This window comes from Phragmites australis, chromosome 13 (assembly GCF_958298935.1).
Source record: "Phragmites australis chromosome 13, lpPhrAust1.1, whole genome shotgun sequence".
Lineage (NCBI taxonomy): Eukaryota > Viridiplantae > Streptophyta > Magnoliopsida > Poales > Poaceae > Phragmites > Phragmites australis.
Window position 1 is genome coordinate 13,015,986 of NC_084933.1, and position 72,089 is coordinate 13,088,074.

General features: G+C 43.2%; 3 protein-coding genes and 1 pseudogene across 3 annotated transcripts; all 4 read right to left on the minus strand.

Annotated features, from left to right (window-relative positions):
- Nucleotides 1-23,354: 23,354 nt before the first annotated feature.
- On the minus strand, nt 23,355-25,170 carry LOC133889769 (large ribosomal subunit protein uL29y-like). Its single transcript, XM_062330242.1, has 4 exons — nt 25,085-25,170; nt 24,853-24,988; nt 24,584-24,740; nt 23,355-23,590 (listed from the first exon to the last, which is right to left on the minus strand). The coding sequence occupies exons 1-4, from the start codon at nt 25,086-25,088 to the stop codon at nt 23,516-23,518; spliced, it is 372 nt and encodes a 123-aa protein (XP_062186226.1). The 5' UTR covers nt 25,089-25,170; the 3' UTR covers nt 23,355-23,515.
- Nucleotides 25,171-27,821: 2,651 nt separating this feature from the next.
- Nucleotides 27,822-30,828, minus strand: LOC133889763 (uncharacterized). The gene is made up of 4 exons (XM_062330235.1): nt 30,640-30,828; nt 30,425-30,538; nt 29,754-29,858; nt 27,822-28,352 (listed from the first exon to the last, which is right to left on the minus strand). The coding sequence occupies exons 1-4, from the start codon at nt 30,746-30,748 to the stop codon at nt 28,096-28,098; spliced, it is 585 nt and encodes a 194-aa protein (XP_062186219.1). The 5' UTR covers nt 30,749-30,828; the 3' UTR covers nt 27,822-28,095.
- A 1,648-nt stretch (nt 30,829-32,476) lies between these two features.
- LOC133889425 (momilactone A synthase-like) lies at nt 32,477-33,873 on the minus strand (annotated as a pseudogene).
- Nucleotides 33,874-42,324: 8,451 nt separating this feature from the next.
- Nucleotides 42,325-48,555, minus strand: LOC133888597 (3-oxoacyl-[acyl-carrier-protein] reductase 4-like). The gene is made up of 11 exons (XM_062328895.1): nt 48,236-48,555; nt 45,918-46,057; nt 45,527-45,580; nt 44,935-45,015; nt 44,793-44,838; nt 44,615-44,709; nt 44,503-44,535; nt 43,794-43,928; nt 43,618-43,711; nt 42,930-43,012; nt 42,325-42,832 (listed from the first exon to the last, which is right to left on the minus strand). Exons 1-11 carry the CDS (start codon nt 48,375-48,377, stop codon nt 42,800-42,802), a joined length of 936 nt encoding a protein of 311 aa, XP_062184879.1. The 5' UTR covers nt 48,378-48,555; the 3' UTR covers nt 42,325-42,799.
- Nucleotides 48,556-72,089: the final 23,534 nt, after the last annotated feature.

Sequence of the window (72,089 nt, forward strand, 5' to 3'; positions counted from 1 at the left end):
AGCAGAAACTTCATCAAGCACTCAGAAGAATACTGGAGTTGCGACCCTAAAGAAAGGCTTCCGTTATATTCAGAAAAAAGGACAGCTATTCTGAGGGATCACTCCCATATTTACATCAAGTCAAAAAGAAAAGAAGAAGAAAAAACTACTACAAAAGCCTAGTCGGAGTCGGAGCCTACGCTGCTGCTCCTCGGGACTAGGCTCGGCGGCGCCTCCCGTGTGAAGCCGGCCACCACCGCAGCGTCTGTGATCCGAACTGCCTCCCGGGCGGCCTCCTCCTCGGCTTCGACCACCCCTTCCTGAGCTGGTTCCAGCGGGAAGTTCGGGTCCCGGCTCCGGTAGTAAGCCAGGACATGTTCGGCCACTGCCTGAGCCAAGCCACGCCCCTCCCAGGCGGCGAGTTCCTGGACGGCCTGGGGCAGCGCCTCGAGGTGCTCGCTGACCTTCTGGAAGCCTAGGGCAAACCGGCCGGGGCCCGCCCCCTTCTCCTCCACGAGAAGTCGCCCGAGCCCGGCCACCCTCACGGACCGCTGCATCTGCCGGAGGATGTCCTCTAGCATCAGCTGCAGGCTGGCCCGTTCGACCGAGGCGGCCTCGAGCTCCTCTGTCACGGTTCGCAGCAGCTCCTCGAGGCCCTGCCCCCCGGCCCCACCAGCAGAGCCAGCGTCGAGCGCCTGGGCCTCAGCCAGCTTCACCTGCCCCGCCAAGACGGACAGGGCCTGCTCGCGGGCAGCCAGCTCTACCTCGAACTTGGCGGCCCGCTCCTCCCTAGCAGCAGCGGCCGCGGCCGCCTCGGCAGCCTCCGCCTCCCGGCGGGCCAGTAGATCCTCCCGGGCGCCCAAGTCCAACGCCGTTATCTCGGCGTCGGTCTCCCGAATCGCGACGCCCTCCTCCCGGCATTGGAGCTCCCCCTCGACGTGCTGGAGCTCCTCTCCCCAGTATTGCAGCTCGGCGTGGGTCTGGTCGACCTCGTCCTTCTGGCGGGCTAGGTCAGCCTGGAGGGCTTCTGCTGCCCTCTCGCGGTTCACGGTCGCCTCCTCCCGCTCCTACACCTGCCTCTCCCTGGCGAGAGCCCCGGTAGCCTGCTGCCGCGATGCCTCGGCCAGGCGGGCGGCGTCTTCCCACTCCCGCTTGACCTCCGCGCGGGCCTCCTCCAAGGCCTTCCACTCTTCCTCCATAGCGCGCCGTTCGTCCTCGTTGGCGACGCGCGCCGCGGCGAGGCGGGAGTCGAAAACGCGCCAAGCCGAGGTAAGCTGCGCTCTCTCCGTGGCTAGAGCGGCGCGCTCCACCTCCCGCTGCGCCATCTCCCCCGCCACGGCCGCCTCCAGCCGCTCGATCACCTCCCGGGCGCTCCCAAGCACGACCGGGAGAGGGTCGGCGGGCTGGCTGGACGCTGGGTCCCCTGCGAGCCTCCTCCGGGGGGCTTGGGGTCCCCAAAAACTGCCGCACGGTCATCCGCCCCGCGCTCGGTGCGCTCGGGACGGACTCGGACGGCGCCGGACGCTCGGGCGCGGCCGCTGTTGTCGGCTCGGAGCAGGGCGGCAGCTGCATTTCTGTCTCGGCGGCCTCGGTTCTGCCGCTGTGATCGATGTCCCTGGCTCCGCTGCCGAGCTCGACGGCCCTGGCCCCGCTGGTGCACTCGACTCAGGCGTGCTTGGCTCGAGGGCTGGCGCCGGCCTTGGTGCCTTCGGCCACCCCTGGTTCTCGGCGGCGCCCGTAGGCGGCCTGCAAGAGAAGAATGGGATCAAAACTCAGAATTTAGTCCGGGCAAAGCACGCCCGGGAAAGAAGGGAGGACGAAACTTACGCGGCTGTGGGTCTTCGGTACTGCCACCTTGTTGCCGGAATCCTGTACTCCGAGCTCGGCGGCGTTGGCCCGGATTCCTCCCTCCTCCTCTTCCACCGGGAGCTCTGCGGGGCCGCCGCGTGGTCTCCGGCCACCGAATCGGGCCCAAGCAGACCAAAGTGCGGTTCTAGAAGCGCAGATGCCGCCCCCGCCGACGGCCCCGCGCTGGACGACTGGCCGTCTCGATTTCCCCCCTCGCCTGGCGACGGTGACAGCGGGGACTCCGGCACAGGAATAAAGAGCCGGGGGCGCTTTCCCTGGTCCTCCGGCGCCGTCGCCGCCTCGCTACCGGCGGCGCCTCCTCCTCTGGTGCGGTAGCTGCTGCCTGCAGTAGCCCCGTCGCCGGCCTGCGACCCGCCGCCCACGGTGCCCGCGCTGGGCCGCTTTCGGCCCTCTCGCCGGCCGCCTCGTCCATCCCGGGGATCTGGATAGTCCCGGGGTTCTGGCGCCCCGGCCGGTCGACCAGCCCCTGAGCGTCAAACTTTGGCAGCTTCGCCTGCAGCGCCACCCGGTCAGGATTGGCGCAGAGCACCATCTCCTTCCACGGGAGCTCCGCCCCGCTCAGGTCATCCACCCCGATCACCACCTGGAGCAGGCCCTTCAGCGCCGGCCTGCCCAGGTCCCACTCCTCGCCGATCTGGGTCCGGGTGATGTCCTGGGGGCCGGTGTAAAACCAGCAGGGCCGGGCCCGCTTCCGCAGGGGTGCCAGGCGACGGCGCAGGTAGTCGGCCACCACCATCACCGAAGTAAGCCCGACCTGGCGTAGGAAGTCGATGCGCTCCAGGACTGGCGCCATCTGTGCGTCCATTTGCGACGGCACCTCCCAAGTCGCCTCCTGGGGTTCCGCCGTCATCTCCGGTAGAGTCAGACGGTTGTGGGGGCTGACGTCGATGTAGAACCAATCGCGCCGCCAGTCCTCCCACTTGCTTCGCAGCACCTGGGGAATGTATTGCTCCCCCAGGCAGTCCCGCAGCTGGAAGTTGCAGCAGCCGGCGACATCCGCGGTGGAGAGGCCCCTCTTCTTCCCGGCCAACCGCAGCACGAAGAAGTGCTGGAAGAGCGTCACCGACGGCGGCACCCCCATGAACATCTCGCAGAGGTGGGCGAAGACCGCCAGGATGACGACGGAGTTGGGGCTGAGATGCACCAACTGGATCCCGTAGGTGTCGAGGGTCTGGAGGAAGAATGTTGAGAACGGCGGCACCAGCCCGGCCGCCACGAAGGAAGTGAAGAGGACGATGCGCCCTGGATGGTTTGTCGCCGGCGGTAAGCTCACCGGCATCACCACCAAGGCCCCCCGCTGGCCCTCGGGGACCATCAGCTTCCGAACCCTGTCCGCTGCCTCCTCGTTCACCAGGCGGGACTCCGGCAGCACGCCGTCGGGAGTCCTGTCACAGTGTTTTCCTCCTGCTCTTGGCATCTTGTCGGGGCGGGGGATGATCTGGACGGTGGGGAAAGGAAGGTGCTCTGATCGCCTAAGGAAAGTTTAGGGCTCAGGAGCGCAAGGAAGGCGAGAGCTTGATCGCAAGATGGCGTAAAGAGGGGGGCAGTTCGCTCCCCTCCTCCTTTTATACCCCAAGGAAATTCAAACGTCGCCTGCCGCGGCACGCTCGGCGGGGCGGTTTCCTCGGCCAGCGTAACTGCCCGGCGAATCTCCATCAGGCCGTGCGGGTGTCAGCCGCTGTCAGGCGTATTTTCCTCGATTTCCGCGACTGCCACGCGTGCCGCCTGCCCTGTTATCACGCGTCGCCCGTCCCGTTGTCACACGCCTCGGGAGTCGTTTGGACGCGCGTCCGTTTAGCTCCCCGTTGAGCCGTACGAAAGACCCGTACTGGAGGGACCACCACCTGAAAGCTCGCCACATGGCATCAGTTCCGGCTCCAGCCTCGTTGACGACGAAGGGCCCATCCGCAGTCTCTGGGCCATTGCCTGCCAATGGGCCCGGGGGCTGCTGTCGGTGTATTAGGAACCGGGGGTCCCTGAATCCCGAGGCCAGGCCAACAATCCGCCACGCGACGCCATCCCGCGGAGTTTCCTCCACGAGGTAAAAAAAGATTAAGTCCCGGGAGAGGGCGCTCGGGGCCACGGTCGGTGGTCCCCAAGCACCCCAGTTCCCCGATGATCCACGAAGTCTAAGTGCCGGGAAGAGAGTGCTCGGGGCTGCGTGCGGTGGCCCCCGAGCACCCGAGTCCCTCGACGATCGGGAAAGCGGAGTACCAGGAGAAGTGTGCCCGGGGCCGCGAGCGGTGGCCCCCTGGGCACCCAAGTATCGAAGACCCGCAGAAGGAAGTTTCGGGAGTGAGTGCTTGAGGCTGCGTGCGGCAGCCCCTGAGCACTCGGTTCCCCGAGGATCCATACAAGTGTGCCCGGGAGAGAGTGCTCGGGGAGGTGAACAGTACCCCCGAGCACTCGGTTCCCTGAGGACCGAGAAAGGGCATTCTCGGGAGAGAGTGCTCGGGGAGGTAAATAGTGACCCCCGAGCACTCGGTTCCCAGACGACTCAGAAAGCCCCCTGACCGTGGCCCCCGAGGGGCCCACCAGTGAGGTGTCAGCCAGTCAAAGGCCCAAGGCCGCATTTAAAGAGCGTGTGTGGCCTGTCACCTCCAACTGCTCCCACCACGCTCGGTGTCAGTTCCTGCCACGTTCTGGCAGGAGGGCGTGGGGTCATTAAATGCACGGGTCCCATCCCGCGCCATCCGGCCCGTCTCGGGATAACGTCGTAAGGGCCGAGGTGTTCCGTCTGCCGCGCTACTGTGGCAGGGGAACAAGACAGGGCGAGCACGCCGAGCCGCTCTGCGGCTGCCCGGCGGGCCCTCTCCATGACGCCCGTTGCTATTGCATTATATGGCGACGGATGACCAGGCGTGGGGCGCGTTTTCAAACCCCCCCCCATCACTTCGCACAGATAGCTATGATGACGCCCTTTCCATTTATGGTGTCTCGGAACTCGTGCCATCCCTTTCGGGGCACGCTACTGCCGGCGGGTATTTAAAGCAGCCAGCAGCAGAGAAAGAAAAGGAAAGAGGGTCCGAAGCAAAGTTCGAATCAGAGAAGGGAAGACCGAGACGCTCAAGAGCACCAGAAATCCAACAGAGACACACAGACCGAAAAACAAGGAGCCTCAGGCTCTAGAGTAGACAAACATTCCTGTAACCGCCAACATCCTTGAGGGACATCCTCAGGACATTTATACCATTCATACAGGAATAGGGTATTACGCCCCCGTGCGGCCCGAACCTGTCTAAACCCCCAGTGCATTTACTCTTTTCTGTATTAGATCATTCCACCCCACCGGCCATCGCATTCGTACCCATTTATTTCTCCGACGAACATATTCTGGATCATCCCCCTGGCCGAATCTCTAAAAAGGGGTCCCGCAGGGTCCCTGCGACAGGAGTTAACCCTCCAACAGTGACCAACCATAACTTGAGTCCGGACAGCACCCCTGCTACCGTGGAGCTCAATAGAGCACTTCTGGAGGTCGACACCATTGCGTCAGCGTTGGAGCAACTCGTGTTCTAAGTTAAGGATGCTCTGAGCGATTGTGACATGCCTGAAAGTGCATCTAAATCTCTAAGTGGGTTTATTGATAATGATAAAACAATTAAAAAAAATTGATTAAGAAAGAATTTGACGCATGGTGATCCTAAAAAGGAAAAAAGAAAAACGGCACATGAATCTTATAGTTTTAAATTCATTTGTCCTTTGAAACTGAGTTTAGGATGTCGTACTATTAAAAGGGATATAAAATTTATTTGTTTGTGTAGAAATAAGTGCTCAAAAGATCTAACAAACCTATGAGAGAAATATCGAACACAACACTTGCACCTAGGTTAGCCCTAATCTTTTTGGATAGTCCACACTTTAGCAAAGTTTGGGTTACCTAAGGGTGTGCGGAAGGTCTGCACCTTTACGAAGTGTTCGCACTTTTGCGAAGTATCCGTATTTTCACATGTGTAACGGCTAGTTTTTAAGCATGGAGCGTTTATATCCCACACCCTCTATCTCCAATAATAACTAGTTCATTCATTTTGACATAACTTGAGACAAGCAACTCAAGAGCATTTAAAGCTTCCCTCTTCACTCCCTTTTGTGATTCTAGGTGAAATCTTGTGTAGAATTGAGTGAGAGCAAAGAAAAGTGCTAGTGAGATTCATATCCATCCTTTGAGCACTAGTTTTCTTCGTCAAGTTGGTAATTTCGCGTTTGTTACTCTTGGTGGTTTGTCCACCTAGATGACTAGGCATTGCACATTGAGCTCCTAATATTGTGGTGAGCCTCGGGAAGTTTGTATCACCCCTGCAAATTTGAGTAAGCAACTCTAACTCGATCTTTGTGGTCACTTGGGTGAGAAAATGGTTGAAAGAAATCCGACCCTTTGTGCGCACCTCAACGAAGATGTATTTACTTCTTTGTGGAGTGATCGAATTTCAGTGAACAAATTCTTGTGTCTCATTTATCAATCCCTTGTGATTTATTGCATATTCTTGTTCCCGTTGATTTTTAAGATTTCGACTTGATCTGCCTCTTTGTGAGGTTTGAACTGCAGTTACTTGAAGAAATAGGTTGAAATATATTTTTTGGTGCTGGGTAATTCGTGAATTTGATCACATCATTATTGCTTAGGCATCAATTTGAGTTCTTCTAAAAATATCTGGAGTACCCTTATGAAATCATCCAATTAAAATTACACGGCACGAGAACAGCATGCCAACAATGACTAGCACTGTAGCACATGATGAGGACTTTAATAGTTTTTCGTTTTCTTAGCATATATATAATATTATTGTATATCTATAATATATAATAATATTTTACAATATCGACCAATCCAACCAACCCAACATCTCTGACCGACCGAACCAACCAGCCAACCAAACCCTCTCACCCCCGACCGATCCGAACGCCCAACCCGATCGAACCTACTACCCGACCCAGCTTCCTAAGCCCCAAACCCCAATCCCACCCCACCGGCGCCGCCCCCCTACCGCTACGACCAGCAATGCCCGACCGCCGCCCAGCAACGCGCCTCCTCAGACGGCGTCCCACTGGCAATGCCCAACGTCCGTGTGCTCAACCGCCCTCCACCACCCATGGCCTCTGCCCGATCGTGCCCCCACCGCATCCCACGCGCTCCACCTTCCCGCACAGGAATGGCCGCACAACCTCCCCGTGCCATGGCCTTTGGAGCTTGACAGGAAGAACTTGAGGGGATGAATTGGATGCCACGGTGGAGGGAAACCCGTTTTGGGGGTTGGGCAGCCGTGATTTGGATGGAAGCCGGGCCAGCAACAACGATGTAAGGTTGAAGCTTTGTGGGGATGCACCGAGCAGGAAGAAGAAGGCATGGGAGCTTGCATCAAATTCTTAACCGGACTACTGAAAGACTACTGAAAGGCGCAATATATGTATTATTGACAAGAAAATTGAGGTTACATGAAAGTGTTGAAGCCAGTATATGGGTATAGTGACAAGAAATCATAGTAAAAATCAACATTTATTATAATTTTGGGGTTCCAAATTATAGTAAATTTCTTCAGTAGTTACAATTTGTACTGAAGGAAAATCCGTCCATAGTCAGTTTTAAGGAACAAATGAAACATGAGGATTACTGAAGGAATTTTCCTGAGCACCCAAATTATAGTAATATTATACTTGAAAGCGAATGTGAAGGTGAGCTAGTGAATCCAAGTGCTACTAAATCAATGCAGGCGAGATAATGAAGCACAAAAGAAGTAACATCGACGCATCAATACCCTCTTCAAGGGATTCAGTAGAATCATTTGCACATTTTCATACATTTGATAGCTTAGTGTGTTACATTTCCATCTTTGATTACATGAGAATACAAAACTCTTATGATTGGGCATCAATGTTTGGAGCTGGCTAACAAATTCTTCTCGGTTAATTTACAATGTTGGTTTCTTCAGCAAATGTTTATGTTCTTCCCCTTCCTTCCCTCCTCCCCATGAGGCCTGGACTCCAATGAGTTTCAATGAAAATGGTCGCTTGAATAGTACCAAAATATACTTTAAAAATTTCTAGTCAATTGCAGCATCCATGCTTTTGTGCTGATCCAACATCAACGAGCTTCACCTGTGCTAAGTATTCGCTGTTCAAGAGGTTGCCGCCCAGATCCTGCATCCATGCCTGTGTTGGAGGAGTGTGGATGCAAAAAACCACCATCGTGGAGGAGCACGATTGGAATCGAGCCACCGTCCGATTCCAGCATGGCAGAGCTCCTGCAGGATGCTTCACGGGCTCCAATTGCTACATGGCACGAGCTAGAGGAGATCGCCCCCACTGACCTTCGATGCACAGAGCTGGTAGATGCCGCCGCAAATTCCTGAACCCCCTTCCACCGCCAGGCCATGGGTATGGAGGATCGGCACGCAAAGGAGGAACGCGATGCGGAGGAGTGGAGTGGGTCGCCGGGAGGAGCGGGTCGCCGGGAGGACTAGGCAGCCGAGGAGGGAGCCGGATCGCCGGGATAAGGGCCTGGACGCCTTGGAGAGGAGTAGCAAGTAAATTTTATTTAACCTTATTTATAAAGATTTTAGAAAAAAAAAATTAAATAGGTTGTTATAAAATTTATTTTCGATAGTAGATCATCGCTGCTGCCTCGATGGGGACATAATATCTAATTAGTTCGATACATATGCTTTGTAGATAGTAACACGAGCGCGCGCTGCCAACGAGCGGTAGCACGCAGAAAACAGGCTCACGTTAGAGTGTGGGAGCGTGTGCGACAGCGAACAGCAGCACGCGGGAGCACGTGGCAGCGCGCAGGAGCGAGGGTGCGGGAGCGCACCACAGGCCCATGCGGGGAGCGGAGCGGAATACAGGGGCGAGCGAGATTTTCAGGAGCGGAATGTCGAGTGAGCGGAACAGGAATCCGTTGGCGTTTTTAAGTAGTACAGATGGGGACTGGGGAGACGAAATGGAATGGGGCGCATGTCTAGTTGATCGGGCTGGTTCCATGGGGCGCGGGTCGGGTCATAGTTGGGCAGGGGTTAGTTGGTTGGGTTAAATCAAGTAGATGGTTGATTGGCTGGTTGAAGATTGTTCTCTCTATGCTTAGGATATACAATAATATATATATATATATATATATATATATATATATATATATATATATATATATAATACACATAAAAATAAAATGTCACTATGCAAGTATAGTTTAATTGAAGATAAAAAGAGTATCCTCAAAGCTACTTACTTTTCAGCATTTTTTTTCGAGATATTTGGGGAAACAAAGGAAATGCTATGTGTGAATCTCTAAGAGCTTTAGGTTGAAGAGTTCGACGAGACGGTAACGATTGTGCCTACAGAGAAAAGCCACGGGTGGTGTTGCATCTATCGATTCGGCTGGTTGAAGATGAGCGACAGGAGGATCTAGAAGAAAGTGATCGGTGACTTATGATGGTTTAACTAGGGTAACACAAATATGTGGTGTTGCAAAGAACAGAGTAGCTATGCGTCCTAAACCAATTTTTACAGGATCAGAATGTGAACGAATTTATTGGACCGAAATGATCAAAGTGTGGATGGTTAGAAGGCTCCTCAATTTTATGTCTTGCATTGTTATTTGTATTTATATAATTACATTTGATAAAAAAAATCATGCACAGCAAGTCATTTCTTCAAGATGTATTCCAGTGAGCGTGGAGTGAAGAAGTCAGTGACAGAGGGAGCAAGGAGCTCCCCTCCCGAGCCACCCCCTAGCTTGCTCCCCTCTTGAGCCACCGTGTTCGAGTCACGGGGGCTGCGCGGGATGCACGTCCTGTCAAAAACTCCAAAGAAGCCTTCGGGAAAGGGGACCCGACGTAAAAAAAAAAAAAGTGAAGAAGTTGGTGACACTTTTTTCTCCGAACAGTTCGTGACTGTTTTTAACTGCATAGGTTAGTAGAAAGTTTTGCGGATATTCAGGGAGGATGTTTTGATCATTTGTCTGGGATCACGATGTAAACAAGAGCAGGGTAAACCTGCTGCATATTTGGTTCTGCAGATGCTTAAGAAGATTTAACCGATGGTTGTGCTGAGCTCGTATGTTTGATGATATGCAGCTCTTACGCGCATTTCAAAAGTGGAAGATATTAGCTCATATTTTTACGATTGTAACTGATCTGCCATACATCATTCGATATTTTGACAACTATTCTCAAGCAAAGGGACATGCACATTCCCGAAGCTGCTTTCAATCGGAATTATATTATTTAGCACTTGGTTTTGTAAATATTAGTTACCACATGTTGCCGCCAAAGTTTTTGAAGCAAGACTTTGCGTTTCTGATGGATCCTTTGACTGGTTGGAGAAAAGAAGAGCTGAGGTTTTTTAGGATAAGTACTGCATATCATGCGCCAAAGCATAGAGTATTACTAAAAATAGACTTTTGAAAAGGCATACGACAAATTCGTAGGTCCTTTTTTTACTACACATATTCCAGATAAAAAGGTTTCTCACCGAAGTAGTGTTTATAGATTGGAATTTTCATCTCTTGTGGCAGTGTAGCAGTCAAATTTAATGATGACATATGAAAGTACTTCTAACAAAAAAATATCTACTTAAGGAGACTCACTCTCCCCTATACTATTTAAATAATAGAGTCACTGATATGTTAGCGGTTCTTATCAAGAGAGTTAAAAAAGATAGACAAATTGGTGGCTTAGTTCCACATTTTATGGAGGATGGCCTATTTATCTTGTAATATGCCGATGACACCACTATATTTATCAACTATGATTTAGAAAAAGTCTGAAACATGAAGGTCTTGTTCTATGCTTTTGGATAACTCTCCAGCCTAAAGATCAATTTTCACAAAAGTGAATTCTTCTATTTTGGCTCAGCTCATGATAATGCTGCTCAGTATGCCAAACTATTCAGGTGTGCTATAGGTGAGCTCCCTATGCGCTATTTGGGAATCCTGATTTACTATCGAAAGCTAAAGAATTCATATTGGAAAGGAGTCATAGAACGGCTCAAAAAGAGATTGAGAAAATGGATGAGCAAGCATCTATCCGCCGGTGGATAACTCATTCTTCTCAATTCAGTTCTCAGTAGTCTTTCCACTTATATGATATTATTTTTTCTTATTCAAAGGGGTACTAAAGCGACTTGATTACTTTCGCTCTAGATTTTATTGGTAAAGGGATAGTCAACATAAAATATACCATCTTGCGAAGTGTAGCATCATGTGTCAGCCCAAAGATTATGGTGGTTTATGGATCAGAGACTTCAATGTGTATAACTTGGCTCTTCTCTACAAATGGCTATTTAACTTGAAACAGAAGAAGGGACCTGGAAAAAATTACTACGAAACAAATACCTTAGTTTCAAGCCTTTGATACAAGTTAATCGGAAGCCAGGTAATTCTTATTTTTGTGCTGGTCTGATGAAGGTTAAACATATTCTTTTTCTTTTTGGCTCCTACGATCACCATTAAATACGGCTCCCAAATCATATTTTGGAAGGATCAATGGTTGAAAGACTCTAAGCGGCTAATACCCTTGTTTATATAATATTGCACAAAATAAGGAAGATACAATTGTCAATATTTTACAATCAAATCCACCAGACACCTATTTTAGGAGGAGCCTAGTTGGCCCAAAATTGATGGTGTGAAATGGAATGCTTCAATACCTTACCAATAATACTTTAATACAAGAGCAAGACAAATTCCAATGAAATCTTAAACAATCTGGAACGAGATCTATGTAAACTCTCTGTACCGCGTTTTAATTCATCAAGACACTCCCATAATGAATATGCAATTGCGGAAATTGAAGATATCCCTGAAAATTAAAATATTTTTTGGTACTTAACGTAAATGAGTCCTCTTAACCAAGGAAAATTTATTCAAAAGACATTGGTAAGGTAGCAAGAAGTGTTACTTTTATCACAAAGATGAGATGATTAAGCACTTTTTTTTAGTGTCATTTTGTCCGATCTGCATGGTTTATAGTTCAGGTGACTTCGGATATTTATCCACCATGTAGTGTATCTAATTTATTTGGTAATTAGCTCTGTGGTTTAAGTAAATAATGGAAAGCCGATATAATGGTGGTGGTTGCTGCTTTTTGTTGGACTGTATGACTTTGCATAAATGATTGTCTTTAACACGAAGAAAAGTTCTCTCATTTGCAGGTTATCTATACTTGTACATGCTGACTTCGTATGTGGTCTATTCTGCAGCAATAGCAGAATCGATACTCAGTGACAACAACATGTGCACACTTAGAGCGAGTGGTCGGTATTTTTATTTATTTTGGATGATAGTCTAGACTACGAATCGATGCTACACCACCTTAGACCTGCTCGGCTGTTTTTTTTTCTTTCTTTTTTAGATAATTTTTTTTGTTTGGTTGTGTGCATCTTAGTCATGTAGAGGCCGAAAATGTACTTTTATGGGGTTGTATTTTTTTTATGTGATGATAACAGTCAATAAAGCTTCTTTTATCGAAAAATAATGAAGCACATGAGTCCTACCAGCAGCAACATCCAATAAGTGTGGGACTATGCTCTTCCACGAATACCTCATGCCTTCATATAAATATGATGAGTGCTTGGTTAGTGACAACTAGTTTTCTTGGCGTGCATATATATAAATGACGTAATTCTTTGTGTGCAATCATGCAGCTTAAAGATGAGAAGAAAAATTAGATGCAGAGCAGTATTTCCAGCGCTTCTTAATTTGCTTGAGATGTTGGAGAAAATCAAAGGAATATGAACGCTACCTGGTTCAGCATAAGAAATGCGAAAGGCGGAGGAGTCTGAATGCCATACAAAAGTAGCAGTACAAGAAGAATAAACAGCAGTTATCTCCGGGGTAGCAGATTGAGTTGTAGGCTTCAAGTTTGAGTGAAGGCCTGAGTCTGCCCCAGAAGAGTAGCGTTATTGTATGCGTTGACGTTAAAGAAAATGTCGTGTGCTGCAGGACCGGCTTGTTCTAGCAGCTCACTCATAGATTGGTGATGGTGATGGTGATGTGGTTAAGGTAATTAAGGTATCTATGCATACCATGTTCACAGAACTCGTGGACTTACAGGGCGGTTGGTGCATTCCGTAGAACAATTGTTCATATCAGACCTAATTTCTAAACTATGGAATTTTAGCATTGCTTGAATTATCTAACCGCTACAAAGAAAACCGGACCCAGCGCTAATTTTCCCTCTGTATAAAGATCTGGGGGGTAAGAGAGGGGGACGTACACCTCCATTCATTTTTCTCACTTTCTTTCTCTATTTTCTAGCTCCTCTAGTTTCCATAGAGTAATGCGTGTGCCATAGCCACTCACCTTGTTTTTCTTTGGAACAACATTCGACAAAAAAGCATCAGGAAAGATTGTCCAACCAGAAAAATTGAAAAACTGTGCCGAGTTGAATTCAAGACTCGGGCTCCGTTTCGTATTACGGTGGCTTTTCTGAAGCACCTTTTTCTAGACTTGGATGTATCGGTTTGTTATAAGCATCTTTATAGGATGCAAAACAGAAAGATTTAACAGGAACTAATCAAGATTTTTATAACACTAGATTTCACAGCACAACACAGCAATCACAAATAGACCCTCACCCCATGCCCTCTGGTCCCATTACAAACTAGCTGAGCAGTTTGATGTCAAATTTGTGCAGTTAATTCTATTTGAACTTCAAATTCAAAACATAGCCAATTCACAAAAAGAAAAAATGAAAAATTAGACATTCACAGAAAATGGGTCTGTGGATTTGCAAAAGTAAGGTTAGATGTGTGTGATAATTAGGATAAGTACTGCGTACTTGTGATAAAGCATGACTCAGTCATGCCCACTCAGTCGCTCACACTTTCACGAGGCACATGTGTACCGGCAGCAGCATTCAGTATTGGACTACGCTCTTCCACGAAGGGAGCCAAGTTAAATTTTAGCCGGTTCTGAAATTTTAATCTCTATTTGGTTTGAAGTCAAAATTTAGTTGTCTTGAAAAGTTTAACCGGCCAAAAAAATTTATAGTATTTTTGATAAATCTCGGACGGTCAAATCGTTCGTCAAAATTTTTGACCGATCAAATTTTATCTCAAACCAAATGTCATTTTAACGGTCAAAATTTGACACTATCCTAATTTATTCTCTGACTAAATTTTGACTTAGCATGTTAGGCCAAAAACCAAACAATCTCTGTATGCCTGCCCAAACAGGATGAGGGCTTGATTTGTTACAACTTAGACTATTCTCAACTATATTCCCTTCATTTCGTTCCCTTTCCGATTCTCTTCCCCGTTCCTATTCCCTTTATTTCCTCTCATCTCCAACAGCTTCCCTTCGAGGGGAATCGCGAAGGAAACGGAGAGAGAATCCCATCCTGAAGGGAATGACTCTGGGAATCCCGCCGTGAAAGAAAACCGTTGAGAGCGTTGAAGGGAACGGAAATCTTTTCACAACGGGAATCTAAGCCGCGAAGGGAAGCTGTTAGGTTTGGTCTTACAGTGGTCTTCTTGCCTTGCATATATACGTACTGCGTGTAGTGCTTTGAGTGCAGCTTAATGATGACAAGAAGTAGACTCATAGGCGAACGGGCTCTCAGCCCAGTGGTAAGGCACGGGAGTCTTCACCAGCCGCCGCGAGTTCGATCCCCGGGTTCGCACTCCTGTTAAAAGGTCTCTAATGAAAATCCCGGGGGAGGTATTCGGTGCTAAAAAAAAAAATAGACTCATAGCAGTCTTCAAGGTGTGACTTAAGGAAGAGCTTTCTTAAAGGAAAGGCTAAAGAAAGTTTGCACCGAGAAATAATCAGACCAGCATGAATTCAGTCTATAGCTGGTGCAAGAAGTGGGATTCCAGTTCTGTGCCCCGGCACATCCTCTCTTCACCTGGTTGACCAGGCTCGCATTCCTCGCCCAGGCCCGCCCACCACGTGGCCGCCCACCGTTGGTCCAGCCTTCCTCAAACGGGGTCGCCAATTGATCCTAAAAATACTAGTAAATCCTAACTTTCCTCCTCTAATCTCTTCATCGCTCACCGTCGACTGAAGAACTTCTAGATTTCAGTTACCTCAAATCTAGGAGGCACGAACGAATATATGTTGATAACTCTATATATATTGCAACTAAAACTCTGAAACGACCACTATAAAAAACAGTTTTGCTATTGTACATGCGATTGAATTTTTTGTTTGTTACACTTGATGGCTTTGTCGTGCTATTTGTCTTCGGATTCGTGCAGACTGCACTGAGGCGAGCGCACATTTGTTACAGTCGATTTTCTTTTTTCGCGGTTGCTTTGAGTCGACAACTGTTCGCTGTTTCTCAGGCGATTGCCAGCAAGTCCCTCCAAGAAAAGGGAAAATTTCTGAAACGACTCTGTTACATATATTGATCAGAACCTGCGTTCGCATGACATTTTGAGCTTATTGAGAAGTATATTTCGTATCAAACATATAAAACAAACATATACCTTCATAAGTAAAATTAGCTGTTATATACTTAGCTACTTATTGACTATTGAAAATTAGTACGTAAGAATGTAGAAAATAAAAAGAGTGGAAGATAAAATCAGATATTTTTATTGTCTTCTGTCATATGCATGCAAACTCCTATATATATAGCCATACGATATTATTTCAAGAATTGATACTAGAAGAGTTATATCACTAATGCCATAGAGGTTAAAGATTTGATGGTATAGGAGTTATAGACATCCGCATAAATAAAGATTTCATAATACTCCCCTTGCATACCCATTAATTGTGAATATGTATGTCTCGTTAAAAACCTTACCAAGAAAAAACCCAGTGAGAAAAAAACTATGGTCAAGGAATAAAAAAGAGTACACATATTCACTCCCTTTATGGCAATATCACTTAATATATTTGAGTTACCGTAGTCTAACACTATGAGTCAATTTCTTGAATACTGAAGTGGGGAGTGCTTTTATGAATAAGTCTGCTAGATTTTCGCTTGAACGAATTTGTTGGACTATAATAACACCATCCTTTTGAAGATCGTTGGTGAAGAAAAACTTCGGTGATATATGTTTTACTCTATCTCCTTTGATATACCTATCTTTTAATTGAGTGATGCAAGTCATATTATCTTCGTGTATGACTGTAGGCACTTCTTTTTCTGAAAGTAAATTGCATTCTCTATGAATATGATGTGCCATATTCCTTAACCACACACATTCCCTGTTGGCTTCATGAATTGCCAAAATTTCTAGATGGTTAGATGAAGTTGATGTTATAGTTTGCTTCAATGAGTGTCATGATATAAATGCACAACCACATATGAAAACATAATAGTTTGTGATCAACCATTGTGTGGCACTACGTGAAAAATAGACAAAGAAAATATAAAATTAATGATGAATCATAATATAATCCATCACTTATGATAGTAGTAATGGGTTGTAGTTATGACATGTCACTTATTACCAGTCATAAGTGACGGATCATCCTAGATCAGTCATAAGTGACGGGTCAAGTTATGATATGACTGGTTAAGATGACCCGCCACTTATGACTAGTAATAAGTGACGGGTTATCCGAAACCAGTCATAAGTGACGGGTTAAGAGCTATATCTTGCTAACAAATTAACAGTGAATGCAATATCAAGTCGTGTACGAGTAGAAAGATACATGAGTACTCTTATGGCACTTAAGTATGGCACCTTAGGACCAAGAATTTTACTGTCACTTTCTGGTAAGCAAAAATGATCTTTTGTTACATTAAGTGAGCTAACAATCAATAGGGTACTTAAAAGATGTGTTTTATCTATGTAAATTTTTTTAATATTTTGTTTGTATAAGTTGTTTGATGCAATATAATTCCATCATTGAGATTTTCAATTTGTAATCCAAGCAAAATATAGTTCTCTCCAGATCCTTCATTTCAAATTCCTCAGTGACTCCATGAGAAGTACCAATCAAATTTAGATCATCAACATAAATAGTTATTATCAAAAAATCATATCTGGATCTGTTTATGAATACACATGGATAAATAGACTCCTTCTCACACCCCTCTTTTGTCAAATATTTATTAAGACGATTATACCACATTCACCTAGTTGCTTTAATCCATATAGTAACTTGTTCAATTTGATTGAATATTGTTCTCCAGAATTTGCTCCTAGCAGTTTAAATCCTTCAAGGAGTTTCATGTATATGTCATTGTTAAGTGACCATATAAGTTTGCTGTAACAATATCTATTAAACGTAAGTCAAGATTCTCTTTTATTGTCAGACTAATAAGATATCTAAAAGTTGTTGCATCAATCACGGTAGAGTATGTTTCTTCATAATCTATACCAGATCTTTAGAAGAATTCTTAGGCAACTAATCATGCCTTATATCTTGTATTTTCTCCCTTCGCATTCTGTTTTTGCACAAATACCCATTTATAACCAACAGGTTTGACACCATTAGGTGTATGAGTTATAGGTCCAAAAACTTCTCTTTTGTGAGGGAATTCAATTCTTCCATTTTGGCCAATCTTTTCTTTGTTTGCATTCCTCGACTAATTGAGATTCTTGATCCTTATTTTCATCCATAATTTCTAGTGCTAGGTATATGCAAATGCATCATCAATGATGACTTTATCATGTTTTCAAATTTTTCCATACATGACATAGTTTAATGAGATCTCATTTTCTAAAGAATCAGATAAATTTATTTCTTATGTAGCATTATTATTTATCATGTCTACTATCTCTTCTAGAGATTTTTCCTTCAATTTATCATTATTTCCTTGACCTTGCCATCTTGATTAATTAGTGGTAGACGGTTGCTCATCCGGGACATTAATTTTTTCAGGAACATTAGTAGCTGGAATATGTGACTTTGTTGCTCTTTTAAAGTCTGTGAAAATATCTGACAAATTATTTGCTAAACTTTGTAAATGAATTATCCTTTGAACTTCTTGCTCACATTGTTTTGTACGAGGATCAAAGTGAGATAGTAATAATTTATTTTAACTTATTTTTTTATTCAGCCGTTTGTTGTCTCCCCTTGTTGTTGGGAAATTTGATTCATCGAAATGATAATCAATAAATCTTGCGATAAATACATCTCTCATTGATAGTTTAAGATACTTTATTATAGATAGGGACTCATACCCAACATATATTCACAATCTTCTTTGTGGTCACATCTTAGTACATTTTAGTGGAGCAATTGGAACATATATTGCACATCTAAAAGTTCTTATATGGGAAATATCTGGCCCTTTGCCATAAATCAATTATAACGGGGAGTAAGTATGATAACTTGTTGGTCTGATACGAATTAATGCTGCTGCATGGAAAATATTATGACCCCAAGCATGTGTTGGGAGTTTTGACTTCATAGTAACGGTCTTGCTATTAATTGGAGCCATTTAAAAAGTGATTCTGCAAGACCATTTTGTGTATGAACATGTGTTGCAGGATGTTCAACACTTGTTCCAATCGATATGTAGTAGCCATCGTAACTTTTTGATGTAAATTCACCGGCATTATCCAATTGTATAGCTTTGATAGGATTGTCTGAAAATTGTGCTCGTAGTTTGATTATTTGAGCCAACAGCCGCGCAAATGTCAGGTTGCGGGTTGATAACAAAGAGATATGTGACCATCTAGTTGATGCATCAATTAAAACTATAAAGTATCTAAATGGTCCACTTGGTGGATGAATGCGTCGACACATATCTCCTTGTATGCGCTCTACAAAAGCAAGAGATTCATATCCAACTTTAACCAGTGATGGACGCACAATCAGTTTTCCTTGAGAGCATACGATACATAAGAAGTCATTAGATTGAAGAATCCTCGGGTTCTTGAACATATGTCCACATGAATTATTAATAATCTTCCGCATCATTACTGATCTGGGATGGCCTAACCGGTCGTGCCAAGTAATAAAGTTGTCATGGTTGGTGAACTTTTGTTCTACCACCATATATGATTCACTCTTGTTGAGATTTGTCTAGTATAAATCAGAAGACAATGCTGATAATTTTTCCAACACATATTTTTTCCCTAATGACATTTTTCCAATGTTGAGGTACTCCAAATTATCCTCACACAATGTCTCAACAAATTTCGTTAAGGCTTGGGAGAATATAGTTCTTTGTGTATGTTTACCTTTATCCCACAAGATAATATAATTATGGCTCTTTCAGAGATCTGTATCAATTTAGCACTTCTAGATATAGAATGGATAGTTGCATCTTGTGTCACAAGATAAGAAAAATACACTTTACTCTTTAGTATGGTATGTGTTGTTACACTGTCTATAAGACATATATGTTCTTCATATACAGACTCTTGAATTTATAAGTAGTGAAACAATATAATCATGAATGCTAAATACAAATATAATAGAAATTATTCATTCATAAATAAGGTGCAACATGCTTTATTCTTACTATTATTACATCATATTTATTCATGCAATAAGAAATAAGTAACAACTAGATGATCTATTCTTGTGTGAAGAAATCAACAATATCTAAGTGAGTTGCATCATCGTGGCTGTGTTCTCTATAATCTGTCGCACCAATAAGATCATCTTTGAAAATATCATTACCACTGCTGCTTGTGAAGTTTGTCTCTATCCTTTTTTTTCTTCTCAAGTGATTCTTGATATAGATCGACAATGTATTTTGGTGTACGACACTTACGTGCCCAATGAGTTCTTCCTCCACAATGGTGGCATGTATTTTCAGTTATTTCACCTTTATCTTTATCTCCCTTTTCTTCACTTTTATGAGGATTGACTGGTTTCTTGAATTGAAAACCGACCTCGTCCATGCCCTCTATTTTGATTATCATATCTAGTTGCATTTGCTTTTGGGAGTGAACTTGAACCACTTGGACAGGACTTTTAGTTTTCAATCAAAAGCTCACTATTCTGTTTAGCCACTAGTAAACAAGAAATAAGTTCAGAATATTTCTTAAATCTTTTCTCACGGTATTGCTACTGAAGCAGCATATTTAAAGCATGAAATGTAGAGTATGTTTTTTTTAATATTTCCTCATCAGTAATCTTTTCTCCACATAATAACAATTGTGAAGTGATTCTAAACATGCTTGAATTGGATTAAAAAAACACTCTTATAATCTTGTAACTTCAGGTGCAACCAGTCATAACGAGCTTTGGGGAGAATTACTGTTTTCTGGTGATCGTACCTTTCTTTCAATTTGTTCCAAATAACAAGTGGATCTTTATCAGTAAGGTATTTCACCTTTAAACCTTCATGGAGGTGCCCGCGAATAAAGATCATAGCCTTAGCTTTGTCTTGATCAGATGTTTTATTTCTACTTTGATTGTTTCACCAAGCCTATTGGTATTTAAGTGAATTTCAGCATCTAGCACCCAAAGCAAGTAGTTCTTGCCGGTAATATACAAAGCCATGAAATAAAGTTTGACAAGATTCAACATAGCAAACTACAATATATGAATGCAAAGCATAAATATAGAACATAGACAACATATAAATTAAATATACTAGAAATAATATCTTACTATGGAAAAGGATACAACGATCAGCAAAATATTCTTAAAGAAATATAATTCATGATAACTTATAGAGACAGTCGTGCTTATTGTGTCTTCTATCATATTCAACATTATTTCAATAATTGATGCTAGGAGAGTTACATCATTAATGTCATGGAGGTTAAAGATTTCATTGTGTAGGGGTTATGGACATCTACATAAATGAAGATTTCATAATAGTTTCTAATTTTGTTTTTAGAATACACAAGAGAGCTGCGCAAGTTCTATGAAGTGGAGAAAAAGGTTTGGTAGCGCTCGCACAGCCTTACGAGTAGGAAGACGATGTTGCATGTCTTGGTGGCGCCGTGAACACCCCAGGGCTATCCTTGCAAGGGGAATGACTGGGGATCGTCTCCGTGGGCGTCGTGACACTACGACACCAGTGTCGGTCCTGTTCCACCACAACAGAGATGAACCTCGAGATCATGCTCGCCGCAACGGCGGCCTCGTGGTAGCACTCCACGAAGGCAGACGAGGACGTTCCAGGATGGGGAGACAAATTGGCTCATGACCAGCGTCCTCGGCGGTAGTCGCTGGAACACTTCATCCATGTGGTCATCCGATAGTGGGAGGACCGGCGCCAATGTCGCCGTCGGGGTGTCTTTGCCATGATTTCTTGACATGGCGCTTTGGCATTATGGGTGGTGACACAGATGGCAAAGGGACTGTACTGATAGATCTCGATTGGTATATGACGTGAAGGATTGCTAAGGCATTCGAGAGTATCCACAACCGAGCTTCAAAATACATATTTACTTACTAAGGATGCAAGTGGGGCTGGTTGTGGCTGCCTGCGCCACGTCCGCATCAGCCACGAGCTTGTGTGTGGGCATATGCGGTAGCCCGCACGACACAACAATCTTTTGGCGGGCTTTGCGGTGGCCCACATGCGATCGCGAGATGGCGAGCTGCTTCAGTTGGACGGCTTTGGTGGGCTGCTTCAGTTACCTAAGCCCGCATGCTTCAGTACTGATTTATAGAGCTGCAATATCTCAGATGCATTCCTGCAATATCAAACATTGAGATGTCGTTGTACGTTGCATGCTGCTACTGTAGCTACATACGTACTTGTAGCTTTGTACTACCATGTATTTATAGACTGGCATTTATACATACAGGTTTAGTTCGTGAAAGTTAGAGAAAAAACAATAAAATCCTTAATTAGAACACAAGGTGAAAAGAACTGAACTAACAAATGCCAGGAGAACTAAAAATAATCAAGCCACGCCAGAGACGAGTATAACCACGGCGACACCGGGGGGAGCAGCGCCGGCTACGGGATGACCCCTGTCCTCCGCCAGCCGCGCTCCGTCTCAAGCCTCACTCACCATGCCAAGATGACAGTGTAGCGATCCAAGAAGAGAGCAGGGGAGCTTGAGCGTGTAAATGGACAAAAGTCGTCGCCCATGGTACGGCCTGAAGCAGGCATCCTACTTGTCGCCTTGGTGACCACAGTAGCGAACCAATGTCTGGATCGCCTTCCACAACATCATGCCACACCTCTGGACAGAGCGGACCTACACGTCCGGCATCGCGGAGTTCGGCGGGGTCGTTCACTTTGACATGCCGACCCACGGGCCGGCGAAGGCAGCATGGTGCCTCGTTGCCCACTGTCGTAGTCGTATCATCATAAGTCACCGAAGGCCGCTCCGTTGTATTTCACGCATAGTCCTATGGCATCGCCACCGTAGTGGTGGTTGCGAGGCCTAGGGCTCCATCAAGTGACCGTCACCACACCATTAATCCCCATCATACCGCGGCCGAAGCCCTAGCCCCCAGCTCGATCCGTCTCGCTAGGGCAAGCCACCACCATGCTCATATCGAGCACGGGTCATGCAGTCGTGGAGGTCGGCGTCATCGTCGGCAACGGTGGCGCCGGAGGGCGCGGCGTCAAAGGGCGCGCCGACGATGCAGGCACTAGCACATGGAGATGAGGCAGCCGAGAGGGGCAACTGACGAGGTGATGATGGGGACAAATGCGCCGGCGAAGGGTGGAGGTGGAGAAAGCGGTGCCATCGCCGTGCACCCGTGCTCCGATCTTACGTCGACTGTGACACCGTTGATTTTTACGAGACAACCGTGTCAGTACACGGCACATTATGTGAGCTCTGCGGCATGTTACAGTGAGCTCACGGCGTGGGCTGACCCACAGCTTTGCGACAAGGCCCACACCAGTTGCATCGCTACTGCTTACCATGATCATCCGTTGAAGGTCATTTGCTTCATGCATCAATTGGTTTGATTCGATTCGTCCCATCAAGCCAAGAAGAGGATCATGACGTACACGGCGCCGGCACTCTCTCTGCCGGACGACCTGACGCGTTCCTGTGGCTGCAGTGCCCGGCCAAAGGCAGCACGACATGAGTAGCATCGTGATTCACCATCAGATTTCCGTGGATTCCCTCTCTGAATTGCTTAGGTACGTTTGGTAACCTCCGTTCTTTAGTTAAAAATGATTCTCCATGATAAATGTAGCTGAAAATAATTATCTATAATAAATTGTATGAAGAAAATAATTATGTGAGGAAAGTGAATTAAAAAAAATGATTTTTTCAATCTTCAGTATATAATTCATTTCAAAAGATCACCTTCACAGAATATTCTAAAAGCTAAAAATTATCATTTAATAGAGCTCTCACTGATTTGCTCTCGCTGATTCTACTCTAGATGTGGCTCTTAGGCCGTGCTAAACAGGCGTTAGTTCTTTTCCTTTCTCTTGTCTTCCAACTGGCGGATTGTTTCTTCCAACTGGCGGATTGTTTCAGCACGCAAGACTCTGCAAGAACAAGTTCGTGCCATGGGCGAAACGGCAAGCTTCTTCTTGCCCAAAACCAGAGCTAGGCAAGCGTAAGCAACACAACTGAACATGCCCTGCTATCATAATTTATAACCATTTCATGTGGAACAACTGCATTTAGGTTGTTTCACATGTCGGAGCATCAATGAGACGGTTCGAAAATCATACTCAATCATAACATTGTCCTCCAGTGCAGATGAACGTGAGTACAGTGGAAACCCAACATTCGATGGCATTTCAGAAAAGCAAAAGGCACAAGATTTTCACGTAGTTGATCAGCTACATTGTACTTAGATAACAAAGGATGTCGATACATCAAACTTGAGAACTTGTCAAAACTTGACAGGGTAAAACATGTTTTTGCTAATCTAGGCCTTGATAGCATACTTCCTCATGGGGAAATACTTCTCGCGCTTCTTCTCCCTCTCGGTCTTCAAAGAGAGCTGTGCAACGAAAGCAACACAAGTCAACAAACCAGAAAGTAAAGAATAGTTGAGTAGCTAGATAGATTACTGCAATTGGCGCAGAACTGCAGATATGTCAGGTGAGGATTTCATCTCAAAGGAAAACAGAGAGCCAACTATTATCTATCAACCAAGCAGTCAACATTATAAGAACATCTAGACAACCTGCCAGATACGTAAAGCCCACAAAATAATCAAGACCTATATTAGAAGCTCAATGTTAAAAACGGTCATTCTTTGGTGACTCTCATTTGCTAACAGCAGCTGGGGATTGCTTCTCAAGATGTTACACGCAACCAGTGGCCAAAAGACTAACAATGACAAAGATATGAATATAAGAAACCAATAGCTACAAGACACACCATGACATGCAGACCATACAATTGAGGCCTACAATGACAATATATAATAACAAAAGGAAATAACATGTGGCATTAAACAAGCGCCCTAGCTTGCTCAAACACTAAAGCCACTGAGTAATTTGTTCACACCATAAACTGTATTCAGTCAAAGCAAGTAAAAATGTTAAGCTACAGCTACCAGCTTTCATCGTCCCTACAACCTCATCACATCACACAATTAATCACATATACACCATAACACCAAGTTAAAACCAAACACAGAACCATTTTCCAAACAACAGCCTCATGAACCAAATCACTAGCCAATAACAAATGAATAAGCCACAACTAATCGAACAAGTCAGTCTAAATCACCTGTTCTACTTCGTTATAGGCTAAAGAATACCCATTTGTTTAGTAAGGTACTCTGGCAACAGAAAAAGGAGGCATCTTGCGCTCAAGAAGGTCCATTAGACCCCCAGTTTACATTAAGCACAGCAATTTTACTAAGCACCGAATGAACCATGAATGGCCTAACCACATCGCATTTATACACCGGTCAAATCGGAGCTTGAGCAGGGTAGCATCTCGAAACGTGTAGGCGGATAGGAAGGAGGTAGGGATGGTGTACCTGGTGCTTGGTGAGGCGCCTGCGGATGGCGCGGGTCTTCTTGGGGCGGAGGTCGAGGGGGAGCAGATTCTTCTTCTTGTACGCGTCACGCAGCGCCGCCTTCTGCTTCTGCGAGATCACGGTGAGCACGCGCGCGATGGAGGTACGCACCACCTTGCTGCAAGAACGAAAAGGACACGGATCCAAGCCACGGTTCAGTTCGGCAGAGCAGGCAAATGGAAAAAACAAGAGACACAGAGGGTAGAGGGGGGAGAGAGCAAGCAAATTACATCTTGGAGAGCTTGTTGGGGGCGCCGCCGGTGACCTTGGCGACGCGGAGGAGGGAGAGCTCCGCCTTGAGTTCCTTGAGCTGCGCCTGCAGCTCCGCCTTGTTCTTCCCCCGCAGCTCGTGCACCTTGATCCGGGCTGCCATCGTCCAAAAAGATAGTCAGATCCGGAAACATTCACGATCAGTAACGGTACCAGAGGTGACGGCGACGAGGAAATTTTCCAGTTGCTTACCCATGGCGATCGGCGAGCTGGGACTGCGGCGGCGGCGGCTGGCGAGGAGACGAAAATGAGGGCAAAGAAGAGGAGGAGCTGGCAGCGTGCGGCTTATATATGTATGTCCTAAAACCCCGTGCGATGGAAGAAACCCTAGATCTGTTATGGGCTTTTGGGCCGGGCCGAATGGGCCGGGGCTGATACCAGGCCTTGATGACTAATTTCGAATTCTCTCTCTGTTTTGAGCAGTGGTGTGAGGAATTGCATTGCTTATTAGCTATCTCAAAATAATCTCTCTAAGAAAAACTAGCTGTCTAAAAAATGAAAAGTCCATTTTACTAACCAAACAATCACATTTGGCCGTATGAGACACCCCAATCAAAATCTTGGCTTATTTTACTACCTCGAACAATTTAATACCGCCGTTATAGTTGTTTCAAAGGTGGTTTTGTCAACATGACATCCGGCGTGGCTATAACATGGTAATAAATCAACAAATATTTTTTTTTCACGAAAGGACCCACAAAGCAGTCTTCTTCTACCTCAGGGGCAACCCCACATTATAGTTGGGAGTGCATAGGTATCCTCTCCCATCCAAAATTACTACTAAAAATAGCTATAATGAACAGTATTTTAAAAAATTTATGTGTTTTTAATAGATTGTACCCCTTAGTTTACATCCTAGCTTCACCCAACCATCTGTCCGATTCTTCATGCTCCTGCCTACGGATGTCGAGGTTGTGCGGGATCGTGCTTGCGGCTCCCGCTTAAGTGCGCAGGATCGTGTGGAGCAGCGACGGGTATTAGATGATGTAAGATGGGTATTCCATCTTATCAGCTAACACAAAAAGTTCTTGCCCTCGCATCGCTCCAGGGGACACAACTCGGGCGGCCACCATATCCGTCGCGCCGTCGCCCCTTCCTTCGGCGTCCCCGCCTCGCCGCCGCCTGAGTGTGCCGCCGAAAGTCTGCGTGGCCACAAGGGCGGCGGCGGGGGGGGGGGTTGTTTTCTGCTTGCATCGATGTCTTCTCCCTCGTGGCGTCTTGAGGGATGGAGGCCAGGGCATCCTTGGCGGCCAGGGCATCCGTAGCGACCGGGGCGGCCGGATCCGGCATCCATGCTCCTGGATTTGTCTGAATCTGGCATCGCTGCACCCGGGTCGATCGATTTCTAACTGGGCCTGGGAGCTGTCAGGCGGAGGCGGTGGTGTGCGCATCGTCGACGTGCGGATCTGTGCCGCGATGGCCTTGTGGGGGCGCGGTGGTGCTGGCTCTTGCTGTAGAGCGCTCTCCGCGCGATGAGACGACGACGAGTGATTGGTTGGGGTTATGGCGTTGGTGATGGAGTGTGCAATTGGCTCCCTGAGTTTCTTGGGGTAGGGTCCTGCGCAGCGGGCTCTGGGTGGCGATGTGGGGCGTGGAGAGGTGTTACATGCCTCTGTGTCACTCTCTTCGGCGTCATTGTCGTGGTTGTGCGGCTGCGTGGGGTGCTTGCAGCCACCGAGGCGCTGCTGGGGGTGGGATGGATACGGATGAGAACCTAGCCCGGGTATTCGCTAGTGCCAGTAGTGGTGACACCTTCGGGCGCCACTCTCCCTCATGGGGGCACTATCGTGGTGCCTCCCCCACTCTTAACATGGTTTCTCTCCAGGTGAAAACCCTGTCCATTTTTTGGACGGCGATGGCAGCGTCTTCGACGTCGCTTCGTTTCTGAAGTCATTGCCTTGGAGATCCCGTATTACTTCTGGTGGCTATGCTGTCGCAGGGCTGGGGCATTCGGCGTGGCCTCTGCCCCCTCGTAGCGGGAGGCGTTGGTCTGTTCGGATCACAACGAGGTTTTTGTCTCCTTGGAGCTGTGCTCCACGGCGGGTCACGACGGACGGCCGTGCTTAGGGGAAGTCGAAGTTACTGCATCGTGGGCGCGCGATGAGCTTGACAACGATGACGCAAGGCGGGTCTGTTCTTTTGGGATCTTGCACGTGAGGTGAAGCGATATCGAGGCAAAGGCTGAGGTCTGCCGTGGTGAAGTCTGAGCTGTTTTGTCGCATAGCGACGAGCTTGGCAACGATGTCACGCGACAGGCTCCGTCTTTAGTAGGGTAGTGTTTGGTGTTTTGTTTAGTTTAGACGGTCCTGGCGAGCCTTCTTGTTTGTGGTGTTGTACTTTATTTCATTTCTTGCCGACTCTTCCTGGTTCTTTGTTCTTTGTTCCACCTAATGATAATGAATGAGCAGCTTCCTGCTCTTTCATCAAAAAAAAAAAAAATGTAATATGGGTGAGACATTCTGTTGAGCGCGTTGTGGGCAGGGGCTCGGTGACCGAAGTGAACAGCGAGCGGGCACAAGACTGAGCAGAGGTGGCTGCTGACTCGTTAGGCACGGTGGTGAAGTTGGTCGAGACTAGTCAAAAACCACTCTACGCTGGCAAAACAACTGAGGAAAACCGGGTCAGGAGGCAACATATCCGGTATTGAATTGTTTGGGTAGTAAAACGAGTTAAGTTTTGTTTAGGGTTAGACGGAGAAACAGGTTGGTTTGGAATAGTAAAATGAACTTTTTCTTTAAAAAAATTAATAACCGACTCTGCACATGTCTCTATTCTGATGTGTTTTCAAATTTGAGTTTTTCGAGCTTGGTTGATTATCTATCCTTGATTGCAAAGATGAATATCTATAAATTCCACGGTCCAAGGATGAGGAGAAATCGTTGACATTATACTGAAGAAATGTTGAAGAAATAAATTGAAATAATGCATATTCTGAGTCGCGGTCCAAACAGTTCACTTCCAAATGAAGTGCAAACAGTACTACAAAGTACATACACTCCCAGAGTCCTTTTTGGCCGTCAAAAGCTGGAGCACATCAGCAAAGTTTCCTCTTCCATGAACATTCCACAAAGAACAGGAAAAAATTTGCTTACAAAATCTTAATTCTTCTAACACTATGGTTGAGAGACCAGCAGATATTGCACGGAGATAAAACAAATAATCATCATCTCTATATCAGTATGCACTTCTCCAAAATGGGGTTGCTACGGTTCCTCCTTGTTAAGTTCACCGAGTGCTCGCTGGGCAAACAACTTCTCCTCTCGAGCTTTTTTCTTCGCCAACGCTTCTTCATCCAACACTTGGATAGGAGACCATTCTGGGAGAGTAAACCAGTCTTTCTTTCCAGAGAAATGTTCTTTCAGGGCATGCCATTGAGGGGCCAGCCTCAGTGCGGCATAGTCCAATGCGGCACCAGCAGCTGCAAAGGTGACTGCATATTTCACTGCTCCAAAGTGTCCACCTGCGGTCACAGGCAGCCAAAAGAGCATAAATAACAAAACACCATTTTCAGTAGTTCATGTTGATGAATGGTGTGGGTCAAAAGAAAAAAAAATGAGATTCAAATCAGCCAATAAATTTCTCTATCAATTAATTAAGAGAGCACAGTATCCCTTGTCTCTAGTGGAATATTAAAGAATCTAACACTAAGAACACACAACTTCTAAAAACATCCAGTCATCTAAGCACGTACATACTGACAAGTTTGGATAGAGCTCCAATCATCTGACACTGAAAGACTAGTAACGAATACACTGAATCAGTTGTATTGCTTCAACTCACAGAATACAAACAGTCAAAAACATCCAAGAACACTTGAATTCAACTGGTTGCTAAAAAGTCAACTAATTAACTGATGCTAACAAGTAACTAATTCAATGTAAGCATTGATGAAAGAAGATGTGCCACTACGGCAGCATTATTGACATACATTAATTTTTAACTGAAGACCAGGGATTCGCACTGGGTTGGAGCTCAACAAAAATCACTGATCCATCTCAATGCCCATCGTTAGGAAACCATGCCTAGATATCTTTAGTATTTGAATTACATTAGAGCTCAGCAAGATTTTGATCAATCTGAAAGTCTAAACATGATAAACCAATTTTAAATCTGGAAATTCACTATAACCTGCACGCAGTATATGCCGTCAACTTATTATGTTGTGGTTTGTAAGTTGCTACATGAAAGCTTTGGTTAAGAAATTCCATATGAATTATTGAAATTTATTAGGAATAGTGGTAGCTGGCTATTGTCTCTTGAACCATAAGATATTAATTGGGGCCGAAGAGCTAGGTGTAAAACTACTAGGCAATTTGCAATATGTTTCATGATTTGAGGACACTTAAATTTGGCAATAGCAGCCTAACCAGTACAGCTGCACCCCAGCTCTGCATATAAGTAATCAGTGAGAATGAGGAGTCATGTTATTACGCATGATGATTGATATGAGCATACTTCTATTTCTTTGCCCTTCCTTAGAATAAAGAGTCCAGTGCTAAAAGTTTGTTTTGGTTATTTCTGAAGTATGCACTGTATCAAGATTTAAATATTGGAGTATCTAGCTACACCTGAATGAACAAATCTTACCATAATCAAATCCTTTATTTGATTTCAGCCAGCACTTTATATTGTCTTTTATCTGCTAAACTGCTAGTATATGCAACAAATAACATAATGCTCCAGATATTTAGGTACTGATTTCATAAGTACACTGTAAATTTGTTCCACTCCCCTAACAATGATGAGTAGTTGAGAAGCACAAGTTAAAAGTGAACTGAGCAATATTATAAATACTTCTCACTGTAAGACTTGGCCCAGCCAACTTTCAAGTATGAAGGATGGTATCAATATATCAACCAACCTTGTATTCGACCAAGAACAGCTCCACTTGCTAGCCCACCAACAACAGAATTCATGGGGTCATCAGGTGTTGTCCCTCGAGCATCTCTTGCGAGTTCACGTGCTCCTGTATGGCAAAAAGTTATGCTTAGCTTCATTTTTCTTAAATGCCAGTGCATTGACTGATAGATGAAAGTTCTTTATGGTTAGAACCATCTGTCAATGTCAAAATGTCAAGGAAATTTGTGTATGGTATTATAGTTGGCAGATGCAACAAATAATGATAGCTTAAATATACCATTTTTAACCACGCCATACATAAAACATAGTTCACTAAGCCTGTGAAAAGCAAACTGAAAACTATTACAGAGCACATAAAAAAGAACAACAGCCTTCTTAACTTTCACTGATCAAGTTCAGCCAAAGTGAAAATAACTAACGGGAATCCAGTTGCCAGCAAAAGGTCATGCACAACAACAAAACTTCTGACGTTGTCCCCTCTCACACCAGAAAGCATCAAACTGAGTGAAAAAATTCTACTCCGAGCACCCGTAATCAAAGTGTAAAGCCTAATTCACACAAAATTAGCTTTATTCACACCAGAACCAATTAAACGAAGAAGTAGATTCTGTTGTCTCAATGCTGCAAACTTTGAAAAACACAAATCCGACGCCCCCGGTCCCGAGACCTCACCTCCGTAGCATCCGGCGACGATGGCGAGGTTAGCGGCGTAGGTGGCGGCGGCGCGGGCGGCGCCGAGGCGCACCCGGTGCCGCGACAGCAACCCGAACGCAGCTCCAACCACGCCTACACAGCAACCAAAACCGACAAGACAAGACGGATCAGGAACGCGGCGAGCTCCTGGCTCCTAGAAACGTAAGCGATGATGGGGACGGGGGGCGGCTCACCGGCGGCGGCGGCCGGGATGACGATCCGCTCCCTCCAGTCGGCGGAGAACGGCGCGGCCGCTTCCGGCGTCCCGGCGCCAGCGGCCTCGCCGGTGGGAGCAGCCGTCATCGGGATGGCGGCGGTGCGGGCCTCGCTGTGACGGAGCTAAGGGTAGGGGAGAAGAAATGGATGGGCTCCAGGGACTAGGCCGTTTCGGCTCCCAGTCCCAGCCTGCTTACGTGATTCGGTCCGTTGGTCTGCTGAGGGCAAACCCGGAAATTCCTACAGGTAGCGCGCCCTTTGGCGTAGCGAGCTTTAAGATCTGTGCGCCAACCGAGCCAACGACGAGATGAGCCCGGATGCGAGACAGAGGGGTGCAGCAACGATGTTTGTTTGGACACGTGGCGAGCATCGGTTGGACTGGGTGGGATGGTTGGGTGAAAATGGATCGGAGATGCAAGCTTTAAACGCACTTTTCTTTCAATCCGTAAATTCGTTCTCGAAACCATTTGAGCTACTGTGTTGTTTAGAATTAATGCAACAAAAATGATATCTAATATGAGTTTTTTCTTTTTTGATTTTTTTAATTCAACATTTTGAATGCACTAATTCAACATTTTGAATATACTAAGTTAACATTTCGAATGTATTGTTTCAACTTTTTAAAGTAAAATGTTGAACTAGGCTTTACAAAATGTTGACTGTATATAAAAAACACGAAGTTAGAAATCAGGAAATAATGAATCGCTAATAAAATTTAGAAAAGAAAAACTAAACTAAATAACTAAAAACAAAAAAAATTATCGGAGCAAGTGGGTCGTGACCCTTTTGTTGCTAGGCTCCGAGCACTGGTCGGACCAGGGTTGGTGGGCCGTGCTATCCCAAAGTTAGGGGTAGTGCGTTCTGTGTATAAGACGTCTAGGCCTAATGAGAAGGTAAAGAAATCCGTCTTCCTTACAGTTCTAGGTTTAGACTTCAAATTTGAACCTAAAATTTTAACCTAGACATTTGAAAGCTGTCGATGGAATCAATTCAAAGTTCTATCTATAAATTCATCCATATTTAAAAATAATTTAGCCTTTCAACTTAAAGTATGCAAAACTTCAATTTGAGATTTCATCTCAAAATCCACCCCTCACATGTGGAATTGGGGATTTGATCCAGCGAATATTGGAACCTTACACTATGGTTTCAGAGGGGGATAGGAACAGGAACAAAGAGGATCACAGCCTTGCTCAAAGATTGACAAAGCAACGCCTCGGCATGCCTAGGGCGATGTGACTTTGCCATTCCATAACAAACACTACAGGAGATATGACATTCTAAATCTATGACTGCATTTTCGTCGTGGAAGCTATTTGATGATGAAATATCAGCGTCACATAAGCCCCGTCATAGAAGATACATCAAGACGATTTTTTTTTCCTACATGACGACCAAGTAATATAACTGCCCACTCGTTAACAAACTGCTTTCTAACCAAACGATGCATGAAGATCCGATGCATTTACCCCTATCTGCTCCAACCGCAATAAGATTTGCCTTGGATAGTTGGATACACGCGCGCCGGATCGGAACAGCTTTGCCTTTGATGCACGCACGCGCGTGTGGATGCAAAGCCCCGCCGCTCGCCACGTTCGACCCCTGCTTCACGCGATCGACCATCCTCACGCACTAGACCCTGATCGAGCCAGGATCCAGCCGCCGTCATCGCGGATCTCGGATCACGCGAATATTGGCGTGCCGACATCGCGGGTCGCGGCCATGCAATCACGGAGCACACTGTCACTGTGTGCTACAACGGCGGCAACTAGTCGACGGACAATGCATGATATGAATGCATGCACCGGTCGGGTCTCAGTCTTTTGAAGATGCCAAGGATGGGTTCATGACGGAGATGCCGGCGTCAACGAGCAGGTTGTGGCCGCTGATACCGCGCGTCGTCGCTGGTGAGGAAGAGGACGGCGGCGGCGACGTCGTCCACCCGCAGGCCGCCCACGCCCCTGTGGCTGGCCATGGCCTGCTCGAACGCCTCCCCCTCCAGGCCAAAGTATCCCATGGCCAGCGGCGTGGCGATCCCCGCAGGGGAGACGCAGTTGACGCGGATCCCGTGCCGGCCCCCAGCTCCGCCGTCGCGTTCTCCGTCAGCGCCACCAGCGCGCGCATCCAGCACGTACGTGTACGCGTGCAACGCCATGCCGACCACCGCCGACGCCACGCTCGCCGTCCCGATGATGCAGCCGCCCCGGCGCGCGGGCACCATCACCCGCGCCGCGTGTTTCGTGCCCAGGAATGGGCCCACCAGGTTGACGGCCAGCACCCGCTCGAAGTCCGCCTTTGCTGCTCTCCTCGCTGGTGACGACGCAGTGCACGTAGCTGGCGGCGGCCGCGCCGAGCTCGGTGCAGTGGCGCGCCCCCGCATCGTCCTGGATGTTGGCCAACACGACGCGGGCTCCGTGCTCACGAACAGCCGCGCCGTGCGCTCACCGATCCCACTCGCACCACCGGTGATCAGCGCCACCTTCCCCCTCTAACCTGCGCTCATATATACATGCAAGCGTAACAAATCAAATTATGTACTGGCTCTGTTTGTTTGTTTGGGTTCCTAGTGGTTTCTATTTATCAAAAACTAGCAGTTAAAATAAATAATCTATTTTTATTGGTTTCTGATTGTGCTTTCTAGAAGCAAAAATAATTTACTACCACAGAAATTTAAGAAAGCATAATCAAATCTAGATATACTTAGGGCACGAAGTCGAGCCAAATAGTCCAACTGTGAGCTGGCTTTTGAAAAGTAAAAAACTGATTTATGAAAAAATGAACTAAAAACTGAGAATCAGATTGAGATGAACTTTTTTAATTTTTGCTTTACTAAAAAGCTGATAACAAAATATCATAAGTCGAAAGACTCGGTCCAACCAAAAATACTTTTATACTAAAGTAGATTTTTTTAAGAAGCTCAAACCAACCGAACCTATAACTCGCCAAATAGAATACTTGATGCTATCAGAATGATGCAGAATGAAGAAGCTAGTTAATTTATTACATATTTACATTCTTGCAGCGGCTGGAACGACGACGGAGCTGCTTGCCATGGCTGCCCAGCTTGCCTCTGTTCTGAGTGTAGTTGCTTCTAACATGCTCATGTTTATAATACTGCTGCTGCTGCTACCGGGACAAGGCAGTGATACTGACAGTTAACAAGTGCCTTGTGAGTTATAGGATTCCAAGAAGAGACGTAGGAATACGCCCATATCTCATTTTGTGGTTAGCACATTTTACATCTTTTGCATTGGTCACAACGGGTGTTTGAGACAAGCTAATTTTGTTTGGTAATTGTAGAGAGACAGTAGATCGGGTAGAAAAAAAAATCATTGTTCTATTGATGATGATATTTACACACATATATATATTGTGTGAAGGGATGACAAATGCACTTGTTGGGGAAATCGATTTTCCAACGGGCGTCCCTTCATTAGTTATACTAATTACAGAGATTAACTGCAATGGCAGTTAGTGATTAATTGATCACATATGTTGATCCTTGATGTCGGTTCATAACACAATCTCTTGATCAATTATTTTAGTTGTAAATATCTTGTCGAAAACTCCACTAAAACTCTGTGAGAAAAATATGAGGAGAAAATATATTGATATATTAATATACCATTAAAACTCCTTTAAAACCCAATAAAAAAAGTAAGGAGAAAATGATACGGCATATATTAGTTATTGTTTCGTTAAGGCTCGTATGAGAAACCTAAATAGAAAAAACTTATTGATGAGTTTAGAGAACAATAACTATGACCTAAGAATCATATTAAAACCTCCAAAAATCACTTGGAAAAATAGGTGGAATAAATTAGATATTGCCTCATTAAAAATCTTATATGAGAAACCGTAGAAAAAACTCATAAAAGAAAAGAGTGTAATATAATATGAACAGGTTATTATTTAGCGATCATCTTCCCCTAAACCCTACAAATCTCACAGTCGCCGCATACCAATTCTATGATCGTATTTTTGGAATGTAGAAATTGGTAAGAATTTAGTGAATAAATCAACGAGATTATCACATGATTTAATTTGTAGGATTTCTATTTCTCTATTATTTTATAATTCATAAGGATAGAATATTTTAGAGGCAATATGTTTAGTTATATTGTTTGCATTTGAGCAATACATGCTGAATTATCTTCATAGATAATTGTTGATGATTCAATAGAAGCAATACCACGTGATGTTGTATGTGGTTGATCATTCTGCGAAGTCATACGTATTCACGTGATGCTTCATATAATGCAATTATTTCAAAATGATTTGTGGATGTAGCTACTCGAGTCTGTTTTGAAGACTTCAAGAAATGGTTATTCCACCGTGTAAGAACACGAAGCCTGTCTGTGACCTGGTATTATGGGGATCTGATAAGTAGCCAACGTTAGTGTATCCAATCACATGTATATCTTGTTTTCTTTGAAAGAAAAGATCAAGATCTATAGTACCTTGGAGATATCGAAAGATATTCTTGACTCCCGTCTAATGACGTTTAGTTGGAGCAGCGTTATGCCTAGTTAATAAGTTCACTACAAATGCGATATCAGGTCTGGTGCAATTTGCAAGATACATAAGCGCTTCAATGGCATTGAGATAAGGAACCTCGGGTCCCAGTATCTCTTCTCCTTCTTCCTGTAGTCTAAATGGATCTTTCTCCATATCAAGAGATCAAACAACCATGTGAGTCTTGGATAGATATGATTTGTCCATATTGAATTTCTTCAATATTTTCTGGGTATATATGACTTGGTGTACTAGAATTCCTGAAGGATGATACTCGAGTTGTATACCCAAGAAAAATTTGGTTTTACCCAAATCCTTCATTTCAAACTGTCTTCAGATAATTGCATGCTTCATCTATATCTTCTGTATTTCTGATGATATTCCGATCATCAACATAAACAGATATAATATAAAATCTGTTGAGAACTTCTTTATGAAGACACATGGGTAATCATCATTAATGAAGTACCCTTTTGTAAAAAGAATTCTTTTAGTCGGTTGTACCACATTTTTTTTGACTATTTGGATTTGAAATGTCTAGTCCTTTAGGGACTTTCATATATATGTCCGAATCAAGTGGCCCATATAGGTATGCGGTCACTACATCCATCAACTGCATAGATAGCTGATTTTGAACTGCCAATGAAATTAGATATTGGAACGTGATTCCATTTATTACTGGAGAATAAGTCTCATTGAAATTAATGCTGGATCTCTACGTGAACCCTTGTGCTACAAGCCTCGCTTTATATCTCACCACCTCGTTGTTTCCATTCTATTTGCGGATGAAAACCCACTTGTATCCCACAGAAAAAAATGTTACGAGGAGTAGGTATAACTGATGTGAATACCTCTCTTTTGGAGAGCGAGTGCAATTCTGCCTGGATTGCATCCTTTCATTGTGTCCAGTCCGAGTGCTTGCGGTACTCTTCCATGGTCTTGGGATCTGGATCATTGAGAAGGTCATTTGCAATTTTTTAGGAGAAGTATGTGTCGACAATTATAGTCTTTCTATCAAATGACTCTCCAGAATCAATATAATGATGGAAATTTCATCTACCCTTTCTGACTCATCGTGATTTCCCATTACGATAAAGTCTGGATGTTCCGACTTCTCAACATCAGTATTTGTGTGTACAATTGAGCTAGGATGTGGATGTTGAATATCCACTGGATGTATAGAATCCATAGGACTTTGGTGTCATTCAACTTAACGTTGATTTGCATTTACTGTTTTGGAGGAGGAATTTCTCTATTTCCGCGGTAGCTTGTAAGAAGCTTTATCCTTTATGATTGTACTTCTCCCCCACTTATTTTGATTTGGGAGTTGAGTGGTTTTATTTGGTACATCCACTCTTTCCGGCACATTCTTAGCAGGAATATAGGATTTAGTGATACCTTATTGTCAGTAAATGCATTTGGCAGGTTATTTACAATATGTTACAAATTTATGATTATCTGAACTTGTAGTTCAGATTCTTGAGTACGTGAATCTAAGGAGGAAATGTCTATTGCATTCTAATTGATTTTCTGGTATTCTTTCTGGTACTTGAAATCTCCCCCTAATACCGAGAAATGCTTCTCATCAAATATGCAGTCAGCGTACCAGACTATAAATAGGTCCCCTGTGAGGGGCTCGAGGTATTTATGATTGACGGAGAGTTATACCCCATATAGATCCACAATTTTCTGTGTGGGCCCATTGATGTACGCTGTGGTCGTGAGATCGGTACGTATACAGTGCAACCGAACTTTCATAGATGGGAAATGCTTGGAGGATTTCCACATACTAACTGCAGTGGGGAAGCAGTGTGATATGCAGTTGGTCGTAATTGAATTAAGTCAGCAGCGTGTAAGACTGTATGACCCCAACATGAAGTTGGTAAGTTGTAATTATGTAATAATGGTCGTGCAATGAGCTTGACTCTCTTGATGAGAGATTCTGCCAAACCATTTTGAGTATGGACATATGGTACTAAGTGCTGGACTTGAATTCCTAGGATCATACAATAATCATTGAAGGCACGTGAGGTGAATTCAGCCGCATTGTCCATTCGAATGGATTGTATCATATGTTCAGGATAATGTGCTCATAATTTAATAACTTTAGCAATTAATTTGGCAAAAGCATGATTTCGTGTGGACAAAAGATACATATGTGACCATCGTGTAGATGTGTCAATCAGATCCTGAAGTACCTGAACGGTTCAGTTAATTGTTGGATAGGACCACATATATCGCCTTGAATGCATTCAAGGAATTTGAGTGGTTCAGCTCAGATTTTAAGATAAGAGGGTCTTAAAATCAATTTTCCTGTGGCACATGCGGTGCACACAAAATCCGAAGATTGTGGGAATTTGGCAGTATTCATGTCATGACCAATTGAATTATTGATAATTTTTTGCATCATCCCGATACTGGGATGACCAAGACGATCATGCTATATTTGGAATGTATCAAAATTATGAAAAATTACCTTATACGCAACATGTGGTACGGGTTTGATGTATATATAGTACAATCCTGAAGATAAAGAGGGGATTTTTCTAGTATTTGTTTGGCATATCCGTTATTTTCGGTAATGAGGAGATATTCCTCTTTGTTGTTATGATGGATTTCGATATACAAACTATTTTGACGGATATCTCTATAACTTAGTAGGGTACGTGTTGAATTGGGATACAATAGGGAGAGTGATTATGGTGCGACCAGAGCCAACAATCATTGCATCGCATCTCGCGATTGTCAAAACATTTCCTTTATTTTTTTTAAGAGTTTGGAAATATTTAGTTTCCCTAAATATAGAGTTAGTGGTACAGTTGTCCACTAAGCACATTTCCTCTTCCATCGGATTGTCCCCCGTAGACATCTATATATAGAAATGGATAATTTAATGTGAAATTCTTCATAGATATATGAAATACATACAACTTTATTGATTCAATGTGCTGATACATTATTGCAATATACAATATAGTATAAGATAACAACAACTTATTATAACACTACGTAGGACATATATATAACAATATCTAATTAATTGAGAGCCTAATTGAGGTCTCCAAATAAGTGGTTAGAAGTAAATTCCACAGTCATGTTGTCTGTGCTCTCAAGGTCCTCTTGCTGCAGCACAGTGATGTTGTTGTCCAGTTCCAGAGGAACGCTTTTGGAACAACTTGCCATCCTGATGATGTCAGGTTGAAGATTGAAATGAGCTTCATATCTTTCGCCTTGAGTTGGTCGGCTTTGTCCGACGGACTTAAGGTAGAGATCAATCAAGTGTTTTGGGGTGCGACATTTCTTAGTTGTGTGGCTGTAGCAACCACATTTATGATAAATATTAGATTTGTCTTTGTTGTTCTTGAAAATGCCCTTCCCTTTGTTGTTTCTATGGAATTTATGCTTCTTGTTGCGGTTCTTCTTGCCTTTGAAGTTCTTTGGGCGGCATTTGTTGCCATCAAACTTCTTGGTATTCTGAATTTTAGAGTTAACTTCAGGTAAAGGGGCAGTGCCTGTAGGACGCTGGTTATGATTCTTCAAAAGAAGTTCATCGTGCTTTTCAGTCTGAAGTAAAGTGTGAATTAATGCACAATTGTGCTGGTAGTTCCTAGCATGGTATTGTTGTTGCAATACCCTAAGGGCAGAAAGTATTGTAGACAATTTTTTTTCAATTTTCTCCGCATCTGTGGGAGCTTTGTCACAAAATAGCAACCTAGAGCAGATCTTGTGAACAATATGGTTGTATTCTCCAATGGACTTAAAGTCTTGGAGGCGAATGTTGGACCACTCGCGTTGTGCTTCAGGCAATATGACTGTCTTTTGCTGTTCATATCGCTCTTTGAGTGAGTTCTATAGATCATGTAAATTTTCATCCATCAAGTATTTAGATTTTAAATCTGGATGTAAATGGTGCCTTATGAAGTATAAAGCCCCCTACCTGATTTGATCTTGAAGTGGCAGATCTCACTCTTGAGGAGGATTAATAGCCGTTATGAGTTCGCGGGACGATAGACTTATCTTCATGTTCATTTCCATGTTAGATAGTTTTTGCTGTCTAACTCGAGTCTTTCGAACTTGACGTTGGACATTATGTCCTACAAATTGACCAATGATTGAATGGGATAAATTAAAGAATCGTGGTAATGTTGTAATAATGCAAAAAATTATAAAGTCAAGTTGATACTTGAATTACATAGTATAGATCTCAAATTATGTTGCTAACATATTAAAAATAGTTATATAAATTGTGTAGACCTTTCAGTAGTGAGGGTATAATCTGTAACTATGCAGTAGATGCCTTTAACCCACTACCTTGTGTTATGCAAAACTTGTGTTAACACATTGAAGGTAATCACCAAAATTTGGTGTAAGCCTTCTTTAATTCATACTAAAATTGGGTACGCATATTGAGGATAGTCACTATGTGCTAAACATAGTGTAGATCCCACAATAGTATTTAGGTACTATCTTGTGTATGACCAATATGAGATATGAATTAAGGTAATCACCTGAAAAAGGTGTAAACCTTTGTTCCAAATTTTACATTGGGTACACACTTTAAGGATAGTCACTATGTGCTAAACATAGTGTAGATCCCATAGTAGTACACAAGTACTACCTAGTGTTTGGCCAATATACAAAGGTTTGGAATATTGTGTTATATCAAGTGGAAGAGATAATCACTTAATTTGCATTAATAAGTATTCCTGCAAGAAATAGAATTTCAATTGCAAAAACAAAGTTGTAAACATAATAGTATGTCATAGGGAATGCACAAGGGTAAACACATGGGACATAACAAATTTTTAGATAAAATAGGGTTTGGAACATTAATTTAGACCATAAAATAGTACGAATCACAATTATAGTTAAAGACAGGGGCTAAAACATAAATTGATAGTGCTGTAAACAGTAAATTTTGGACGTTGATCTAATAATAAAGAAACCCAAGGTTTTTTTGTAAATAAGCTTGTCCATTAGAGATTTTGGCCTATGGACCGAAACAACTCAGGCTCTGGACTTTTAGGCCTTTCAGCCCATGAGCCCAGCCGGACTCCCCCACCCCATCCTCATATAAGAGGAAAAAGAGGAGGCATGTTTCAACCCTAACTGCCCGCCCCTCCCCTCATTGTGCGTCGTCGCCGCCTATTGGCCTGCTGGTCGTCACCCGCCTACCGGAGTCGGGCTGCTGGCCATCGCCTGTAGCAAATCTGCCGGCCGTCATTCACCGGAGCCAAGCCTTCGGCTGCCGGAGAGGGCGGAGAGGAGCCAGAGAGGAAGGGCAACGGCGAGGACGAGCCGCCGGCCGCCGGGGAGGGCGTAGAGGAGCTGGAGAGGGAGGCGCGCCATTTGGGAAAGGGCCAGAACCGAGTCGACCATGTGTGTGGTGGTCGGCGTGGTACTCCATGGTGATGCCACCTCCGCAGATGGGCCGGAGCCGAGCCGGCGGGATGGATACCGCATCGCCGGAGATGCCACCGAAGATCTAGAGAAGTGTCACCGATGTTGAGAAGCTGGGACCAATCGCCTTTTTCATGGTGCCGGTGAGGACGCCGGCGAGGGAGTGTGCTGCCCCCTTACCCTTCTGCACGCGCGCATGAAGGAGCCGTGGAGCCCCTTCCCCAAGCATACGCGTGCGCACGGGCGCACTTAGGCGCCTACAAAGGGAAGGCCGGAGGCCGCAGGGGCCCATGACCCCGGGAGGAGGCACGGACGGCGGTTGGCCATCGCTGTGGCGAAGCGGAGGAGGGTGCGGCGGGCCGGAGCAGTTGGGGCAGGCGCTGGTTCGACATGAGTGGATCTGGCGATTGAGGTCGGAGAGCCGTGACGTGTCGTCATTGAGTCTCCGGCTAAGGTGGATGGCACATCCTCTATGTAGGCCAAAGAAGATGACTCGTTGGAGAGTGCCTCCTCGATATTATTCTAGAATCACTCTTTCTATTCTACTATTAGACTGGAGTCGATGAAGGCCGGCGCAACAGAGGATGAACCAGTCGGCATGTTGAGGTCGAAGCCATGGGAAGAAGAGGCGGGTCTGTAGTCCGCCATTTCTCCAGGAAGGCTCCTGCCACGACGGACTCGGAAGATCAAATTGCGGCAGGCGATCATCGTATTGGAGGGCTCCGAAGCCGATTCCGCCATCTCGGTGAAGATTCCAGTGGCTGGCACTGGAATGGTGCGAGCAGCATCTACCCTTGGAGGAGACAACAGGGTGTACTCAGGGGAGTATAACCACATTTGCTCCTCCGGGTCCTCCTCCTCCGAGGAAGACACCACCACCGTCGTGCTATTGAAGAAAGGGGCAGCGCTGCCATTGCAGGCGATGGTCCGACAAGAAGAGTGGCTGCAGGAGCCACTACAAGGGCGAGTGGAGTCCTTGGAGGTCCGCGGTTGCGACCACAATGGCGACGACCACGTGCATGAGCGTGGCGACGAACACGTGAACGACTAGTGCATCGGGTGTGGCCGAGCGGCGAGATGTGACGAAGAATTGCCGCCTTCAAGTCCATCAAGCAACAAAAAACTTGTACGGTAGACGAAGGTGATGAATCCATCCTTACTTTACCTTGATTTGGGAGAGACTTTCGTACCTTCTCTGTTGGTGAGGCCGATTGGCCCTTTTCTTCTTCTTCTATGATGTTATCGCTCAGTGGTGAACTTTGGTGCTGATAACGTGTTTGAGTAACTGTAGAGAGACAGTAGATCGGATAGAAAAAGAAAACCATTGTTCTATTGATGACGATGTTTACATATATATATACTATAGGAAGGGATGACAAATGCACCTTTTAAGGACGTCGGTTTCCCCAACGGATATCCCTTCATTAGTTACACTAATTACAGAGATTAACTGTAATAGCAGTTAGTGACTAATTTTGATCACCCGACTTAGTATAACCATCTCCAATAGTTAAGACAATCGTCGTCTAATCAATTCAATATAGTTGTCCCTCCTCCCACCCACGAATGCTACCATCTTATGGAATGGGGTGGGCTATAGCTGTCCCTCCCACGCACGAATGCTACCATCTTCTGGAATGGAGTGGGCTATAGCTGTCCCTCCCACGCACGAATGCTACCATCTTATGGAATGGAGTGGGCTATAGTTGTCCCTCCCACCCACGAATTCTACCATCTTATGGAATGCAGTGGTATATAGTTGTCTATATTTGCAAACGACCTCCAATATTTCTTCTCTCCTCTCATCCATGTAAGCATACATATGATGCAGTAAAACTTATAGCCTGCCGACATGTTCTTTTCGGAGATGCCCTGAGACATCAAACAAAAGAGTGAAGGAAGTACGTCTTAGAATTGTATAGTACTAGACTTCTTAAAGTTTGACCATTAACATGTCTAAAACTATCGCAATTGATCATTCTCTCAGTTTTTCCGATCACGGATAAGTAGAATACGAGGGGTATCTATCAGCAAGGATCAGAGAACCTCGAGAAATTGACACATATCATGGCAGCGAAGATATAACTCAAATTCCCCATGCATGATTTATTCCAGTGAGTAACAAAGCAAGGACAGAACCCTAAATTTGTTGTCCAAAAATCGCCCGTAACACGTATAACATCAATTCAGGCTGAGGAAATCGAAGTCCATCAAACTTGGAGCTTACATTACCATCCCTCCATCAATGGTGAGCACCTGCTCACACACGAAGAGTTAGTTCGAATGTTCAAAAACAAAAAAAAAAAAATAATTCTGAGAACCCGAGGGCATATATATTGATAGTTTCATGCACCTGTCCGGTGATATAGCTAGCCGCTGGATTAAGGGCCAAAAACTGGACCAAGCCCGCAACTTCCTCTGGTTGGCCATATCTCCCTGGAAATTACATGATAATATGAAACATTACTGGTGACTGATGACGCTGAGTTAGTGTACAAAAAAAAAGAGGTTATGCAAAACAAGAAATGCAAATCTGATAACTAAATATGGCAAATACACTGTTTGTGTATTCTTCCAAAATTAATGGATGATGGCTCTATTAAATCCAGCCTAAGCTGTGCTGTATATCACCTTTTATAGAGAAGCTATAACTAAATTTTGGTGCTCAACTTTTTTTTAAAATGAAATACCAAAATGTGGCTTTAGTACTGATTTGCTCTCGAGTGTCTACTAGTTACTCATTTGACTCTTGTAGTCTGTCTTAATATCAAGTAAAGCTCGAGAAATGTTTGCCCTTGTTGCCTAAGCTGCAATCTCTACAAACGACTGATCTTCCTCTTGCTATCTGTCAGAATAGCAGACACCAGTACTGATTTCCCTTTTGCCATCTATCAGAACACTCCTAAATACTGGCAAGTAACTTCTGTATTTGAAGCATCAATAACAATTGTGTGACACAGAAAATTAATAATGCTACTTGGGTGCAGCTTAGGGTGCATATATATGGAAGTAGTTGACAAGATACAACTTAAGATGCATACCCAATGGAATAGTTGACAAGATTTTCTTCTCAAGCTCCTCTCCAAGTTCGGCAGTCATATCAGATGCAATGAATCCTGGTGCAATAGCATTCACCTGAACGATATTCATAATTGTTTGAGAAACCAGAGTAGTTTATGTTACAAGTAAGCTAATAATGAAAAGATAAAGATCACACATTGATATTTCTACTTGCATATTCCCTAGCAACTGTTTTTGTGAAGCCAATCACCCCAGCCTTGGCCGCACTGTAATTAGCTTGGCCAATATTCCCAGTAAGGCCAACCACTGATGCTATATTGATGATTCTTCCCTGCATTTTGACATAAAATACACACATTACAACCCATGCAAAAATTATGAACTGGACAACTTTTGAGCACAGCTTCTTGGAGATCAGAGTGCAAGACAAATTCAAGTGTAACTATAAAGTAGCAAGCCATGACCATCACCTCGCATGAGAATTTGCCTATCTATTCAAGCATAACTTGATAGTTATGCATCAACAATGTGGGTTATCGATAGATCTTATGCTTATCACTTTCAGCTATAAATAATTTCATAACGCAAGGTAAACAAGCAATGCAAGGAAGCATTCATTTATTTGTGCATCTGCAAGTAAATTAAACATAAAATCCTGAGTCGTGACTGAAGCTGTAGGAGGAAGAGGGATAGGCAATACAGGGGGTTGGGAGATTTGTTTTGTTCTGAAAGCTAATCGGACTTGGTGCTTTTCTAATTAATTTGCCACCAGCCTAACATAACGCATATCTGTTTCTAGGTTCCAGCTGTTCTAAAATGAAAAGTTATTCTCCAACTATCACTCAGCATATAGTCACAGCCAAGCATTACTGGGCATACCAATTTGAAAAGCAAACAAATCATACCTTTTTCTTCTTCATCATTACTTTTGTGGCAGCCTGCAAAGAATATGCGGCTGTAAGATGCACAAAAATAATTAAAAGTAAAATATTAGTAAAAGAAAGATTAGAAACACACCTGTGTACACAGAAAGACACCAGTAAGATTCAGATCAATAACATCTTGCCACTGAGATTTCTTCATCCGCATCAATAATGTGTCCCGTGTAATCCCTAATAACAAATATTGGTTTACGTGCAGAAAGAAATCAAGGAAACAGGGAGCTTTCAAGGTGCAAAGTGCAACGAAAATATACCTGCATTATTTACCAGCACATCTATTGTTCCCCATTTATCAAGAGCCTAATTGATTCAGAAAACAATCGTAACCAAGTTTAAATAAACATTGATGCAAAGTGGAAAAAAAACATTTCCCTTCAGTAAACGAACTACACTTACCGCTTTCATCATAGACTCCACATCAGCTTCTTTTGAAACATCCCCTTCAAAGGTGATAGCCTCACCACCAGCTGCTTCAATCTGCAAAAATAGCACTGTAAGCATCTGAATGAATCCATGTTCAAGTGGGGAAGTGTTGGTCTAATGGGACCAATAATGTGTATTGTATAGTGCGATCTGCATATTTCTAGGCAGACAAATCTTCTGAAGTTTCATTGTCTCATAATGACAATGAGAATTTACCAAAACAATTTTATCACTTGCTCAAATAAGAGATTATAAATGACAATAGTTCTGTGTACTACTTTATGAGGAAAAACATGATAGAACAATTCAGACTGAAATAAAAATTGGACAATGTTGACAACCAGGGAGAGAGACACCAACAATGATGTTCTGCAAGGCATCTGTTCACTTGCAGTGAAAACCAAAGCAATTAACCAGTAACTATTATGGTCAATTGGTCATGCACTGCTTAGAAATTGTCTTTGTGCTATCATTCTGAAGTGCTTCAAACATGAACTGACAGACAACCAAATAATACCCAACAATGTATATCTGCAAATATTAATTTTTGAATCAACATGCTCACCTCTTTGGAGACATCATCAGCCTCTTTTGAGGACCGGGCATAGTTCACCAGGACCTAAAAGTCAAGCCAGAGTCGAAGTCCCTAAGGTTAGTGCTAACTTTACATTAAATGGGAAAGAAGACATGGCATATCTGCATTTGCAAGCAAGTAAGCATAATCATACAATTATCTTTCTAGGAACACCACTGCCATTGTATAAAAAGAATGCAAAAAAAATTACAACTTTCATTTACAGATAAAAAAGTAAAATATAAAAGAAAAGGCACGCAACGGCGTATGCAGTTGTGCATAGACATGTGCATTCACACAGAAGTACCACTGATTGTTGAATAAGCTGCTGACTCTGTCTTCTCAATACAGATTGATTGTTTTAAACAGCTAAGTAGCTAACCTTGCAACCAGCTTTTCCAAGAGCTAATGCAGTGGCCTTCCCAATCCCTCTGGAGGCACCTGTAACAACAACAACTGGAGCTTCCAGCTTAGTAGCATCTTTTACAACTGCTTCAACAGCTGCAACATGTGTTAGGACACCTGCAGATATTGAATACACAAAAAAGTAGCATTAGGTTGTTTCCATAACAGAAGTTGATACAACACTCCTGCTGAATGTTTCTAAAAGAAACATATCAACTGTATATTAGAAAGATCACGAATCTGTGAGGAAAAATGTGCCAAAATCCAGCTACTTGGAACAAAGATACACCAGGTCAATAGAAGTTCAAAAACAAATCCGTTAAATATAACACACCATTGCAGCACATCATTTTCAAAAATCTTTAATTTTCCAAACTAAGGCAATAATAAACTCCATCCCACAGATATCATTTCAAATGTCCATCATTATCATGATGATCAGAAAGTCGCATATGCAAGCTCAGCATAACACACCATTGCAGCAATTTGAGCTTCTTACTATCATTCAGCCGTTACTGCCTTACTCGCTGTACATTTGATGAAATTCTAATTGTCCAAAGTATTACCAATGGTTCGCTCCACTGAGGGACCATGCAAGTACATCTGTTTTCAATATTGGGTAGTTTCCTTCGTAGTTGAACTGGTAGGCACACCATAAAATGGAATGCAAATATTCAGCTTTCTAAAATGAAAAACCTGCTCATTTCTACTTGTCAAGATGTCAACAGTGTTACATCTGGAGTATACCTCAACACTCAAAAAAGAAAGAAAGAAAGAAAGAAAAAATAGTTAGGCCCAAGCTTCGTTCGACCTCCACTGGCAATTAACTAATACTGGGGTGTGATAAATTGGGGTTAATATAAAACATAAGTGAAATTTATGTTAGATTCCAAATTAGCAAAGCTTGAGTCCTTGTACAATTAATGTAAAAAAAATTCTGCATAGAAAGAATTATTCCTATTGATAAAGTTAATAATAAGCTATCCACCTCCACAGCCTTAAGTTCTAGCATTTTATATTCATCACGTCGCTTCTGTCAAGTGGCAAATAATGCAGCTATCGAAGTTTTGTTAGATAAATGTCCTCCTATCAACTCCCATAATATTCCACTAGCTCCAGCTTCCAACTGCAACTAACATTCATTAATTATACCTACAATAGTGATACATGTTTATAGTGATAATCAGCCTCATCCTCCTAATTTTCATAACCACCAAACCATCTCAGTTTTCCCAATTACCACCTAGAATATGTCTTGCACCAAACTGTGCTGTCATCACTGTCAAGTGAGACCGCCCATCGCAATACCTGCATGTGTTTATCCTAATCCATGCACGTGATGAGGCCAGGTGTGGCGGCAAGGAAAATAGTATGGATTAAACTAGTCATTGCGGGAGAGGAGAGACTTGTGTCACAGTAAAGCTTGATCGGTCTTAGTTGCAGAGCTGAACAAGCAATGTTGGCCGACCACACAGGCTGAGGAGTTACATTGGCCTGGACAGAACTTGGTGGAATGCCCAAGGGAGCTAATGGTGTGGCAGCAGGCTCAGCCCAACGATGTCATCTCAATGTGCAAGGATAAAATGATCCTTTTATCCGTTGCAGTTTGCAGGACATTCAATCAAAAGCGGCCATGGAGTGAATTACAAATAATTGGCCCAACTAGGGTCAAAACAATAAAATAAAATAATATCTGACCTAAAACATCCTACCATTGCTAAGTCTGTTACGATCAACCACTACTGCTAAGACTGCCAAATTAGACATGACAACAGGTACAGAACAAGGAGCTCCCAGCACAGAAATTGAGGCCCGCATTTTCCAACTGATAACAACATAGTGAACTCTTCGAACCTGAGGTCACTCCGAGTTATAGTCTTTCACTAAATTTAAGTGGAGTCTACGCAACACTACCGAAATAGGAAGTAGAAATTGTCTAAATAGTCTGATACTCAGAATAACACGCAACTCGACTAACACCACCGTAACACTCCAGTTATTACTAGCTAAACAAGCCATTGGCGCAGCAAAACACAAGGACCCAACTAAAAAAGCGTGCTTCAAAACGTCGTTGATTCAAATACTGCGCACAATTTCATCTAGTGAACGTGGATCCGAAGACAGCACGAGCAGCGAGTAAGCATTCTACAACACAAATCTTCACAACAATAGCAAGCACTCTACTGACGTACTACGCTACAGAAGCTAGATCTCCGAACATCTAGCCCAACACAGCGACACGGAGCCACACCACTAGGCACTAGCCGCGGAGATCAGACAGAGAAGGGGCCTCACCGGAGAACCCGCGGCCGGACCGCAGCGCGGGCGAGCGGGCGGCGCCACCGAACGTGACGAACCCCCGGCGGGAGGCGGCGCGGGTGGAGTGGGCGACGACTGCCGCCGGGGAGGAGACTGCCGCAGTGGTGGAGGCGGCCATGAGGGACCGGCGGAGGGAAGCGGGGGCGGAGGAGGCGAAGAGGCTGGAAGCCAGAGGGAGCAGCGTGGCCGTGGCGCTTTGGAGTTGGAGGCGGAGTATTTGTAGCCGTGACGGAACGTGAGCGGAGGGTTCCTCCTAGGGTTTGCCTTGGTCAGCGAGAACGATGCGGCGGGCGGAGCGCACGAGGAGACGAAGACGTGCGGGTCCGATCGTGGGTAGATCTACGTTACGAATGGGTGCACCAGTTAAAATTTCGATTTTCAATAATTTATCTTACATATCAAGTTATACGATATTCCTTAACTTCATAAATTAGACACTTGAATTCCTAATAGATCAGTATGTAATAATTTAGTATCAATAAATAAGACATACGATCATTTTTTTTTAATCTGTCACTAAATTTAACCCGAGCTCTCCATTGTTAACGTTTGGGACAAACCACATCTGAGATCTAACATGCGATGGTTTGTGTACAATTTAACTATATTCATGTATTTAAACTGTATGATATATTTATAAGCTTTCGATATCAACGGTTGGATCTTTAGTTGTACTCAAGTTGCAAAAAGAAGGTTGCATACGTAGGAAAAACCAGCGTGTCACACGGGGAGAAATCTCAGAACTAGACTGCTTTTGCCTTTTGAGATTGGTGTGTGGGAGGATGGACGTCGTTGATACGATTCTGACTGATATGTTGAGGCCGGCGGTGGATAGGTGTCACTATGTGATTGGCTCAGGCAGATGGTGGATAAGAATGTTACTTTGTATCCTCACAAATTGTTAAATCAAGTCTCTTACGTTACTGAGCGTGGGAGCATAACTTTTTTTAAATTAAATTTCGCAGACCGACGAATCTGCTCTATTAAATTGTTGAATAGATAGAGAAGCACAAAAATCATAAACCCAGGTCATAGTGGATTAATGACAAGGATTAGAAACAAATGGAAGACCTTTCAAAAAAAGAACAAATAAATGGAATAAAAAAAGGGGAAAACACCTACTCTTCGACGCTCCTCTTACTTTGGTGACTTTCCTAGCTAAATTTTTATTTTATGAAAAACGTTTAACAAGAATATTATCTCAAAGTAAAAGAAGCTCTTGTGGTTAAAATGGTGTGTCAAAGATATAAACCAACGACTATTAAATGCAATTAACGATGTGTATTATAAAACTATCATATATTAGTATCATATATGTATCCAAATTCTATAAGGTTCTCTGTATTCTCGGAGTATACGTCCGTACTTGAGAAATGAGACCTTAGACGTATAGAAATTACTCGTATATATCAAGGTATCTCACAGATATGAAAGTTTATTTCTAAGGATAATAGAATTCTACTCGGGAAGGAGTCCAAGAGCCATATGGCAGCCCCCATATACACAGAGTCAGGGGCCAGTGAAGGACAAGTCAATTGAAATCCAACAAACAAACCCCAACCCTACAAGAGCCTCAAACCTTTGAGCATTTTGTAATTGCGATCTACATCGACATCTCGCTGAGACTATAAGCAAGGAGCCATCGACTAGGTTTTAATCCATCTAGGTTTTCATGTAATATTATCTTGAAGATCAATACATGACCACATGACATAGGGCTATTATTTTTTAGGAGGTCTGAACATGTATAAATCTATGTATATAACATGTGATTCAACTACAGGGAGTATCTCCTACATTCTTCACATATTGGTAAGATCGACGACTCACAAATCGTCGATAGCTAGTGCCGTTTTGGGGGAATATGACCAAAGACACCGAATCCTCAACACACAACATGTCGCCGACTTCATCCAAGTCTACATCGAGAATCGACTTCTCGGATGAGAGGTTATATGACAACTTTACCCTCTTGATCGACAAGGAACCGACAATCGACCAGGTGGATCTTAATGACGACCTTATTGGCGAAGACTCCAGCCACGATGTAAGTCATTTTATGGATCAATGTGCCAGAGAATACAACATCAGGCTTGAATCACCTGGTGGCCAATACAATTGTGCAAGCGACGTAAATCGCAAGTTGCGGTCTCCCCCAGCGGCTTCTAATAACATGGATTGTCGAAGTGCCTACCCGGAGGTCTCCGATACAAATCCATGAAATGGATCTGGACTCCTCCTCTACCAGAGATTACACGACTAGAAGTCTTCGTCGTCGGAGATAGGGGCTTCGCTCCATTCAATCATGATGATGACCCCATAAACACGTGGGACCCCACTACCCTAGCTGTGGGAAACAACAACCAGACTCCACTAATGACAGCTACTCTGGTCCAAAATCTCAACAGGGTCCAGGATCTCGCGTCTCCCAATCATCAACCGGGAACCCAGTGTTTTAGATCTGTGGCAGCTCAGAGGCTACAGGAGGCCCTCTGACAACCCCCTAATACAGATCTGACTACCCCTGAAGGCAAGAGTTGGATCAACTTGATGATCAGCATGTCCAAAGAAACTATGCTTTAGGCCGAGAACTCTCATCAAGCAGCAGCCACGAATCTTTCTAATCAGGGGAAGTCTCGCACTGATCTTTCTCATGATGATTCAGATCCAGAGAGACACAACTCTCAAAATAAGATAGTCCGAGAAGATAACTGATCAGGAACCATCCCATTAATGATCACAAGTCATCAAGGAGTGAAGACACTCGAGGACCCTCGAGGAACAGTTGACTTTTCCATAATGACCAAATCGGAGATCATTCCAACATCGTTTGAGAAGAAGTCACGGCTGGTCTCCGACCCCACTGGGTAGGGCTCCTGTGGCTACCCGAATCGACCAGGGTGCCATCAACATGTGCTAAGCTTTCTCTCTAAATCTACAGAGGGTTGACTGGCTGGCTCAATTTTGATCGGGGATCGATCGAGAAGTGCAATGAGACAACCAACCCTGTTGAGTTTCTCCAGTTCTACACTACAACCCTCTAAGCGGCTGATAGGGACGAAAATGTGATGGCTAACTACCTCCTCACAACCCTTGAGGGGTTAGCCAGGACTTGACTGACCAATCTACTGCCAGGGATGATCTACTCGTGGGAGCAGCTCTGCGACTTGTTTCGAGCCAACTTCCAAGGCACGTACGTTGACCTCGGTAAGAAGAATGACATTTTTTGTGTTATGCAGACGGAGAGGGAAACCTTGCACGAGTTTTTCTTACGCTTGAGCAATACCCGGAACACCATCCGAAGATAAACAACTATAACGTCATCCAAGCATTTACCCACGAGGTTAGGAGCCAACATTGTGTTAAGGACATCGCTAGGAAGGAGCACGAGACAGTCAAGGAACAAATAAAGATCGTTGACAAGGCTGCCAACACCGAAGAGGCACTCCTTTTCATCAAGGAAAGGGATCAGGGCATCAAGGGCCCCAACTCGGACTAGATGACGACTCAGCGAAGAGGAAACGCAAGAAGAACTCCAAAGGAGGTAAGGGCAAGAAAACTAAAACTAACGAAGTTTTGGTAGATGTTCCTGACAAGCGTCCCGATACATCTTGAGGTAAGGGCTATCAACCAGGCATAGATGAACGCTTCGGCAAGCCCTGGTGCGACTTCCACTAGACCAACAGCCATAGCCTCCAGCAATGCCGCAACTATGTAAAGCTACTCAAGACTAAGATCGACAAGGCTAAGGGGAAGAAGGCCCAAGTCACAACCCATTGCAGGGACTCTAGCTCCAGCGATGACGATTCAGACCCAATGTCCTACCAAGAGGGATACATGACCATTGACCACATATTCGATGGATCTGCATCCTATGAGTCCAAGACACAGTATAAGACGGTGGCCCAAGAAGTTCTATCAGCTGCCCCAGGAGTCGCCAGACCATTAGGTGGTCAAATGTTGAAATCTGTTTCTGCTAAGATGACTACCCAGAAAACTTTGTACAACTAGGCCGCTTCCTAATAGTGATCGAGCCAATGATTAACAACTGCAAGGTCACCCGAGTGCTTATCGATCAAGGAAGTTCTTTGAACATCCTCTTCTCAGGTGCACTCAATGCGATGCAGATCTCTCGATCTACCATCAAGCAGATTATTCAAGCCTTCCACAGTATAGTACATGGATCTTCAACCATACCTGTTGGCCAGATATCGATTCCCGTCACCTTTGGAAATCCTGACAACTTTCCGACAGAAAAAATTATGTTTGATGTGGTCTATTTTGAGACGGCGTACAATGCCATCTTAGGATGACCGACCCTAGCCAAGTTCATGGCTACCGCGTACTATGATTACCAGTGAGTGATGATTTCATGACCTAAAGGAGTCATCTGATGAAAGTATGGTCCGATCTTCCGAAAGGTCTGAGATACGTCAATTGGTGGAGTTTCAACATTGATGACCAAAGGCTCTTAATAGAATAAATTAAGAACCCTTACAATTACTACACCACTACTTCATGGTTATTAACTGTGCTGAACATAGTTGACCTCACCAATAAGGCTTTACTGCATGCAAATTGAGAACACAAGCAAGAGAACAGAAGATGCAGTTTGAATCACTATTGCGAATAAAGATGAGGTTCACAATGTGGGGTTCCTCAAATCGAATAAATGATGAAACTTCAACGTGACAGAATAATTGAAGAAAAACCCAAGTCTGAACTATGACGACTGCCACGTAGAAGGGAATACCGAGGGGAACGCTAGGGCTGAAGGAGAAAGTTGCATCCGTCTTGGGGAGAGTTGAGAAAACAACCTAGGGTTAACCTGGTGTCACTGCAAATTATATGCCCTATTTAGGGTAGCTGTGGCTTCTGCAGAAGCCAACTTATGGATAGGTATCTTAGTAAGCTAGCTGCTCATGAAGTTTGGTATGCTAATTGTTCTAGGCTGTTGATGAATTGTTAAATAACTAGGGTGCCCTCGAAGGAATAAGGACTTCTTGTTTCCTGATTAAGAGTAACCATCAGTGGTTTCATTTCTTTTTTTATTTTTAGATACATATGAAAATGAAATTTAAGCACAAAATTATGCCCTATTTCATGTGAATCCAATCTCATAATTAATATCTTTTCAACGGATTCACATATGACAAATATAAACTCTCTTAGTTTCTTTCCTTTGAACTTCACAAATAACTACATATTCGAATATTACCAAAACCAATAGTTTTGAGTTATCATGTCATTCTCATGCTATCACTATTGAAACCACCACAAATAATGTCACACAAATATGACCATATCACCAGTATCCAAAGCTGGAGCACCATCTTCAGTATTGACTTTACTTGACAGATTCACACAAATATACTCGACACCCCTTTCATACCATGCAAAATGTTTGCAATATAAAATGTTACCCATAATTATACTCTATAGAGACATTCGCTACCATAAAATCATTGATAGCAAACAATGTGTCACATATGGTTTCTTAGGACCCGTCATTGATAAAATATCATCAGACGGTTGCTAAGATAGACATGTCTGTAACAAGACAGCCTTCATGGTGTGATGAAACTCACAGACGGTTTTTATAAATCTATCTGTTTGTATCGTACAGACACAAACGATGTTTAAAAAAACCATCTGTGATATTGTTACAGACGGTTTGTTGTTAGATCCATCTTTGTTTGTATGTTAGACACAGACGATTTTTTTTTTTTGAAAATCATTTGTATTTAAAGACCCACGAACGGTTTCAAATTTGACCACTTGTCTCCCTGCATCTTTTGGCTTCGCACACACACAACTCGCTCGTCTCCCCAGGATCTTTTGGCTTCTCACACACACAACCCCTCATCTCCCCTCAATATAAAGTGAGGAGGAGTGTTCTTCTTTCTCACTCACCATATCCAAGTATTCCACTGCACTGAGAAGTTCGCAATCACCATCAGTGCCGAAGAAGTGAGATCCCAGTGGGGGCCAAATCCCTATCACTGCACCGAGATGAGTATCATATAGTTCCCATCATAGTTTAGTTAGGGTTTGTAACTGATGGCAGAGCCTTGTTTCTGTCGTAGATCTGCAATGGCATGGTTCACGATAATTAGGAGGTGGAAGGATGGGGTTGTCCCTATGGCGGTTTCGACAAAGTGGATGCTTAGCATCAACTTTGGCTGGGTAGACTTCGTCTTCTTCACTGCTGTGAAGGGCCCCTCCGTTGACCCTATGTATGCTGTCAACCGTGTTCTCCATTCTGTTATTCCAGATGAAAATTTCTCTATTATTGTTCATTGTAATAGTGACATTTTCATCAACTGCAAGACATGCTTGAATGCCTATTTCTTGCTGAACCGTGGCTGACGGTTTAGTAGCAACGCAGTCTAGTTCTAGTTCATGTGTGAGATAGTCAAGGTGCAGCCAGATCCGAATGACTGTGAGCTGCTCATTGAAGATGATGCTTGGGTTGACATTATGCTGAAACGCAGGAGGTTGAGATGATGTCTATCATCTCATCTTTTTGAAAGATGGCGTTGATTGACCTATGTCTATAGATCATTTTTCATCTTTTTTGGAAGACAGTGTCGCCATGATGTCAATCATTTTATCTTTTTGGAAGACGGTCGATCAACCAATGATGTGTAGCTAGGGATCGTGTTTAGCTAGCTAGATTTATGTATTCTAAATAAAGTGTGATGTGCATCTATTTGATGTTCTTAACCTTTGTTATATGTAAATGCCTGTGTTTTATGTTTTGAATAATGTGTGATCGATGTTCTAAATAATGTGTTAATGTGTTGTTTAATTTGTGAATCATGAAGTGTTTATTTGTGTGAACCTTTCTCTCTATAAGCAAATTTACTTCCTGGCTACGGGGGAAAGGGTCACACAAACGTTTTTTAAATCCATCTGTGACAATTAACATGATGGATTTAAACAAAACCCATATGTGATTCTTATTACGTACAGACGATTTTACAGAAAATTTGTTTATGCATAACTCTATGGCAAACGGTTTTGAAACCGTTTGTAACAAGATCGATATTACAAACACTTTTACAGAGATGGAACATATATACATCTATGATAGGATTTTAAATCCATCTGTAATAACACATTCTAAGATAGTGATTGATCATCGTAATCATGAGCTTATTTTGCTTTTTTATTGAGAAGCTTGTAATATTAAAAAAATGCACCTATATTCATCCCTAGAAATCCAAATGAGCATTCAATTACCATATTCTGAACACATGAATAAGCATGACTTAGTGCCTCCTTTAGTCTAACTGATTGTTGGCCATGCTGAAACTCAGAAACAAGATATCTCTGGCCCTTGTTGAGAGATCTAGATGCCACTTTCTATTTGGATATCCTAATCGACTAGGCACCATTTCCCTAAGATGTATCATGAAATAAAATATACACAAGATTGAAGGCTAGAATAAGAATATTTTTTGAAAGAACCCAATAATATGCGTACGTATCATGAGAAGATCCAACCCATCTAGCGAGAACAAATATGAACATCACAACAAAATCACAAACATCGATGTTTTGAATAGCATAATTATGTAGATTTTTTTTTAAAAAATAATATTATTTTATTGGAAAATTGCCAAATATTGTCTAAAATCTAAAATTTAGAGAAATAGGTGCATATCGGCTTGCGGAATGCCAATTAGGGACCTGTCGGCACTCCACATTCTGACAGCCTAGGTGTATAGTGGGCCTGAGGCTTGTTGGCATGTAGAGTGCCGACAGGTGGTTGGTCTAGTGCCAGCGCAGTGCCACGTCGATACTTGGTGCACGTCGATACTTGGTGCACCACGGAGGCCTGTCGACACTGGTGTACCAATAGGTAGACCCGTAGCACAGGTGACACGTCAAGACTGTTGACACATGAAGTGCTGACAAGCCTTTAATAACTTATAACTAGCCACCACTGATTTCTTTCCCGTTTCGTCTTCCTTTTGCATATGATCTGTGCAACCGAGAGAGAGATAGAGTGGCAGCGGGGAGAGACGTGGCGCGGTGGCTATATGCAGCGGCGAGCACAGGCGGAGAGCCGATATGTGGTGTGTTGGCATAACACGGTAGGGTGGCAACGGGCAGCGTGACGACAACGGGCAACGGGCAGCGCAACGGCAAACACAACAAAGGCGAAGATAAGTTTTTTTTCCTTTTTTTTATTGTTTCTATGTAGAAAACTAATCCTAGAAAATTTAGGTAGAAATATAGGAATAGAGACACAGAGACTATATCTAGATTAGGCAATTTAGAAAATCTAGAGCATAGATGTAGAGTATGAAATATAGGTAGAAAACTAGTTTGGAAACTAGATTAGGAAATTTAGAAAATTACTCCAGAACAATAAATTTAGAATAGGCTTTTCATGGTAGATTTGGAATAGGATTTTAGAATATTTAGAGTACAATAGCTGCATTTGTATATGTAGAAATATTGGATTAACGTTTTTAGAGGATTTTGGAAAATTAGAGTAGAATGTTTAGAGTAGAAATTAGGTTTATATGACAAATTATAGGTACAAAATTTAGAGAATATATAGAAATCTATGATATATTTAGAAATGGACTTGTCGGTTAGAATATTTAGAAATATTTAGTGTTTAATAGTTATATTAGAATATTTAGAAAATTTATAGTAGAATGTTTAGAAGATTTATAGTAGAATGTTTGGAACATTAAAAGTACACTTGTTAGAATATTTAGAGTGTAATAATTATAGTAGATTTTTCAGTACATTTAGAATATGTAATATTGTCAATTATGTTTAGAAATTGTTGGTGCATGTAGAAATTGTCAGTACATTTGATGGGTATATAGAATAAAAATGCTGAGGTGAAACATAATATATTGCAATAGATTATGTATGGCTATTAGATTTATTTGAACTGACAGAATTTAGTATGATTGTTGAATTAGTGATGTCGACCGTAGTAGGTTTCAGAGTTTTTTACAGTCATTGATATGTCATGCATAGGTAGATTTGAGTAACTTTCAGTATGTGGACACAACATTGAATAGTCTAGAAGAGATGATGTAGGCCTAAGTATTAGGGTGGTTGCATAATCTACTACAAGTTAGTCTAGCACAACAATGGTTGACGATCAAGGTTTTGATTCCTAGGCATCGCGAAACCAGGTGGCAGTGGGAGCTAAAAAAATCTAAGCAATGGTAGTAATTTGTGACAATGGGGTTGACACGGGGTTTTTCCCATGTCATCCTTGTAGAAGCGAGTAATGTTGGTTCGACAAAAGCTGGGCCTAGTACCTAAAAAACGGTTGGTGAAAATGTTATCGTTGAGGAGGAGAATGTGGTTCCTCAAGTTCCTATGAGGACAAGTGCATCGATTGAGGTTGAGACCTCTAGAGAAGATCGTAATGATGGTGAAGATACTTAGGTTGTGATGGTTGCTGATCAGAGGGAGTGGGATGAGGCACTTGTTGACCAGATAGAGATAGATGACGATGAGTTTTGCACATTTGTGGACTCAACTACTGTAACATAATGGGGCATGAAAAGTGGTATTCCTGAGCAATGGATGAATTTTGCAATGGACTTTGACGGTCAACAATGGACACCAGTTCGCATGGGAGTATGATTCGATTGTGGTGAGCAAATGATAAATGTTTCATGATAAGATCCATTGCAGCATGTAGTGAAGAGATGGTGTTTCTCAGAGAAGACAAACAATATTCACATGTAAGTATTTTTTGTTATATGTTTATTACTCACGATGTTTTTAGTTCCATAATTGTAACTTTGTTTTGCAGGATGACGATGAAGGGTTAGGGCATCGTGTATGATGCAACATGGAGTGCAAAGATGCAGTAGTGGATTGAGCAGTGGGAGCACGCAGCTGCAGACATCCATGTCCCTAGGGAACCTTATGACCCTTCCATGGAGTATGCTTACTTGCGTTGGTTCCACGTGGTGACATGGGTTAGGTACTTCTTAGTGCCAGCCTATCCACCGCAGCATGAGCAGGAGATCATGGATACATTTGCCACAAAGCCTGCGGTGGCGGACCATGCCATGGTATGTGTTACTCATTGTAGTATACTTACTTGCATTGTTATATTAAATGTGTTGTCTAGTGCATTACAGATGGACATCTACAGGGAGGTCCCACATTGAGTTAACACGGTCGAGCTTATCGCTGCTCTTTGTCGCCTCGGATGTCATTGTATGGATGGGGTTCGACATGCTTTCTGCCAGAGGTTGCCGGGAGTCGAGTCTAACACACGGAGGAGGTCTCCAGCATGCATTGAGGCTACGGTGCCACGTTTCGAAACCGATCCATCATCGCCCGCTCTGCCACCTCTATCGTGCTTCATGCCCACTCCAAGTTGAGCCACAGGGACTTCGGTGCAAAGTACGTCTCTTTCCAATACATCCCTTGTTATTGCACATTACAATTGCATGGTAATCTGTTGCATGACATTTGAATTGGTGTGGTAGGTGGGTCACATGCAGTAGCCTCTAGGCTTGTTCGCCATGCTGTCCGGCTCGTCGGTGAGCTTACATTATGACTGGCTGTTCTACCCGACGAGCAGGTCCTATCTCAGACAGCAAAGGCACCTCCATCGATGCAACCTCTTCAGATGACCCTGCCACACCTACGGATGCTGGACAACCTCATCACCCTCCCCGTGACTCCCTAACGTACTTCACTGACCACATTTTTCATTGAGCAGCTGGCCACCGGAAGGCCTTAGGCTTGCCTAGCAAACACGGCCGTGGCCACAACGACGCCCCTTGACTCCTGCACCAGCCACTTGTTGCATATGTTTTATGTTATTTATGTTATGTGCATGTCATGTTATGTAAGATGCTTCTGTGATGCCCATGTTATCATGTGCATTGTACTTATGCTTTTGCTTATATTTCCTATCTTTCATGCCATCCAAAAGCGTAGCATCGTGCGATCATTTCTATCTTCAAAGCGTACGTGCGGTCCTTCCTGTCTCTCGGAAGCACATATAGGCACTTGGAGTGCCGATAGGAACCCCCTATTAATGTGATCACATCCCTCCTAGGGGTCTTGCCCCATTAAGTCGTTTGTCTTTCCAGTGCGCATAGCACAACGGCGAACTTGAGAGCAAAGAGGACCCGATAAGAAGAGGAGTAGTGCATCATGAATTCCTGGAGGAACCGCCCCATGGGAGTGCCCCAATGACATGAAACGTCCATTATGCAGGTGTCGCAACCGAGCTCAGATGTCTACCTCTTTCAATATTGAGACTTATGGTAGGCGATTCTTTATGTCTCATGACCTTGACGGAGATTTATGGTGAGTTCATCTTCTTCACTTCGTTCTCACCACCCAAGCCTATAATACAGACAACTCTCATAACGTCACATTTGTTCATCTGCAGCCTTGCCACTTCAAAGAATGGATCTACATGGTGCTGCCGCCTTACAATGGGGGGTATATCAGAGATGCTGAAACCAAGCATGAGTACGAGATAAGGATGGACAAAGCATGACAGTGCCAATGGGTACATCAGCTGCAAGAACAGGAACGCAAGCGACAAGCTGAGAATCTTCAGAGGTGGGAAGAGCATTGCCGTCTCTGATAGGACATTCTGAGGAGGTAGGAGGCACAAATTTATAGGCATGAGGAAAAACTACTGTAATTTCCTAATAAATTATATTTTGGTTAAAAAAGAGTTCAATACAAAAAGTAACTTAATTAAAAAAACATACCTATCGGCACACCACTTGCCGATAGGCCTGTTAGCACACCGCTTGCCGACAGGCCATTCGACATCAACACAGATGCTGACATACCTGTTTGCAGGTACCCGTGGGCCTGTCGGCACACCGTGTGCCAACATGCCCTTTTGGCGTACCTTGCAAGCCAATAGGCCTCATGGCCCACTGCCACATCATGCTACGTAGGTTATTGGAGTGTCGACAGGTCTCTAATCGGCATTCTGTGCACCAGCATGCACCTATTTTTCAAAATTTTGGATTTTGGACAATATTTTTGCAATTTTCTAATAAAATAATATTATTAAAAATTCTAATTATGTACACAATATTCACAAGTTGTTTAGATAATGCCTAGTAACTGGAATAAGTTCCATCTATTTAACCAATATAGTTCTTGAAAAGAGGTCAAAATCTAGTGTCTTAATTGAAGCCTAATGATGAAATGTAATAATGAGGACTAGATGTTTGTGTTTACTGTCATCAGGAGTGTATGGTTCACGCATTCCACAAAATCATTTAGGGATGGCAATGGGTCTAGAACCGCCAGGTAATACTGCCCTATACACGTACCCATCTCAAATAAACACGCCTGCTGTAATACTCATACCCGCTCATGTGTACAATTTCTACCCATACCCGTACCGGAGTGGGTAACAGGTACTCGATGGGTTACCCACACCCACTTCAGCAGTCAGCAACACAATAACAAATTACTCCTCATTGCTACCATCATCGTCGCCGACCCTCCTAGCTTACGCTAGTTGTGGCCACTCGGGCTGCATCTGCCTCTTTCACACCTGCCTCCCTCCCCGCTCCCTACCTCTACTGCCACTGTCATCCTCCACAACCCCCACTCCTTCCACCACAACCCCCTCTCCACCCTCCCCCCCTTGTGCGCTCCCTTTCCAACCTCCATCTCCTTCAAGGTCACTGCCTCCTCCCCTCCTCCACCCTGCTCCTGCACCTACCTCCTTGGACCCTGTCCTCCTGCTCTATCGCGCACCTGCTGCCTTCGACCTCGCTTCTTGGTGCCAATCCATGCCTCCCTCTGCGTGCGCCAACCTCACTCTCCTGCTCCTCGATGGTACAAGGAAGAAGGCCAAGGAGATACGGGTGATGAGGGCATGGGCGGCAAGCTGAGGTGGTGAGCAGGTGAGGACAAGGCTAGCGCATGCTGGGGCACTGGGCAACGCTATAACAGAGGCATGGACGGTTGGGCCATGGCTGAATGGTGCGCCTCAGTGCCGACTAGGCACTGGGTGAGGGGCCGAGGTGCCAAGCGATCGAGCGGGAGTGCCGAGTGTGTCAGTGCAGGAGTCGAGAGCTCGGGAGTGACGCTGCGGGGCGACGATCGAGCGAGGGCGAGTGGGTGATGGGGTAGCGTGGTTAGGGTTACAAATTACTCAATTATTGGGGTTGTGTGGGGCGTTTAGGCCAGATGAAGGAGGTTGGCTGGTGGGGGATCCCAGACCCATGGGTAAACAGATTTGGATACTACGAGAATGTACACGAACTTGCTCCACCCGATGGGTGAGGTTTTTACCTGCTAATAGACCTGTGGGTAAGAAAAATACCCTATTCCTAGCCTCTAATAGAGTAATTACCCGTCAAATAGCGGGGAACGGGTACCTATTACCATCCATCCTCATTAAATGTTCTATAGAAAACCCAAAGCAATTTTGGACTTGGTTGTTTCACTACAACAGAACATGTCATCCGAACCGAGTTATCAGTGCTGGCTATGATAGAACCAGCACTGATGAAGTATCAGTGCTAGTTCGTAACTTCCCGTGCTCGATCAATGATCGAGTCGAGTTGAACCGGCACTGATACTGCTGATTTATAATTCGAACCGGCACTGATACAATCTGCGGACCTAAAATTTTAATACAATCTAATTTTAGCTCATGCCTTAGGTCCAACCTCCTCCTTATCTCTTTCTCTCTCCCTTATCTCTTCACGCCCGCACATCTATACTCACCGGCCTCCTCCTCCCAGCCTCCCTCACCGGCCTTCCTCCCTCTCCCACCTCTCTCTCCCCTCACTGTCCTCTCTCCCCTCAACGGCCTCTGTAGGCCATGATTGTGATTTTGGTGATTAACGATGACATAGTCATTAGGACTAACATGTTTGTCAAGAATATATATTAGTAGGTCTCATGAATGCAATATATCAAGAAGCCACCGCAGTCAAGACAAAGTTTAATTGAATTGGAGAAGTCTCAGGAAGATTTGTCCCACCGGAAGGTCCGGTGTAGAGTAGTTTGCACTCACTGGAGTATTATATATAGAGGCTGATAGCGTCACCAAATAGTTCGGTGAATAGGACATAAACTCACTGGAGTATTTTTGCACTAGGTAACACCGGAGCATTTTTTTACAGAGAAGAATGCAAGTGCAGAAGAATGAAGATCAACTCACCGGATGGTCCGATGCTTAGTTTGTGCACACCGTACTATAGAACCAGAGCATTTCTTGCAGAGGCGACTGCAAGTATTGAAGAATGAAGAACAATCCACCGGAAGATTCGGCTCTAAAGATGAATGCACCAGAGCATTTTACACAGAGAGGCTGCAAAGACTCGGATGACTCTAGATAACTCACCGAAAGGTCTAGTGATGGATTTGAAGGTAGACCGAGTGTCCGGTGTTCACAGAGGTATTGAGTGGAGTTCCAACGGCTAGTTTTTGAGTTTGTACTCACCGGATGATCCGGTGTTAGTATTACTGTTCTCATCGGATCATCTGGTGTTAACACCTTTTTTGAGCCGTTGGAAAAATGGCTAGTTGACGGGTTTGAGGCTATAAATATCTCTCCATTTAGTCATTTGAAGGGGTGGCATGCTGCTGGAGTCTAGAGAAAGCTCATACACATTTGAGAAGACATCCAAGCTACCAAAGTGCTTAAAGTGATTATCTAAGACGATTAAGTACAAGATTAGAGAGTGTTTAGTGCTTATAGGCATAGAGTGAGTTGTAGCTAGGTACTGCAGCTTAAAGAAGGGATCAAGGAATGATCCTAGCTTATACCGAGTGGTACGTCGGTGCCTTGGAGTCTTGATGACTCGTCGGCATCTTGGGCCTTAGTGGATCAAGCTTGTTGACCCTCTGACTTGGTATGATGCGGTGGTAAGACACGTGTACGGGAATACGGAGACCCTTGCCTTGGTGGCTCAAACTCTGAAGTGATCACGATGGCAAGTGACCGGAAGAGAGGCTAGTGGTGAGACTTTGCCTTGGTGGCTCATCTTGCTTGAGATCTTGTCTTGGTAACTTGGTAGCTCAAAAGTCATGACTAGAAGAGACTTGGCGACCGAGAATGTATCCTTTGTGGAGCTCCAACATATACTAGGGCTGGCATTCATGTCATTGATAGCACGGGATAAAAATCCCTTATCCCGAGTTTGTCTCTCTACCCTATTTACATTTCCGCATTTACATACTTGCAATTTACCTTGCTAGAGTTGGTTACATTTCTCTTGAGTGGTAGAATAGACACACTAGATAAACCTAGATCACTTTTAGATAGAAATTGAGATAGATTTATCTTATGAAGTTTTTGGAGCCAATTTAGTTTAGATTTCTAAGTGTCCAAATTCACCTCCTCTTAGAACGTCATTGTTCCTCACTATTAGTATTAGAGCCTCGTGCTCTTGATAGGCTTAACATCCTAGAGTTGTGACGTCGGGGGTTAGGATGGATACCCATAGTGCTCCACTTTTCGACGTCACTAATTTATCCCGTTAGAAAATTCTAATGCCTTATTATTTGCAAGCTAAGGATCTAGATATTTTGAGAGTCACCAAGGAATGGATGGGACCTCGCATCACCAACAAGGAGAGACAATTAGATGCATTGGCGAAGAGTATTATTTTATTATCTTTAAAGGTTGATACAATTAATCATGTTTATTTTCTCACCAATACACATGATATTTTGAATAGTCTCATTGAAATACATGAACGCACAAAGGATGTGCGCAATGAGAAATATTATGTGCCTGTTACTAAGCTCAATATTATCAAACAATTTACCCATGAAAGTGTCAATGATATGTACTCACGTTTGAATATTCTTGTTAATGAGATCAATAAGTTAGGTTTGACACAAATTGATGATGATCAAGTGGTGAGAAGAATACTTCAAGCTCTTCTTTCGAAGTATAAGTTGATAGTCTCCATCATCTACGATAACAACGACATCAAGACGACGACTCCAAGTCAAGTGCTCGACAAGATCACCGCCCATGTGATGACCATGAACATGGGGGTTGAAGCTTCTACCTCATATGACGTCAAGAACCTTGCTCTCACAAGCAAGCAAGGACCATGCCCACACATGAAGGTAAAGATGAGGAGGCAAGAGCAAGAGTCAAGCTCAAGTAAAGATGATGGAGATGAAGATGAAGATGAAGAGAGTAATGAAGATGATGAGCAAAGCACATCAAATGATGAAGAAATAAACCCCGAAGTCGCCAAGGTCATCTTTCAAGTGGAGAAGAACATCAAGAAAATCAATACCAAGATTGATCATCGAATCTCCATGAAAGACTTGATCAAAACAATTAATCACATCAAGAAGGAAAAGAAGACCAAGAGCAAGAGGGAGACAAGGGGAAGAATCAAAGCATTTGCAAGTATGGAAAGATGGGTGAGTGAAGATAAAGATTCAAGCTCAAGTGATGAGAGCTTCGCCATCAATTCCTCTAAGAGAAGCTCTTCCTCATGGTCGTCATCACGCAAGCCATCATCACACAAGTGCCTTATAGCCAAAGGTATAGAAAATGATGTAAGTGATGATAAATCCGATGATGATTCTTTCTCCTATGATGAACTCTTTCATTTGATCAATGAACAACAAATGGCCCTTAAGAAACAATTAAAAGAGCTTAAAAAATTCAATACACTTAATAGCGTTCATGCTACCTTTGTTTCTAATTATGAACAATTATTAAGTAAATTCAATTTGCTAAGCAAGAAGCATGATGAGCTTAAAGCAAAATTTGAGTGCATTGAATCTCAATCTAAGGTCTCTTTGGAGCCCTAGATGGCTATGAGGATTTGGAGACTTCGCTCACAAAATGAAGTGAAAGTTCAAGCAAATAAACTAAGTGTATAAGATTGAGTGCTTTGATGAAGATCGTGATCATCATATACCTAAATCCCTATCCAAAGGTAATGAGGTAATGATAGCTAGACTTTTGTTCATATTTTTTGAACCATTGCCTTGTCTAGGATTGTATGTGTATATTTCAATTTATTATAATGTCTAGTGTAAGTTTTCATATGGTAGGTTGCTTGTATTTCTCTCTTTCTTATGAGTAACCTACATGATTTATTAGTTGTAAGTTTCTTTTTATGACATTAGTTTCACAATTGGTATCTTTTATGTGCCACAAACTAATCTATAGGGTACCATCCCTATTATTATTAATAACAAGTGCATATGTCTCGTAAGTATTCAAAACTTGTATGCACATATTTAGGTGGAGTATATCATATAGGTTGTGATTTTGAGACTAACATGTGTTTCTAGATGTATCTTTTGTAGTTTCATGGAGAAATCAACATATCCCCGGAGGTATGTAATGTTTAAATATTTCAATTAATATCATTGTCAATTTATTTTTATATTTAAGCTACCTCCATACATGATATGACTTCAACTTCTTACCTCTACTTATTGTCTAGATGTGCATATATTGCTATTCACAAGTGGGTCTCATTATATATATGCACACATAAAGGAGGAGTTTATATTATATCATATGATTTTCATAAACTATGATCCTTGTTTGTTTTTTCAATTGATATCAATGTCTGCTATCTTTACAATTGGTATATCTTTTCAATTGGTATCATTTCATTGGATCATGATGTATGAAGCTCTCTTCCATATGCTCTAACACTCGTCCTCGAGTTCAACATATGTTTGTAGCTCATTTTGAGATTGTTGACAAAGGAGAAGAAGTTTGATGACCAAAACAAGAAGCAAGATATAAGATGTATAGGAATACCAAAGCTGACAAAGGGAGAGAAGAAGAAGATATAAGAAGCAACATGAGGCACATAGGTTGACAAATGGGAGAAGTTCTTGCATGGGTCGATAAAGAGAGATTGTGGCAATAGAGAAAAGGGAAGCCACAATAAAGGAGGATTAAATGCTAAGAACATGCATCCAACAAATGTAGTAAGGCTTTGTGCTCTTTACGATTGATATCATTTATTATTTGCTATTTACTTTGGTTGTATTGTCATCAATCATCAAAAAAGAGGGAGATTATAATGAAAATGACCATATTAGGCCGTGATTGTGATTTTGGTGATTAATGACACTATAGTCATTGGGACTAACATATTTGTCAAGAATATATGTTAATAGGTCTCATGGATGCAACACATCAAGAAGCCACTGTAACCGGAATAAAGTTTGATTGAATTGGAGAAGTCACATGAAGATTTACCCCACCAGAAGGTCCGGTGTAGAGGAGTTTGCACTCACCGGAGTACTGTGCACAGAGGCTGATAGCTTCACCGGATAATCCGGTGAATAAGACATGAACTCACCAGAGTATTTCTGACAAAGGGAGAGAAGACTGAGGACATCACCGGATAGTTCGGTGATCTGCACTGGATAACACAAGAATATATTTTTTAGATAAGAATGAAAGTGCAGAAGACTGAAGATCAACCCACCGGATAGTCCGGTGCTTGGTTTGTGCACATCGGACTATAGCACTAGAGCATTTCTTACATATGTGACTGCAAGTGCTGAAGAATGAAGAATAACCCACCGGAAGGTCCGGTGCTCTAAAGATGAATGCACCGAAGTATTTTACACAGAGAGGCTGCAAAGGCTCAGATGGCTTAAGATAACTCACCGGAAGGTCCGGTGATGGATTTGAAGGCACGTCACAGTGTCCGGTGTTCATAGAGGCATTGAGTGGAGTTTCAACGGGGCTAGTTTCTAAGTTTGTACTCACTTGATGATCCGATGTTAGTACTACTGTTCTCACAGGATCAACCGGTATTAACAGCTTTCTGAGCCATTGGGAAAATAGCTAGTTGCAATTTGAGGCTATAAATACCCCTCCACTCAGTCATTTGAAGGAGTAACATGCTGCTAGAGTCTAGAGGAAGCTTATACACACTTGAGAAGACATCCAAGCCACCAAAGTGCTTAAAGTGATTATTCAAGGTGACTAAGCACAAGATTAGAGAGTGTTTAGTGCTTATAGGCCTAGAGTAAGTTATAGCTAGGTGCTACAGCTTAAAGAAGGGATCAAGGAGTGATCCTAGCTTGTATCAAGTGGTATGTCGACGTCTTGGAGTCTTGGTGACTCGTCGACATCTTGGACCTTGGTGGCTCAAGCTTGTTGACCCTCCGACTTGGTGTGAAGCGGCAACAAGACACATGTATAGGGATGTGGAGACACTTGCATTGGTGGCTCAAGCTCTGAAGTGATCATGACGGTAAGTGGCTAGAATAGAGACTAGTGGTGAGACCTTACATTAGTGACTTGGTGGCTCATTGTGCTTGAGATCTTGTCTTGGTGACTTGGTAGCTCAAGAGCCGTGACCGGAAGAGACTTGGCGACCAGGAGCATATCCTTTATGGAGCTCCAACATAGACTAGGGATGTCATTCATGCCATCGGTACCATGGGATAAAAATCCCTTATACTAAATTTGTCTCTCTACCTTATTTACGTTTTCGTATTTACATACTTACAATTTACCTTGCTAGAGTAGGTAGCAATCCTCTTGAGCTGTAGAGTAGACACACTAGATAAACCTCTTGATTACTGAATGCTTTTGATTGGTTGACTGATGTTATTCGATTTGCTTCTATGAGATGATTGTAATATTGTATGATTATTGAATCCTTTCGATTATGCTCTGTGAGATGATTGCAATCACTATTGTGAGATGATTTGACTTTATGGTATGATTACTGAATACTTTCGATTTACTTTTGTGAGATGATTGGTTTTTTTTCCAGGAAAACAACAATACTACCGGCTGAACTCACAAACCGGCACTGATAACGAGTATCAGTGTCGGTTTATAAACCAGCACTGATAATCATAAACTATCAGTACTGAGTAATCAGTACTGATTTAAAATCTGATACTGATGTCGTTTTTGAGCCGACAATAATGACCTTGTTAGTGGTAGTGTAGATTGAGGCCATTCACGTGTCCCACAAAAAGCACATAGGTACTCTTCTTTAGGACACACGTCTCAAGATGGTTTCAACGATATTTTTAAGTGAGATCTCATTCAACTTTAGAAAAACTGATATCCTAGTTATAAACATCTTGTAAAAATCAACTAAATCACTATGTAACTCCTCAACCCTCTGATATCCAATATCGATAAGAATTTTCCTCGTCATGAAGTTGAGGCGGGATGGGGACAGAGAAAAGTTTTTACTCCAGTCAGCTTCCCCGGTATATCACTGTAATTTTTATAGGATTTAGAAAATTATTACAATTTTCATCATGCTTTTGTATTTTCAGGAAGATTAACATGCTAGTATACGTTTTGTTTGTTCCCAAATGAAACACATGAAAACCAGCCCAAGTTATAGTTTTACCATGAGCGGGGTGACCAAATTAGCTGAGCATGTTTTGGCTAACTTTGACTAAAAAAATAATCACATAGACAAATATTTATTTTGAGAGGATAGAGAGTCAAATAAAATAGAAACTTACTTTCGTGAAACAATTCCTTTTGGGTTTGTACAATCATACGAGGACTGGCCTATTTAGGGTATCAGCCCATGAGGCCTATCTTATCTTCTTACATATCTAAAGCTCGGTAGTCACCGAGCATTCTGATTGGCTGGTGTACCCGAAGTTGAATGGTTGGATGCAGGAGAAGTACTGTAGACCATTCTCCCATGTCAAGTATCTAGAGTGTTCTTTCCTACCCGATATACACTCCTGGTCAGAAAAATTTGGTCAGATCGGCACCAAGAGTCACACCGCCATGCTCATCTCCCTACTGAACCCCGTCGAGAGCTCCATACACTCTCGTCCCATCCCACCGCTGAGATTCAGACAACGCCACCAAGTTTGTGAAAATAGCACCATCACTTACACACGCTGTATAAATGGTTGGGATCCACCCAATTTGATTGCTTTCCTTTTCTGTTGATTTCCTTCTATTTTTGCTTCACTCGATTGGAACTCAGCGAGTAGATTTCGTTTCATTTTTTTGGGAAAATTATCTCATCTGGAGCAGTATAGGGGGCTGAGATCCAGCCAATTTTGATTGCTTTCCTTTTCTGTTGACTTGCTTCTATTTTTTCTTCACTCGCGGGTAGATTTCGTTTCATTTTTTGCCTGGTTTGATGGTTGCTTTTCCATCTATTTTATCCTGGCCTGATTTCTTTGTATTTTTTGCATGGTTGATTTCATTCTATTTTTTGCAAGGCTCGATGATTAGTACTCAGTAATTTAGAAATATTCAACTTGGATTTGCTAAATATCAATTGGAGAGCTCCACCTTAGATCGCAAATATAAATCGCGTTGTTTATAACAAAAAAAGAGCCTAAAGAATAATATAGGTTGCTACTCTGGATTATACCAACCTTGTCAATTGTATAAATCACCAAAAGAATGCTGCTTTATGTACTGTCTGGTTAATTAACCTCTTTCTGGTAAAAAGTACAATATTGCAAGTTCCATTTTTGACATGACACAACTTTTCACATGATTGTTGAACTATTTATGCCTCAGAGTTAACAAACGTTACTTTATAAACAACGCTTTCACAAGTCTCAGGCTTAGTAGTCTAAACTGAATGCTTTCTGTCCAGGCTTATCGATATGAATTATGTATTTCTTTCTGATGATCAAGTCTGAACTGAATGTTTTCTGTCCAAGCATATCAGTCTGAACTATGTATTTCTTTCTGATGACCTTCCTCATTTGAGTTTTATTTTTCCCTTTCAGAATTTCTGAATTCTATTACCGCACTTGAAAAACTATATATTGTACCTGAAACTGTTAGAAATCTTGACCGACTGTACAAATCATTATGAGTTTTTCTTACCCCAATTCAAAAATCCTATCCAAATTATAATTTATATCTTAAAGTGACCAAATTATATGTTCATGTACCTCAATCGTTTTTTCACATTATTAGGTTAGGTCAACTAATATTTTTCTTAAGAATTTACTAATTTTATTAGCTCATTCTATGAAACTTTTGTCATGCAGAGCAGTACTACAAATTGTTCAAAGGGAACTAGCAACAGGAAGTGATTAAAGCAAAGGTACAAGACAACAGCACTGCCTTTCTAAGATTATACTTATTATTATTATTTCCACCATGATTATATTAACAGATTTGATCCATGTGGGGTGCGGCGCGTGATTTAACTTTTTAAAATGTTTGTAGTTAATGCTTAGTATTCAGACCAAGCTAATAAATAACAGATAGCAATGTGGTAGCGGATTGGTGTCAGGTAGCAGATTGCAGATAGCAGGCGAATTGCGGACGCTACATTCTAATAGAGGAATTTTAAAAATACTCACAATTTTGAGTATAGATCATGATATTTAACTTAATAATATGGTATTAGTAACTAGAAAACAAATAAGTGATAAATCAATACGAAGTTATGAACATATAAGATATAACTTAAAAGAAGAAACAAACATAAAGTTTCTCTCATAGTCTCAATAATAAAGTGCTTAGTCCTAAATCTAAAGATGTAAAGGCAAAGCAAATTAACGGCATCTGGAAGCTGGAGCTGACTTGACAAGCAGAGCTAATTGCTGTTGCAACCCGCAATAGCAGCACGCTAACTGCTATTGTAGCCCACAATGGTGTCCGCTAACTGCTATTGTGATCGCTAAGTTACAAACCGTTATATTTGGCATGCTACTTTGACGCGGTAGCGGTTGTATAGCGGCCGTTACCCACGCTATTTGTTACCTTGATTTAGACATCATTTATTGAGTTACTGAAGAATATTATTAAAAAAATCTGGTCAGCACTCCCAAGAGCTAAGCCAGACTTGTCCGCGGGCATGCCTAACATGATGGATGGCAGTAACCATCTCAGCTAAGGTAATCTAAGCACGTATCATACTGCAAGCCTATTGCGTTGTCTATCTTGATTTACAGTTCAACTATCAGCTATCCTGTCTACAATATCTCTTAACTGCATGTCCTTATCTTAAAAAAATTGCCTGTCTTTCTCTTCATTAGCTCTGCATAAATACAACTGATATACTTGTTACAGGTTCCATTTTTATCACTGATACTCCCGGGCGGAGAGTACTATTGACTAGCATTGTTGACTCACTGTTGGTTTCATAGCCCTGCATTGAAGTATCTAGAATTTTAGAGAATAATTTTTTCGTGTATAAAAAAAGGTTGAACTTAAGTTTATTATCAGCTTTCACCTTTTGTTTTCCTTGAAACAACTTGGCAGACGTGCAGAATCAATAGTTTTGCCCTTAAGAGTTCCTGCAAAAGTTTAAAGCATCAGATTTCCCAGGTCTGTAGAGTATCAGGCTTGGTAGATTACTCATGCATTTCTAAAACTAAGATCAACATTTTGTGAAATATTATCTATATGAACTATTAGTTTATTAGACTTTATATGTTCAATTGTTTATGCCCATGATTTTATCAAACAGAGCACGGCAACGCTGAGCCGCATTTCTAGGAACAAGCTACTGTATATACATCCTTCCTATATTGATAAACTTCCTCAAAAAATTGATAATAAACAGAAAGGCTACTGTGACTACATCGCTTTGTTTATTTCAGTTTATTCTCTACTTTCTGTAATTGATCTTGTGTCTAGTTGATTGCAGTCGTTAATGTATTAGAGGCTAGCACATGAACATTTTGCACAACACATACAGAAAAAATGGAATACTGTTGGGCCCAGGAGTTGATTGCCCGAGTTAACTCATGTGTGTACCATGCTACCTTCATGATTCGGATCACCACATATACAGGTGAACCGAGCAAGCGTCTAGCTCGGTCAAACTTTACTAATTCAAAGTGGGAAATTGTGAGAAATTGAGGCCATGAATAAAACTTAGCCAAATCATAATCA

Excerpts from the sequence above, each read along its gene's own strand:
- LOC133889769 (XM_062330242.1), bottom strand. Across the intron at positions 24,741-24,852 it reads CCCAACAAGCTCTCCAAGAT|CAAGGTGGTGCGTACCTCCA; the intron begins GTAATTTGCTTG and ends TCGTTCTTGCAG. Across the intron at positions 23,591-24,583 it reads GGCGCCTCACCAAGCACCAG|CTCTCTTTGAAGACCGAGAG; the intron begins GTACACCATCCC and ends TTCGTTGCACAG.
- LOC133889763 (XM_062330235.1), bottom strand. The coding sequence starts at position 30,748 with ATGACGGCTGCTCCCACCGGCGAGGCCGCTGGCGCCGGGACGCCGGAA. Across the intron at positions 30,539-30,639 it reads CATCCCGGCCGCCGCCGCCG|GCGTGGTTGGAGCTGCGTTC; the intron begins GTGAGCCGCCCC and ends GTTGCTGTGTAG. Across the intron at positions 28,353-29,753 it reads TGTTCTTGGTCGAATACAAG|GTGGACACTTTGGAGCAGTG; the intron begins GTTGGTTGATAT and ends CTGTGACCGCAG.
- LOC133888597 (XM_062328895.1), bottom strand. The coding sequence starts at position 48,377 with ATGGCCGCCTCCACCACTGCGGCAGTCTCCTCCCCGGCGGCAGTCGTC. Across the intron at positions 44,839-44,934 it reads TGGAGTCTATGATGAAAGCG|GCTCTTGATAAATGGGGAAC; the intron begins GTAAGTGTAGTT and ends TGAATCAATTAG. Across the intron at positions 43,929-44,502 it reads TAATGATGAAGAAGAAAAAG|GGAAGAATCATCAATATAGC; the intron begins GTATGATTTGTT and ends GTCAAAATGCAG.